The following is a 67,241-nucleotide window of genomic DNA, read 5'->3' on the forward strand; positions in this document are numbered from 1 at the left end:
AAAGAGATATTTATGGGGCAGCTAGATGGCGCAGTGGATAGAGCACCGGCCCTGGATTCAGGAGGACCTGAGTTCAAATCTGGCCTCAGACACATAACACTCACTAGCTGTGTGACTCTGGGCAAGTCACTTAACCCCAGTTGCCTCACAAAAAAAAAAAAATGACTTTTTGTACCCAAGTGTAAGAATTTGCCTTTATTCCTATTGAATTTTTTATTAGGATCAATCCAAAGTTCTAGTCTAGCTTGTCACACAATGTATTAGCATCCCTTCTAGCTTAGCAACATCTGCAAATTTGATGGACATACTATCCGTGCTTTTTAAAAAAATCTAAATCATTGATAAAAACGTCAAAGAGCACACAGCCTTGGCGTACCTCTCTAGAAACCTTTTGCCGTGTTGACACTGAACTAGTAACAACTACCAAGTCCTGTCTTTCCCTAAATATTGTATTTTCACCAACCCCTAAACACAAACCTACAAAAACAATAAAAATGTTGCTTTTGCTTTTATATCACATTTGGGTCTGAATATATTCTTTCCCACTCTCTTACCCAGTGACTTTTATGACAGAATCTGTCTTACAATAGAGCTAGAAAGGGGGGAAAAAAGTATTTCATTGAAATTGCCTCACTGATTGGTCAGAGAATATGTTCAAACGTCCATAGTTCTCTGCCTTTGCAGTAAAGAGTGAGATGCATTTTTTTTTTGTTTTTGGCTAGGCAATGGGGTTAAGTGATTTGCCCAGGGTCACACAGCTAGTAAGTGTTGAGTGTCTCAGATCGGATTTGAACTCAGGTCCTCCTGACTCCAGAGCCGGTGCTCTATCCACTGCGCCACCTAGCTGCCCTGAGATGCATCTTCTTGATTCTTCCTCAGGACCAAAACCCATCATTTAAATTTCATTTTCATTGTGTTGTGTCTGTTATTTTTCTGGTTCTGCTCACTTTGCTCTGTATCTATTCATATCTTCCTGTTTCTCTGCATGTTTTGTATTCATTATTTTATATGACATAGAGAGTATTCCATTACATTCATGTGCCAGTTGGCTTAGCTAGTCTCCCATTGATGGACTTCCATTTTGGTTCCAGTTCTTTGCTTCTCCCTCTACCTCCAAACTTGCTGCTGTGAATATTTTAGTATATATGGGACTTTTCTTTCCTTTGACTCCTTGGGGGCATATGGCTAATAATGAGATTTCTGGGTCAGAGTATGGAAATTTTATTCACTTCTTAAAAACATATGATTCCAGGGGGCAGCTAGGTGGTGCTGTGGATAGAATTCCGGCCTTGGAGTCAGGAGGACCTGAGTTCAAATCCAGCCTCAGACACTTGACACTCACTGTGTGACCCTGGGCAAGTCACTTAACCCTGATTGCCTCGCCAAAAAGCAATACACACACACACACACACACACACACACACACACACACGAGATTCTAAATTGCTTACTAGAATGATTGAACATATATATATATATGGATTCTTGGTCATATATTTATTCTTTATCCAAAGTATTTCATGCAAAGATGTTTTATCCAATCAAGTTTGTCTATCCTAGCAATATTTTGTTTACGCCCAAGTTTTTCAAATTCGTATAACTGAAATTATCTTGTTTTCCTTTATTCCTTTTGCTAAGAATTCTCCCTCTAGCCCTAGCAGTGAATGGTACCTCTATCCATTTTTCAAAGTGGCCTTTTATATACAAAGAAAACAAGCCAGAACACGTTGGGTAGAGAGTAAACTAGTAATACTTGTTTGTAATGTACCAAGATTCAAAGTAGATACCACATCCAAGGAGGCAAGGGGGGAAAACATGATTAGGAGCCATGGCTGGTGGGCAACTTAAGTGACACCCACTCAGGTGTAGGTGGAGAACCCTGCTGAAGGACTGGCTCAATGTCTGGCAATCAGCCTAGGACACCTCCGGACTAGGACTTGAGGTATCTCTTTTTAGGAGTTAAGGGGCAGCTTGGGGCAGAGCCAACACCACTTGAGGTCAAATCCTGGCTCTGACACATAATGGTTTTCTGACCCTGGGCAAGTATCCTATCCTCTCAGAAATACTTTGGCAACTCTAAGACTCAGAATGCTGAGGGGCTGACCTGCAGTGGTAGAGGGAGATTTTTCACCAGGGACCTCCAGGTTCAGTTCCCATCCCTATTAGGACTTTAACACCTTCTGCCTTATATTAGAATTCTCTTTTTTATGTCCCCTGCTGGACCTAGGAAAGACCATGACCTAATTTTCTATCCCCTACATCTACAATCTATGTAGATAGAAGGTACTCAAAGAAAGTTTGTGGAATGGAGGCAGTTGAAAAATCTGAGACATACCCTCCATTACAGGGGCCTTCTCCTTCTATTACCCAGTGAGCTATTCCTTGTAACAAGGAATAAAAGTTTAATAAAACCAATAGATCAACTAGATCTGACAAAATATGTAACACACCACCCCCCGAGCCCCTCCCCCCCATCTCCTCTGTGAGCCTAAGATTGGTCATTACACTTAGTGTTATTTCTTCATTTGGCACAGATCCCCTTACATCTTTGAATTCGTGTCCACTGTTTCATTTAGTGTGGTAATAGTCCAGTGAAGCACACTTTGCTTAGCCATGCTGCAAGTGACAGGCATCTACTATTTCCAGTTCTTTGCTATTACAAAAAGTGCTATGCATCTTGGTGTAGGTGGGACCTTTTTTTTTTTAAACCTTCTTGGGGCATATGTACAATAGTATACTAGACTTCCAAGTTGAAAAGCATGATCATTTCGTTCACTGTTTTTAAAAAAATAATTCCAAACTGTTTTTCAGAATGGTTAGTCTAAATGACTCCTGGTTAAGATAGAGAAATGTTCAAGGCCCTATGGGGGTCCTGTTCTCCCAGTTATACTGGTATAGATTATAACTTTCACTTAACCATTTGCTTCAGTTTCCTCATCTGTAAAATGAGCTGGAGAAGGAAATGGCAAACAACTCCAGTTATATTTGCCAAGAAAACCCCAAATGGGGTCACAAAGGGTCAGACACAACTGAAAAACAACAAAGATTATAAAAGGTACCAGACTGATAATGATCAACATATCTAAAAAAGAAACAGAAACAACAGTTCTAATGGGGGAGGCAAGGTACAAGCAATGTGTACATACAAGATACGCACATTGTAAATCGGTAGTAATTTCAGAAGAAAGGCACAGAGAAGGGGAGAGGGGAATGACGGACAACCTGTAAAAAGGCATGGAATTGGAAGATGTTTGAAGAACTGTAGACACCGACACTGGATCACAGAATGTATGGAAAGGAGTAAAGTGTACAAAGACTGGAAAGGTAGAAGGCAGTGAAGGGCTTTCTAAGTTGGAGGATTTTATATCTGATCCAGGAGGTAATAAGATACTAGAGAGCTCGAGTAGGGGTGAGGTGATGAGGGCCAGCACCAGGGGCTGGCTGTGTCAGAGGGGAGAAGGGAATGTGTAAGAGGCATTGTAACAGTATAATTGACAGGACTTGGCAACAGACTGGATGCGTTGGGTTGGAAGGAGAATAGCTCAGGACAGAGGCTGGACAGCTCCACTAAATGTTGTTTGGCTGCTCATATCCTTGACCCCTGCCGTTGGGAAGTGGCGCTTGGTCTTAAAGATCTGTCATCATTTAATGCATGAACAAGTCTTATATCAAGCACTTACTTTTTTATTTATCTATTTTTAGTTTTCAACATTCACCTTTATAAGATTTTGAGTTCCAGATTTTCCCCCCTCCCTCCCCTTCCCCTCCAAAAGATGGCAAATAATCTGATACAGGCTATACGTGTACAATCATATCAAACATATGTCCACGTTAGTCATGTTGTAATAAGCACTTACTTTGTGCGATGCGTGATGATGTTATGTAATGGGGATGCAAACAGAAAATACTCCCACTCTCAAGGGGTTCACATTCTAGTAGGTGTATAGGTGGTTTTGGCTTCGAGTCCAATGGAAAGGCTCAATGGACCTTAGGGTGCAGTGGCAATGCATGTGGTAATGCATCTTCTTTCATGTCATTTCCATCGATAAAATGGTTACTAATGTTGGGAGGGACTAAGCGTTTATATAGTACCTACTGTGTGCCAGGCACCATGTTAAGTGCTTTACAAATACTAACTCATTTGAGCCTCACAACAACCCTGAGAAGAAGTAGGTGTCATCGTTATCTTCGTTTTATTACGGTTGAGGAAACTGAGGCAAACAGAGGCTAAGTGATTTGTTCAGGGTCACACAGTGTCTGACGTTGGATTTGAACTCAGATCTTCCTGACATTAGGGCTGGTGCTCAATCCACTGAGCCACCAGCTGCCTCCAGGCATTGAACCATTTAACACGCCTCAGCATCTCTGATGATTAGAAACTTCTTTTCCAGTTCTTCAATAGCTGTGCTTCTTGAGAGGCAGGGGCTTAGGTACCCGCAGATGCAATTGTAAGGTCGCACCTCTACAAGTGACTCCAATCCTGCAGGGACCAAACGAGAAGCAGAACATGTTCTCCACAGAGCAGGATTCAGCCTGGAGCTCTCAGCCCTAGATTGTCTCCACCAAAGTGAGCCCACCTGGCACCTGGCACCTGCAGTCACCCATCAGAAGTGGGTGGTAGCAAGGGGCACTTCTCCACAAGGACTGTTCCCTTCTGTCAGTATAACAGATATGTAATCATAATGTATTAAATGTTTGCTTAAAAAACCCCATCAGTTATTTTCCATTTACCCACATAAACCATGTGACGTTCTGCTCTTGGAACAAGCCTGGTTATTGCTTGTCAGCTGAATTCTGACCTCTTCCTGGTTCTGCCCCACTCCTTACATCACTGCAGGTCTAAGCTGTAGGATTTTGCACTTGGCTCTGCTTTCTGGCAGCACCTGGCGCATAGTAGGCAAGCGCTTGGTGTTCCTTTCCTCCCTTGGCATCTCTCGCTGTGTTTGAGCAATGTCTTGCTTATCTTGCAGCGCCATATTCCACAAGCACCTAGTGTTTCCAGGCTCTTGATGCTACTGATTGTTAGCCGGGTGCTTTCTCTCTTGTTCTCTCCTCCTCCGGATTCTCTTCTATTCCGCTCTTCTAGTCACACATTGTCCTGGACCCCTTTTTGCTTCCTTAGCTTTTTGGTCTGTTTTCCTGCAGAATTTTTCCTTTGTAGGTCACTCTCTTTTTTTGGTTGTTGTTGTCCTTTTGCTGAATCCATCAGTTTGAAAGGGTGCCATAGCAAATGCTCTGCTCCAGAAACCTACCCTGCCCCTCAGTGGGGAAGGGTGTTCCCTCGACTTGACCTCTCGAGCTGTAGTACCAGATCAGTACAGGCCCTCCCCTCATCAGACAAGCCGAAGGCAGGGACCATCTCTTATTTAGAGTTGGTATTTTTCCCAGAGTTTGGCAGAAGAGCCACTTTGTATTTGTTGACTGTTTAAAAGAACAACAAGAGGAAGTAAGCAAAGTGAAACACGACACTGAAGCCTGGGAAAATGAGAACAGTGGTGCTCTTGCCAAAGATGGGAAGCCAGGATGAGGGAAGGGGGGGCAGGAGAACAGATGATAACAGTGAGAAGACGCCACTGCTCCAAATGGATACTTGATGAACACTGCACCAGGGTGATGAGATGGGCAGCACCAGCTTACAAACAGGGCCCCTCAATTCTCCCAAGCAACCGAGAACATAGCAGATCGAAACCAATCTCCATCTGGTCACTCTGAACACCTGTCAATGGCCTCCACAAATGTCCTTCATCCACCCGAGAAGGCCTGAGGTCTTCTTCCAGCTCCTTTAATATTTAATGAACACAGACAACACTTGGGAGGCCTACATGTCACGTCAAACAGCACCATACACCTGGAAAACATTTGCTTCCAGTGCCAACACACAATAATACATGAATCCACATGTGCACACGGTCTAGAAGCAGCCAGTTGAGGATCACGTGTACCCACGCTGCCAGGAGCATTCAAAATGGGAAACCTGCTGGAAAAAATGCCTAACACAAAGCAACACAAAGCCAGAGAAGCAACGTGCATTCTTGTTTCTCACCCCCAGGGTGGCTAACCTAGAGGCCCCTGATGTTGCCCTTCCAACACCTGGAAAAGGAGAAAATCATTCCAGAGTTGGGAGCTAGCAATGTCCAGATTAGGCTACTGCAAAGAAGTAGGTGTGTTCACAGTGGCCTTCATAGCTGCTGAGGGGGTCAGGGCTCGTCCCTGACTTCTGCATCTTTGACTCCAAGAAACGGCCCAGGTACCCAAGTCGCCGTCTGGGTTAGGCCGAGGCTTGGCCAACAGACGATCCCCCAGCTCACTCCAGACTGTGTCACTCTCAGAGAGACAGGATTGTGACTATTAAAACTTATTTATTGAAGATAGGTACAAAGAATTCCCAACACATTTGGTCAGAAGAGAGGAGGAAGAAGAGAGACACAAGGCCGCTGCTGCTGTGGTTGTTAGGAAGATGCTGCAGCTGCTGCAGTTTCCCATCTTTTGCAGCCACAGTCCTGTTTTTGTGGCACGTGGTACCACTCCCCTAGGTCCCCAAAGCTTTCTGACAAAAACTTGCAGTCCCCCAAAATGAAGAAAACAGTGGAACTGATGGCAAGCTGGAGGGCTTCCCACTGGTCAAGTGCCACCACCATCCTTCTATACTTGCTTCCATTGCAAGGTTTAGCTGCTCAGCCCCACTGTGGGCACATGGGTAACACCCAAGGGAAAGAGAGAGCAAAGAGAAGTCTTTGGGATCCCCGGAGTCCAGATGCTGAGCCACAGCAGGATACAGGGCTTAGCTAGGAGTGGTGGCAGCATGGCTTTAGAGATCCCACTGCTACAATAGCCCCTGCTGGAGGCTGACCAGCTGGCCTGGTGGGTGAAGAGGTTATGGCCACAGCAGTCTTCCTTAACTTTTTGCCCTGAGGGTTTTGGTAGAAGGGGGATGAGAAGAAGGCATGTGTATCTCCATGATCTCTACTATCCCACCAGTCAAAAGGTCAGTCAATCCCTTTATAAAAACTTTGGACCCAAATAAACAAGCCTGAAGAAATCCTTTGGAGATGGCGAAGTTGTACATGCTAAGTCCCCATCACGACTGGCTTGAGCTTCTTGAAGAACTTCAGCTGCTTCATTTTTGGGTCCGTAAGTTACTACAAATCTGAGCAAGTCGATTCTAAAAGGAAAGGGAAACATGAATTGGCTAGAGAAGACAGGCATCTTTTTTATGGACATGGGCATTTTGTGGCCACAAATCCTCATGCCCTTGAGGGGCAAATCACAACCTCTCTAGGCCTTCTCACAGATATTATTCCCTAATACGAGTGGGAAAGGTGCTAAGTACTTGCAGAATGCCTGCCAAGCCTTTGCACCCCATCACATCCACGGTCTATCCTCCTCCAGCTGAGGTTTCCAGCTGTCAGGCCACTTCTAGAGCCAGTGGATCTTCCCCCCGCCCCAAGAGCAGTCTCCTTCACCAGGTAAAGGCTTCTCCAGGCCTGGGTCTACTGGGACAATCCTCCCCCACAATTCAGAGCTTGGGGGCTTCAGTTAGACACTTTGACAGATGCTTCTAAGCATAACCAGAAACCTAAGATCAAGGGAAAACATTTGGTGAGAGTAACTTTCCTCAATGTCCAAAATGGCCACACATCAATGAAACGGAGTTCAGTGGACTTACAGATAACTTCTTAATGTTTCCCAAGGCCTCTGGATCCAGATGAGCCAGATCCACTTTTTGCAAATCACTGGCCAATAAGCGCATGCTCTGTACAAAAGAAAAGGGATTGTTAAATTTGAGGAGTTCACCTCCAGAAGACCAGATACCCCAAGAACATGCTCGAGCACCACCTTCTACATGAAGCTTTTCTTTATTCCCCCAACTCCTAGTGTCCTCTCCTTCCCAAATCTGGTATTCAACTATTCTGATTTTGTTCTCTTTGTATTTCTTCTGTATATGTAGACATGCACTTGTTTGTCTTCCCCATTAGAATATAATGAGTACAAAGTTTTCTTGAAGGTCGGATGGAGTTAAGACAGTAGGTTGAGAGGAAGCAGTACAGCCTAGCTCCTCACTAAACATCTTTCACAAAGAGCTAGAAAATGCACCAGACTGAATTCTGATTGAGAAAGTTAAAAAAAAAAAAAGTTGAGTTCTTTTTCTAGCCCAGGATGGCAAGATAGAAGCCTGCAGACACCTGGGATGGGGTCTGGCCTGGAGAGTGCATGGAGAATTCCAGTGGCCTGAGACAGAAAAAGGCGATGAGACACCACCAGGGAGAAAGGGATCCTAGGGATCCCTGAACTAGCACAGGAATCAGGAATGGACACCATCTGGCAGCTCCGTTGCCCGCTATCCCGTTCCAATCACAGATCCAGGGTAGGAGGAAGTCTTGTGTATGGGCCCCAGCTGTGTACTAAGCATGGAACAAATTCTGAGGCAAATAGCAGCTGTGTGGTTCTGACCCCAGGAGCTGAGTGGGATTCAGTTCCAGCCTCCAGGTTAGTGTGGAAGCCTACAGTAGAATAACCAGGGCAGGAGGCCCAGACCAAATGGGAACTGGCAGTTCAGTTGCTCTGAATCTGCAGAACCTTCTATCAGACTAATAGTAACTGAGCTGAGCAAAAGTCTAGAGAAACTCCCAACCAGGAATAAGTCAAAAGACCTCAAACCTGGGTCAGAACTTGCAGAGGTCAGACCAGAAGGGTAATGAACAGATTTTTCCCTGGGTCACATCACTTTAGAAGCAATGAATGCAGCAAAAGGACAGAAGAGGACAGAAGCTCAGGCCAGACATTGCCCCTGGAATTACACAGAGCCTCAGCATTAACGACAAGTCCAAAGTCTAGATGCTAGATGGAAGAATGAGCAAACCAAAAAAGAATCCCACCATAAAGAGCTATCATGGGGACAGGAAGTTCAAGCCACAAACACAGAAAAGAATGTCTTAAAAACATCTACAAGCAAAGCCTCAAAGAAAAATAGAACTTAGGCACAAGTCCAACAAGAACTATTAGTTAAAGCAAGAATTTTTAAAAAGGGTTAAATAATTTAAAAAACCAAATGAGAACGATAGGGAAGAAACATAGGAAAAGAGAATTAACAGCTTGGAAAAAGTGGCACAAAACCTCACTGAAGAAAATAACTCCTTGAAAATTAGAATTGACCAAGTAGAAGCTAATGACTCCATGAGACTTCAAGAAATAATAAAACAAAGTCAGAAGACTGGAGAGTTAATTTGAAGATCACTGGGCTACTTGAAAGCCATGAATAAAAAGAGCCTAGTCATCATGTTTCAAGAAATCAATGAACAATATCATCCAGATATCTTAGAACAAGAGGGCAAAGTAGAAACGGAAAGAATCCACTTGTCACCCCTGGAAAGAATACAATGAGGAATGTTTGTGTCATTCTTTGTTACCTGTATTCCCAGCACTGAGCACAGTGCTAAGCACACAGTAGGTATTTGTTGTTTATCTAAGAAAAGGGGATGTTCTGACAACCCTGAGCCTAGAAGCTGGCCAAGCTGCAGCAGCTCCTGGAAAGTGGGCAGGGCATTTGCTGGGAAAAGAGAGACCAACACAGAGGTGAGGAACCTGCAGTCTCGAGGCCACACGTGGCCTTCTAGGTCCTTGGGTACAGCCTTTTGACTGAGTCCAAGTTTTACAGAACAAATCCTTTTATTAAGGGGAATTGTTCTTTGAAGTTTGGATTCAATCAAAGGGCTGCACTTGAGGACCTAGAGGGCAGCAGGTTCCCCACCCCTGGCCCAGCCTATGCTGCTGTCTCTACAGTGAACTGTCTGCTTCAAGGTGAACTTGGATTTGTTGACTTTTCAATGAGAAAAGACCTTTTGGGACACACCCTTTTCTATTTCAGAATATCAGTACATCTATAGTTCATCACTGCAGTTAAAGAGAGCTGAACTTAATTCTTGTTTCAGGGTTTTAGGTATAATAGGCATGATGTAAAGCTCACTTTTTCAACCTGGTAATACCTAAGGCTGTGATTTGCACATCTTAAGCTGCACATCAAGCATGTAAATAAATACCGAGGTGGGCAGTTTTCAAGTTATAGAAGTACTTTCTGCAGTAATGGCACCCTTGGAGGTCAGCATTTCATGCTGACCTACACTAGGGAAACAGACTGGGCAGGAGATGCAGCTGAAAGCAGAGATCAAGACATACACAGGAAAGATGTCTCTGGGGATAGGTATAATGGTCCCAGAAGACCCAGAATGGCCCCAATTCTCTCTCTCATAAACGCTGCTCTCTTTTACCTCTCCTCCGCCCACTGGCACAGTGAGAAAGACCTCATTGCTATCAGCCAGGGGGCTGCCATTCACAGAGATGTTGTAAATCCGCTCTCTGGCTGCAGGAGTACGTAGGCCTGGGGTCTTGAAGATCCTATAAAAGTCAGAAAGTTTTTGTGAAATCTGCCCTCTACACTGAATTAAAGCAAGAATTATGAGCACTTCTACCCCAATCCTAGCTCAAGCTGCAGTTCTGAAATTACTTACTTTTTTTCCTTCCAAACCACTCACTTCTAAGAGAAGGATAAAGTTTAAATTTAGAAAAATTCTGAGCAGAATATGACTAAACACAACTTGCCTGGGAGAAAAAGGCTGTAATTACTAAACATGCAACCAGAAAAATAAATTCTCATCTGTATAATTTTCAGCTCCATGAAACCTGGTTGCTAAAAAGAAGGAAAAAAAAAAACCCAAAATCACCAGAAATAGAACATGGTCATTTCATTTAGAAGAGCAGCTAAATGCTTCCATAAGTTGTTCAAATGTCACAGGAGAGATGATTTGGGGACTACATTATCACAGGATCTGAAGAATCTAACATTTTCAAGATGATGGAGATTATTACACCAGAAAGAAAAAGTGAAACATTATTAAAATGTTGCCACTCATTTCTTTCAAACCTCTGCATTAGAATCAGCAAAGGCCAAAAGGGTTAATACATGGGTTTCCCTGCTAATGTCAGAGGCATTACCCACTCTAACTTACGCCTAGAGAGAGTAAAATAGCTCACGCATGTAATGCTATTAATGATAATGCCAACTGTTCTTAGGAGAGTAACAATAATAATAATGAATAGCTAACATTTATATAGCACCTGCTACATGGCAGGCACTGTGCTAAGCGCTTTACATTTATTACATTTACATATTATCTCATTTGTTCCTCACAACCCTGGAAGTAGGCGTTTTTATTATCATCTAAATTTTGCAGATGAGGAAACTGAGGCAGTCACTGGTTAAGAGACTTGCCCAGGGTAACACAACTAGAACAAGTCACAGGGCAGATTTGAACTTGGATTTTCTCCAAGCCCAGTGCTATCTCCACTGCTGTTAAGTGATTGCTGAGCAAAGAAGGCAGCAAAGTCCATATCTTCTTTATCCTCTAAAGAAACTTTGGAGACTAGAGGATTAGGTACATTGTGCAAATGTTTGCTCTCCGTGAGTACTGTTAAATATTTGGGTCACCACTGAATTTCAAGTAATTTTAAAACCCTTACCTGGAATCAAACCTGGGAGTCGGGCCTGGAGTTGGTCCTAACATTGAGAAATCAGATCTGCCCATGGCTGGAGTAACAAGACTACTTTGGTTTGACCTGTATTTATCAAGGTAAGAAATTTTGCCATGAGAGAGAATCTTAATCTGCTTGAATAAAATACCAGTTTCAAAGATTCTAATCATGTTGTCAGGCCAGCTTCCCAAACACGTTCACTGCATCACTGGTAAATTTCCGGTTAACCTTCAGCAATCACCACTCCATGGTAGAATATTGGTAGAGGAATGCTCTCTTGGAAACACCATCCTCTAGGTCATAACTATTTCCAGAAATTTATTTTCTACCTTTCTCATTTGGAATCTGTGGACTAGCACACAGTGCGGTGTGGGGATTAAAGCATTCCAACATTCTTTACTACAGTGTGAGGGAATTTCTGGGCATGAATTATACTATATATATAGTCTCGCGCTATAAAGTTTGATGGACACAGATTTAAAGCCTTTCATACTAACTGCCAAAATTTTTTTTCTTTACTCCATCCTAAAGACTACAGTATGAACAAGGTATCAGTATTCCTGGCAAGATTTGAAAAATAAGTTACAATGGAAATTAAAAGCCTCCATTGGACAGCAATGCACATGACTGATCACAGAATAAATAACCACATACAAAGAAACTTAGTAAAAAATTATGCAGTTATAAAAATGATTATTTGTTGTATACTCTTCACCTGCTGCCTACTGAGTCCTAGGTAGGCCTCTCTAGTCTAAGCCTAGTCCTGAATCTGCCTCTCTGTCTCTTTTTCTGGTCTATGTATATATTCTTACTTTCTCGTTGTTATAGACCCCTTCTCAAAATAATGTTCTTAAATGCATAAAATAAAACATATAGCATTATAAAGGAAACCAATTAAAGAAAGGTGTAATTTTTTCCCCATTCAAGTTCCTGGGCCTCTTGAAATCTCTCCATGGACCCAGTGGGTTAAGAGCCCTTAGCTTCTAAGACCCTTAGAAATTAAGCTTAGTCTTCCCAGTCCTGCCTATCCTACGCTCCAGTCCAAAGCCAGACCAGTAGTTAGACTGACTTTTCTCAGCCCCTTTCAGATACGGCCTTTCTAGACCACAACTACCTAGCCTAAGTCACAGGAGGAAGAGTCTAATTTCCCGGTTGCCTGGGGGACAATTTGTCACAGATCGCTACTGTAGAACACAGTCTCTGCCTGAGTCAGAGGGGCTCAGATCTTCTGCATGTCTACATTCCAAATGAAAAGATGCAAAGACTTTAAGGTTTCCAACCCTACTCCCTTTCCTCCACATCCCTCCACTCCTGCCCCGCAACAAGTCCCCCTCCACATTGCCTTTTGTTTCTGCTGTTTGCTCGCACCGACTGAGCCCTCTTCTTGGTCGTTGGGCACTTCTTTGCCTGAGAGAGAAACAAATGAGATTCAAGTTAACACATGGAAAAGAAAAAAAGACCTGAAAAGACAACTGGGGGAAAAAAATCAAGCTCAAATACAAAGAGTCATTCTTGAAATGCAGCGACCAACTCCTAGGATCACAGGACCACATCAACTCATATGTCACACAATTTGAGAGTTGGGACGCCAGTGGCCAAAAAGGAAGCCTCGCTTATATTACAAGTGGCTGTCCAGCCTCTGCTTGCAGACCCCCATGGAGGAGAAGCCCACTGTCTCCAGATGGCTCATTCCACTTCTGCATTGTTCTAACTGCAAAAAACTTGGCATGACATCATGTCAAACTTGCCTCTTTGTAGTTGTCACCTATGGCTGCTGGTTCGCCTCTCTGAGCCCAAAAGGAAACTAATCCTTCTTCCGCACAGAAACACAGAATGTCAGAGCCAGAAGAGACCTTCAGCAACATCTAGTCTAGCTCACTCATTATGTTATAGATAGGGAAAACTTAGGCCAAGACATGGGATTTGAGTTGCCTAAGGTTACCTTGCCAGGCAGGCTCAGAACCCAAGTAAGACAGTACAAAGATGGGACATCAGAACCACGGGGAGGATCGGTTCCTTATGTCTTTTTCTAAGGTTGAAAAAAATGGAAGCTGTTGTTGGAGATAGTCTGGCTTCTTCTTTCCCAATCTCTCAGTTGACTTATGTGAACATGAATAAGGTTCCCGAAAGTTAAGATGTGAGGAAATATAACTTTGCAATCTTCTCTCCATGGTCCAGCTCTGCTCGCCTCACCTAAGCAATCTCAAATCAAAGTCATGACTTCCTTAGAGATTTCATCTGCCCGAAAATTTGACTGGAGTCCTGTACTTTGAGTACTATATCTGCCTCATTGATTAGCTTTGGGTAGAAAGCCAAAGATGATTCTCAATACAATCAGGAGCTGGCACTGGACCCCCCAAGGATCCAATCCTTACCTTTGTAGTCTGAGGATTAATATTTTCAGCTTCTTCTTCTTTAATCATCTCAGCCACTTTTGCTGCTTTCTTTGCTGTAAGGAACATTTAAAATAGACTGATGACTCCAGAAGGAATTAACTTATTTAACCCAATTATTGGTTGCTCAAAATGATGAAACACAATCTGCCTTTTTGGGCCATATTAAATAATGACAGCAGCTTACACAAGTGTGGCCCTTCCCGTTACAAGGCCTTGGCCACATTAGGTACTCCACAGGTGACCTTCCTGACTGTCTATAGTACCTCCATTCTGCAGAGTTCTGCGACTTGCCTGAGGTTACACAGTTAATAAATGGCAGAGCTATACCCAACTTTTCTGTTTCTAATTTTCTGTATTAAAGTAACCTAACAGCAGGCAACTCACTGATTGGCAAATATTTGGTAACAAGTAGTAAGTATATCATCTCTTTCAAGAACCAGTGCTTGTTCTGTTGCACCAAGCTGCCTCTTGGTCAGACCTGGGCCAAGATTATTTAAAAAGATTATTCTGGCAGCTATGTAGAGGGTGGGTTGAAGAGGACAGACACTGGAAGCAGGGAGCTCAATTAAGAGCTAACTACTACCACTGTCCAGGCAAGAGGTGATGACAGCCTGAACCCTAAGTTCCATTTTGCACACACTGAATTTAAGGTGCCAGTGGGACATCCAGGAAGAATCACAGCCTCAGAAGTGGAAGGGACTCTGGCAGTTCTGTGATTCAGCCAAGACCTCTACCTGACAAGTGATCATCCAGACTTTATTTACAATCAGTCCAGTTTTGTGGAAGCCACTATCTCCTGATATTTTATGTTTGGACAATTCTAATTGTTTGGGGAGCTTTTCCTACAACGAGCCCAGCATAGAGGTGAAAAGGAGTTAATGGAGCTGTGTTCAAGATACAGACAAGGAATGAATACACACACACACACACACACACACACCTGCAAAAGAAATGACATTTGAATTCTTGGGCACTGATAAAGATGTCCAAGAGGGCACACGTAAAGAGAAGGTGGCTTATGACTGAATACTGGTGAATAGCCACAGCAAAGGACCGGGAAATGTGTGATTGATTCCACAAAGGTGACTGAAGAGCAGTCATATGGGTAGGAGAACTAGGAGAGAGCAGTGTAATAAAAAACGAAAAGGGAGAAAATGCCAAGGGCAGGGTAATTAGTTGCAGAAAGGTCAAAGAGGATAGGGACTAAAAAAAGACCCATGCATTTTATCAGTTAAGAAAAGATTCCTAGGGGCAGCTAGGTGGCTCAGTAGATAGAGCTCTGGCCTTGGAGTCAGGAGGATCTGAGTTCAAATCTGGCCTCAGACACACTACACTCACTAGCTGTGTGACCCTGGGCAAGTTGCTTAACCCCAACTGCCTCATCAAAAAGAAAAAAAAAAAAGGATTCCTAGAGAGAGCTGTTTTAGGAAAATCATGAGGACAAAAGCCAAATTACAAGGGATTGAGAAGAGCTACCAACCTTTGACGGCTTTCAAGGGTGTCTGAATAGCTTCAGCTGTCAGCTTATTTATCTCTGTGATATCCAAGTCAGCCTGAAAGAAAGTAGCCAGAAAACACCAGAGGCATCAATGTACACGATTAATGAGAAACAGCAGATGATGAATGTGTTCTCCTCTTAGAGCCCCTTTTCACCTCTCTGCCACCTTGCCCTTTGAATGAAATGTCATCACCCAGAGACAGAATGTGGAGTTTGCTACTGCCCGTTAGAGGACAACGTCACTCAGTGATCACTCAGTACCTGTGAATATGGCTAATAACAGTCCTTTCAACAGTGAGCACAAAAACTAGGCAGGCAGGGTAGTGTAAGAACTGTGTCTTTAATTAAAACTGGTTTGCAGCCATGGGGCTTAACATATTACCTGGGGCTAATGCCACTTTGGTGGCTAGGTAAGATATCTAATGGCTAAATTATGCATACATAGACACATACATATACCCACAGCCCCCACACACAAATGGGCACCCCAGGAAGGCAACTCTATAGCAGGCACTGAGCTATGTGCTAGTGATGTAAAGACAAAAATGAAAGTCCCTGCCCTCAAAGAGCTTAAATTCTACTAAATTCAATAAGCATATGTAAGATACTGTATTGCATATTGAGGATATTAATGGAAAAATAACAGGCAATCTTTGCCTTCATGAAGGTTACATTCTTCCAACCTTTATTACTGGATTAGAAGTTATTGTTTCTTCCTTATTTTTATAAACTCTAAAAATTTACAAAGGAGCTTCCTGACAGTGTTTTTATTTGAAAATGAAAAAGGTTAGATGAACTCTGAGGTGCATAATTGAGCACTTTATCTGGCCAAGGCAAAATGTCCTGCTTTGCTAAGCACCCTAAGCTTTCCCACAATAATATGCTAAGTATATCTATCTGAACAAACGAGTTATAAAAGTACTGAAGGCAGGAGAGATTTTATAAGCTATCAACTAAACATGCTGGATGTGATTTTCCCTCTTGTTCCAACCACCTCTAAAAGTTAAGATTATCTCCCTTTCCTTTAGCCTATCCTTTTTCTTTAAATGATTTTCCACTGTCATGTGAAAGAATTGTGGTTTCTCTGTCTTTTCTGTCCTCAATCTTCTTAGAGTAGAAGGAAGTAGTCCATATCACAGGGACTTTAAATGGTATTGATCCCTTCTCTCTTCACCTAGAGGGCTATCTCTGATAAAGAGAATTTTAAATAAAAGTAGTTCAGCAAAACCAACCACTACAGCAAGCCCAACAATAGAGGCCGCATTTCGTACCCACAGTCCTTCTGCAGAGGGGAGAAAGGCACATCCTCATTTTTCTTCCGTGACAAGTTTGGTCATTATTATACAGCATTTAGTTTCCAATTTTGTTGTTGCTCTTTTCACGTACGTGCCTATAGTTGGTGTACTTTCCCTACTTTCAGCAAAAGCATTCACTAGCCTTTCAATCACCCAGGATCTTAAACTTTGGTGAACTGAATTCTATTCTCCGAACTCTGCCTTATTCTATGTATCCACTGACTTGTCAAAACTTGCTATTTCTCCCTCCAAAACCTCTCTCAGATGTGACATCTCTTTCTTCACAGGCGGATACCACCTTAGCTAGGGGCCTCATCACCTCCGGCCTAGACTCTCTGCCCCAAGTCTCAGATCTGACAATGTGACTCTACTACTTTATCAACTCCAGTGGCTCCCTACTTCCTCTAGGATTAAACGCCTCCATTTAGCTTTGAAAGCTCTTCACAACCTGGCCCAATCTCATTCTATAATCCAGACAAACTGGCCTTTTTCTCAGTTCCTCCTGCACCACACTCCATCTCTATCACTGTGCCTTCTCATTGGTTATCCCCACCCCAGTGCCTGGAATGCACTTCTTCCCTCCCTCCCTTCCTTTCTTCCAGAGGCAGCTCAAAAACCTTTCCTGACACCCTCCCTGAAGTGCTAGTTCCTTCCCTTTCATTTTAACTACTTTGTATCTTTCCTTTATCTTTCTTTTGTACGTAACTCTATAATTGCCATCTTCCCCATTGGAATAGAAGTTCTTTTTGATTAGATGTTTTTCATTCTCTGTATTTGCATCCCCAGAGCCTAGTACAAAGTTTAGTACAATGTGGACATTTAATAAATGCTGCTTAATCGAGCAAAGGTTTCCATGCTTCTGCTTACTTCACTTTATATCAATTCATATACATTTTGTGATTTCTTCATACTGTTCTTATGGTGCAATAATTTTCCTTCATGTACAACCATGAGCATTTACTTTGATTCCAGTTTACTTGTTACTGATACATATTTTAGTATAAATGGGACCTCTCTATATTTATCTACCCATCCACACACCCATCCACCCATCTCTATCAACTCATTCTTGTGGCTTCCTATTGCCTGCAAGATAAAATGTTTTAAAATTTGCTGGCTTTTAAGCCCTTCATAATCTTGCCCCTTCCTACTTTTCCAAGTCTTCTTACACCTTACGCTCTTCCCCATACTCTGTGAACAATGATTCTGGCATCCTTGCTGTTCCATCTCTGACTCCATGAATTTTCACTGACTCTCCTCCAAACCTAGAATTCTCTCTCTCCTCACCTCTGTCTCCCAACTTCCTTCAAGTCTCAGCAAAAATACCACCTCTCTGAGAAGTCTTTTCTGATCCTCCTTAATCTTAGCGCCTTTCCTCTGAGATTATCTCCAATTTATTCTGTCTATATAGTGTTACTTGCAAATAGTTGTTTCCCTGCTGTCTCCCCCTAATAAAATTGTGAGATCCTTGAGTTCAAGGACTGCCTTTTGCCTTTCTTTTTATCTACAATGCCTCAGCACAGTGACTGGCACATAATAGGTGTTTTTAAAAAAATTACTTGTTTTAATCAGCCAAGATCTGCCTTCTCACTCACTGTCTAGAAGAAAACACACAAAAAAATAACCTATTACAAACCTGTATAGTCAATTGAAACAAATGTCCACAATGCCCTTATCTACCCTCTCCCCTAAAAAAAACAAACCCAAATTTGTCTCATTTTGAATTCTGAGTCTTTCACATCTACCAGGAGGTGGGTAGCATGGTTCATCATTAGTCCTCTAGAATCCTGGGTGGCTATTACACTGATAAAAGTTCAACACAATAGTATTCTATCACAATGATATGCCAAAACTTGTTCATCCATCTCTAATTTACGGACACTGCCTCAGATTCCCATTCTCTACCACCTCAAAAAGAGCTATAGCTTTGTACATCCTTAGAGTTTGTTTTGCTTAGGACTGATCCCTCCCTTAATCGATCCTCCATCTACTTTCCCTTTTTCCTATTTTCTTTTTGAGTAAAATGGCCGTGTGTGCGTGCGTGTGTGTGTGTGTAGAGGAGAATGAGATTCACATGCTGCCCACTCACCTACTTGTTGTTTGTACGGATATCTTTGTATAGATATCTACTTGTGCACTTTGATTATATGAGGTAATTTCCCCTAACCTTCCTTTTGCTTCTCCCTGCAGTACATTCTTCTTTCCCTCTCTATTCTTTTCTTGAGAATATCAAGACTACTTGAACTACTCCAGAGACTTGTCTAATTGGACTCCCTCTATAAACTCTGAAGATGATAGGGCTCAGAGGGGTCACATGCATCATCTCCCCATATATGAATGAAAAGTTTATCCTCATTTAGTCCTTTATCATTGTCTGTTCATGTTTACGTTTTTATGCTTCCCTTCACACCTTTGAGTTTCCCTGCAGCTCTGGTCTTTTCATCAGGAATGATTAGAAGTCCTCTATTTCATTAAAAGGTCCATTTCCGCCCCTGTAGTATTATGTTTAGTTTTGCTAGATAAATTGTGCTTGACTGTAAGACCATTTCCTTTGCCTTCTGGAATATTATATTCCAAGTTCTCTGCTCCTTTATACTGGGGGCTGCTAAACTGTGTGTGATCCTGACTCTGAATCCTTAGGTACTTGAATTCTTTCTTTTTGGCTACTTTGTAGCATTTTTTCTTTGACCTGAAAGCTCTGGATTTTGGCTATGATGTTCCTGGGAGTTTTCATGTCGGGGTTTCTTTCAGGAGGTGATTAGTAGATTCTTTCTTTTTCTACTTTGCCCTCTGGTTCTAAGAGATTTGTGCAGTTTTCAAGATATCTTAAAATCGGATATCTAGATGCTGGTTTTGGTCATAGCTTTCAGGTGGCCCAACGATTCTTAAATTTTTTTTTCCTTGATGTTTTCCAGGTCAGTTGTTTTTGCTATGAGAGTCTTTACATTTTCTTTCTTTTTTTAGCCTTTTGACTTCGATTTAATTTTCATGTTGCCTCATTAAATCATTGGTTTCTATTTGGTCCATTTGAATTTTAAGGGAGCTTGTCACTTGGGCAAGGATTTTTACCTCTTGTGCCACATTGTTAATTCTCTTTCCAATTCTTCTCTGGCTGTCATTTCTTTTCCAGTTTTTTCCTCAACTGCTCTCATTCTGTTTATGAAAACCTTTTTTAACACTTGCTTCATCTCTTCCAGGAGTTCTAGTTGAGTTTCTGCCCAGCCTCTGTTTTCCTAAGGCAGTGCTTATGGATGTTTTGGAGTCATGTGCTGCTTCTATGTCTGTATCCTAAACATACCTGCCACCATAAGAGCTCACTATGTTTTCGTTCTTTTGTTGTTCGTCCATTCTTCCAGCCTACTTCCTGACGTTGGATATGATGTTAGAGCTGGCTCTCTGTAGCACTACTGGAGGGAAGTTCTGGGCTGGTCCTATTGCTACTTTCTTGGGGGTATTGAGTGTGATGTTATTCTAGCATCTCAGGCTAGGATGGTGACTTGTAAGCTTCCAGTGCTCCCCAAGTGGTCTGATTCTGGGCAAAATCTGATTTCTGCCCCCCTACCCTCACCCCACCCCCCTACTCTGAGCTCTGCAACTTCCTGACCGAGGTTTAGAACTGTGCAAGAGCAGAATGCTGCTGGACTCCACCCTGGTAGGCTGGTCAGAAAGTGCTGTTGGTTTAAAATGACAGAATCGTAGGACCCCTCTCCCCTCCCATTTTGGTCTGGGTTTCTTGCTTTGGTTATTCCTCTGCAGGCTAGTCCAGATGCAAGAAGTGAGACCCTGATTTGTCACTGAGATCTGAGATCCCTTCTTTCTCAGGGCCTCTCCACATTGTACAAAGGTCCCCTTCTCACTCCATCTTGGATAGTGGTCAACAAAGCTGTCAGTTGGCACCTGTCTCCATTGTAGTGCCCTAGTATGGGTCTCAGGGTCTCCCATTATGGGTCTGGGACTTCTTTTTATGCTGGAGTGCAGCCTTTCCCTGGGTACAGGAGTGCTATTTGCTTTGTGCTCCTGCCCTGACTCGTCTCCAGTGTCTGCTCCTTATTTATGCTGACCTGGGCCAGATAAAAAACTCACTGTGACTTTTTCTGGATTTCTCCACCAGGATTCAGTCTGGTGCATTTTACAAATCTGTTTGGAGGAGTTGTGGACAAGAATTCAACTGCATTGCATCCTTCTACTCTGCCATTTTGGCTCTACCCCCAGAACAGGTGCTTAATACAACAGGTGCTGTTGACTTGACTGTCTTTGACCTCTTTGGCACATATGCCTAGCAGTAGGATCTATGGGTCAAAGTGTATGGACATTAATCACTTAAAAAAAAAAAAGATAATTCACATGAACTTATAAAGCTAAAATGAATTGGAATTTAGTCATAACCAAGAAAATTTATGTGCTGTTCTTCAAAGCAACAGGCCAAGGTATATACTACAATTCGTTTACCTTATTAAGAATTAGTTGCAACTTGCTCATTGTTTTCTGATAAATATGGATCCTTCTACTTCCCAGCTCTCTCATTACAGTAACAGAAAACACAAAAACTAGAGGCCTGTGGACCCCTTGCTACTCCTTAGACTCATCTTTTGTACAATGACCTCACCCCTCTCCCATCACATCTCCCTCTAAACCTCACATCTAAATCACTTCAGTTTGCTGCTGGAAGAAGGTGGATCTCTATTTGTTTGCCAAACCACTTTTATGTTGTTATGTTGAGGAAAGTTCTGTTTTATATGCCAAGATCCTTTGTGCTGTTCAAGATCTGGCTCTGTCCTCTTACCATGTGATTTCAAGCCTCCAGGTTCCTGAACTATAAAATGGGGATAGTAACCCTTGCATCTCCTAGGAGGGCTATGATGATCACATGTGGTAATGCATGCAAAGTACTTTGTACGCAAGTGGTGAAGCACAAACACCCCACAGTATGAGCATTTGTTAGCGATCCTGCTTCCTTCCAGTCCTCCTCCTGGTTCTTAGTCCTTTTCAATTCAATGGAGACTTTAAGCAAAGGCTGGATAAACATTTGTTAAGAATGTCACACAGACAGACAGGGCATCATAGCTTTTGGAATAGATTGGACTAGATGACCCGAAGTCCCTTTCAATTTGAAAACTCCAAGTGTATGACAACCCATAGCAGAGAATCATGGTTTCAATCATTCTGTGGTTAGCAAAGTCCAATGGTTAAGAATTGAAACAAATTATGTGTTTTATCCCAAGGCCTATGCAATAAAGATGAGTGCAATAGGTAAATCAATTTAAAAATAAATCTGGGTTTGAGATTACCTAATCCCACTGAAGAACTCAAGAGCCAGCACTACAAAGAGAACAGAAAGCAGGACAAGCCATCACACTTAGGAGTTTATCAGAAGAGACAACAACCCTGAAGCAAATGAACACAGTAGCTCAATGTTCAATAAACCCATGAACTAATAGAGGAAGAATTCCTTATTCAACAAAACTTCTGGGAAGACTGAAAACTAATTTGGCAGAAAATAGGTTTAAGATTAGCATTTTATATCGCAATAAGAGCCAGATAGACATACAATCTAAAAATAAGAAGCCATATTATTAATAAAAAAAAAGGCTGGAGAAAGCAAGGAGATATCTTTTACAATTATGGCTGGGGGGAACTTTGTAGGCAAACAAACAAGAAGAAAAAACAGACAATCCTGATTACATAATTTTCACAGAACAAAGAATAAAGCATAAGAGAAGCCTGATGGCAGGGGGAAAAAACCTTTGTAACAAGCGTTTCTGATAAAATTGCCATATACCCAAGATACAAATTGCTAATAAGATGCAAATGAAAATAACCCCAAGGTTTTACCTCATGCCCATCAAGCTGGTAATGATACAAAACAAAAATAATCAATGCTAGAGGGTTATGGGAAGTCAAGCACACTAATTTACTATTGGTGGGAAACAGCGTTTTTCAACACTTATAGAAAACAACTTGAAATAAGAGGAAAATTACTTAACTATTCATACTTTCTGACCCCAGCAATCCCTGTACTAGATATATAATGAAAAAAAGATCAAAGACAGAAAAAGTCTAATATGTATCACAATATTCATAGAAACACTTTTTGTGGCAGCAAGAATTAGATACAGTGGGTGCCTACTGACTGGGGAATGAATAACCAGACAAACTGCGGCTTTTTGGGGGAAGATGAGCAGGGTGGAAGTGCAGCAGCACTGGCCCAATACCACTGCAGACTGGCATGGAAGTTTTGACCTGTTCTGTTTCTAACCTATCAGTTCAGCCCTCAGGCAGTCTGGTGGGCCTCTGCTCCAAGGGACTCAACATATTGTTGCTGAATTCAGTGCAGATACCTGACTGGCCTTCGCCCTCCTGCAGCTCAATAATCCCAGACATAAGCAATACATCAGCCTGAGCTTTGGTAGCAGGGACCACACTCAGGGCATCACCACAACTGGCCCAAATTGTGGCACGTAAATGTAACAGAATAGTATCACACCATTAAGAAATGATGTATCTCAGGATTCCAAAAAAATGGGAAGACTTTTTGCCAACTGATGCAGTGTAAAGTAAGCAGGATTAAATAAATAATATATATGACTACAATAACATATTAAAAGATATTAAATTTCAAATTAAGTGCAATAACTGACCTTGGATCCAAGGTACCAGGGATGAAACACACTCCCCCTCCTCTCAGCAGAGGTAAAAGCACAGAATGTTATACATGCTGTCAAAACAGTCTGTTTTCCTTTGTTACAAAGGAGGGTTTATGAAGGGTAGTTGTTATGAAGTAAAAGAAAAAAACCACCAATAAAACAAACAAGGCCTACCAGAACAGGAGAATCCCTGCGGAGCCCAGAGATCCTTCTGTCTTTACTGGTTGTACCTACATAATGTCCTCTTCATAAGAACACTGCCTTGGGCAGAATAGTTCAACAAATGTTCCTGGATTTGATAAAGACAGAAACTTCCACAAAAATCAAATGAGACAAATCACTTACCGTAGCTGCTTCTTCCAGGGCCTGTTTGCTTCCTCCTAGAGCTACAAAAAGAACATTCCTCTTTAGCAACTAACATATGTGGATAATCATTTATTCAACAACAGAAGCATCTTTGGAAGACTCAACCTAATGTTGTAGCTTAATATTGTAGCTTCACAAAGAAGCCACTTAAGTATCTAGGAAAAATTGGGAGATTAAGGTAACTAGTTAATAAATAAGGCCCACTGGGTTTTAAAATGGAGGACTGCTGGTAGTCTGTATACTTCTTTGCAAGCTGTGGTTTCTCATTAACTAGCAATCATTTCAAAATGCTGCTGACAGTGCTTTAGGAAGACCTTTCTAAATTGGCTACAACGCCTATTACTTTACATTCTGTATTGTGTCAGAGGTTTCAAAGACTCTGACAACCTTGTAAAACTAGCACAAACAGCACCAGCAGCAGCAGGGAGCCTGAGCCACTACGTGAGCCTCAAAATGCTTCTATACTTCAGTTAACGGCTAGGAGAGGAGCAACATCTTACCAAAATATTCAAGCCAATTCATTTCTCTAAGGGCCTTGGGAAGCCGGAGGATTTCAATGTTGTAAAGATTGTCTACTTCTTTGATGAGGTTCTGGGCATCTGACTGTATTTGCTTCGATCTAATTTGTACTGTAAGAAAGGATTAAAAAAAAAAAAAACAACAAAATATGAACAGGTCATTTTACATAAAACAGGACAGCAATCAAAAGCCTTAATAATTTTGCATACTTTAGAAATGAACCTTTCTACCATCTTCAAACTACCTGGTAACCACCCTATCCCCAACCCCAGCAAAACTGACAGCTCCTGGTTTCTGAGACATAATCAAAGATGACCCTTTGAGCTCTGGATTCCAGGTTTTGCTGTAGTCCATGGTTTTGTCTTACAGAGATATATATCTTTCACTAAAGTGGCTCTACAGCATCCCAGTCAGCCGCCTCACCTCAGGCAGAGCAGTCCCTAGGGCTAAAGGGAAGAGGGGCAATAGGAGACACCATCTGAGGAGGTTGTCTGAAACTGTTCAGTCACTCAGATAGAAGTGTTCGTGTAAACAGTAAGAGTTTATATACATGCAGCACTTTCCTCACAACAAGGAGGAAAGGGAAGTAGCCAAGACAAGTATTGCTGTCCTATTTTAGAAAGGAGAAAGTAGAGGTTTAGAGAGGTAATATGACCAAGATCCCATGGCAAGTTAGTGGTAAAAGCCTGAACTAAAACAGATGCTAAACTCCGGTCTCGTGTTCCTCCTGTGACACTGCCTTTTCATTGTACAAAAGAAGGCCAATGTCAGCAGTCATCTCTGATCCTTTTCCTAGCAAAAACGATTCCCAGAATTTCAGAGATGATGGGGATCATTTAGGGTTAGGAAACCAGTAGCCCTGAGACCACATTGGGCCTTTCAGTATACTCATTTAAAAAAACAGGGGTATAGCTGATAACAATGAAGGTGATTCTGATTTTTTTTAAGGATTTTGTGCAATAACTTTCCGTAAACCATCACAACGGCAATGTAATAGAATTACAGTAAATCTAACAAAACTGCCTCACTGTTTAAAGTGGGCCTCATGCATTCCAAGAGCCATGTAGCTGATCAAATATTTCACATTACTCTATTAACATCCCTAAAGTAACAGATGACAAACATTCAGCTGGATGACCAAATGCAATTGAACACAAAAGTACTACAGCTAAACATCAAGTTCTTTAGTTAATAACAAGCATAAGGAAAGTGTGTCATTAAATCTTGTTTAATGGTTTGGTATATCAGAAGATCTCAGGGTTGAATAAAACCTACATGTACTTTCCAAAGAGAAGCCTCTGAACAATCTCAGAATCTATAGGGAACTCCTTCTTCTGTTTGGCCTTTGCACAAAATATCTTCCATGGTACTGGCAAATAACTTTTGGGGACCATTTCTATTGCCCTTATTGTTTGCAAAGTGCTTTACATTTGATCCTTCACAAAGGTATTACTATCCTCATTTTACAGATGAAGAAACTAAGGTTCAGAGCTGTTAAAAGATTTGTGTGTGGTCACATAGCTATCAATTGCTGGTGTGGGCACTCAAAACACAGATCGTCCTGACTCCTGAGTCTAACATCAATCACGGATTTGGGTGTCGTATTGTTTTATGACTTTGAAAATATTGATAGAAGTTCACTGAGCAAAGTTATCTTTGTGGTTTCATCTCCCCAGCAATCTTGGACTATGGCATAGGTGTGGGTTCTATCTTGTTGGAAACTTCCTAATAAGAACCATGACTACTTGAAAGAGATTAGTCTAATTATCCAGATAGGAAAAAAACAAACAAACCATTAAGTGTATAAAGAATGCACATTGTTTCAATTATAATATGAAGGTGGATGGATAGCACATATATCTTGAGTATAAAATTACCAAGGATACTGGGTCCTATTGCATTTGGGAAACTATGTAGCATTTTCAACAACCCTAAACTGTTTACCTATTGTCAAAGCACATCTTTTTAATATTAATATTCTCCCTGTGACACTACCCAGTTAACAAATAATCAAACACCATGAATTCTGAAAAATCAAAACTGCAGATGAGCCAATGGAAAGATGCACAGTGTAAGTATAAGTAGAGTACAAGCAGTTGTGAAGATCAAATGAGATAATGTATGTAATATGCTTTGCAAACTTTATTATGATTATGTTCCAATGACAACTCACCCCTGAAAGTGTGGTAAAATATAGAACAAGAACATATTTGAAAAGAAAAGGCAGTAGATTAGCTATGTAACTAGAGGGATACTGGATGGATAGCCTAAGTATTACATTGGTATTCAAGAAACATTAAAGGAACTAGAAAAAAGACCCCAACATAAGGAGGAGATCCTCTATCAAGGGCTTGTGGAAGGATATGGGCAAGAATTAGAGAAGATGCAATAGTGTGTCACGAGCTATACTCCTCAAGGGAGTTTCTATACTAATGGGTAACAGCACGTTAAATGTTGAAGTAAATGTGAATGAATACAACATTTTTGTTTCTGTAACTCTATACTTTGGGGAAATCATTTTTTACATCATTTCTGTAATTACCACTCTCATAGCTAATAGATAGATGGATGTTCCTTGGAATGATTTTTAGCTTTCTAGTTTTCCAGAGCAGAAACAAAGTCCTGAGGATAAGAGATTTGCCTAAGTCATGTAACAAATTAGAGGCAACGCCAAGAAAACAACAAAGAGCTTTTGGGCCCCAGTCCAGGTCCCTCCCCTTTCTCAAACTTTAAAGAACATTCTATACTGCTTTTTATACACTTCCATCAATTAACAAGTATTTACCAAGCATTTACCGTTATGCCAGGAACTCCACTAAGACTGGGGATACAAAGAATGACAAAAACAAACCAAAAAAAAACATCTTCGAGGAGCTTAGTTGTATATGCAAGGTATAACACTGCATCTTTGTCTTACATCTACTACTATACATGGAGCTCTATGAGGGCTAGGATCACATCTTGCTGAGTTTTCTCAGTGTCCTGCAGAGAACAGGCACCTCAAAAAAGTTCCTCGAATGGATTACATCTCCACACAGCTGCCAAAGGGATTCCCCTTAAAGATTCTTTAAGGTCTGACCACATCACTCCCCTATTCAAACTCCAACACCTCTCCGATCAAATACAGGCTGTCCCAAAAGTCTTAATACACATTTTAAGCTTTAAAGCTTAATAAACCAATAAAGCTTTAAAAGTGGCCTAAGACTTTTGGGACACACCATATAAGCTCTTCTGTTCGGCAGTTAAAGTCCTTCACAGATCTTTCCGACCTTTTTCATTACATATCACTCCCCTTCCCATACTCTACTACAGTGCAGCCAAATTAGCCTTCTCCCATCTCCCATTTTCACGACTTGGCATTAGCAATTCCCCATATCTGGGATGCAGCAGTATTCCTAGTGTTCTTCGAAATTCAGTTAAACGGCTGTTTTTTCTGATTCTTCGACCCCTCCTTCCTTTCAATGTCCTTCCCCACCAAATTACCTTATATTTATTTTGCCCGTACTTACTTGTAGCAGGAAGTGGGGAGTTTTGGGTCCTGGGGAAGGGCTCGGATCAAGTTCCCAAGGATACCAGTAAGATATTAGCATACAGTCATCGCCCCCTCCCCTGAAAGAAAGTAAGCTCCAGGAGGGCAGGGGCAGTTCCGCTTTTGTCAGTGTACCCCCAGAGCGCTAGGAAGTAGTGGTGTGGGATGATGCTTTCAAACACCTGCCCCGCCCTCTGAAAAGGAGCCGGTAAATATCCGGTGGCAGCGGATTCTACGCTCGCTCCCTCCCCCGCCAACGCGTTCCGCGGTTACCCCGGGCAACGCGAGTGCAGGCGGCCCCGCCCCGACACCTTCTGCCCCGGCCTCGCTCCCCTCTTCTCCGCGGGCGCACCTAGTTGGCTCCATTTGTCTCCCTCCTCCAGGCCCAGGCCGAGCCTCGGGGCCCGTAGAGTTACCTTCACGGTCGAAGTCCTTGAGGAAGGAGGCGAGCTTTCTGCCCCGCACCACGCTCTTCTTGGTCGTCCGGCTCGAGGCCTTCTTCGACGGAGCCATGGTGCCGAGGCGGAGAAGATGCCGCGCGATCCGGCAGACCGGGGCGGCGGCGGCGCGTGAGGCGGGCGGGAGCCCGGAAAGGTCAGCTCCGCAGATTGTGCTCCCGCGCCCGAGGAAAGGCCCACTGTTCCGGTCCGGCCCCTTACTGCAGAGAAAGACGAGGTCCCAAAGAAGTGGGCAATGACCAAACCGGATCCACCCACCGGTCTCCGGGATGTTAAATGGAGTCGCTGCCTCGTCCGGCGGATTCAAACTCAACCGCCCCTGGACAGCCAATAAGAAGTCCCACTCCAGAGCGGGCGCGAGGGGTTCTCGGAAGAGCCAATCATCAGGCGCTTCCACAATTGGACCAGCCAATCCGCGGGCAAGACTACAACACCCAGGAGGTTTGGCGGCAAGGGTCACGTGTTTCTGCGGCTGTGTAAACTGAGCTAGTTCCTTTTGCTCGTTTCTATCCGTTGGTAGCCTCTTTCGGGCATGCGCATTGGGGAGCAGGAAGCTCGGAGGAGATGGTGAGTAGCACGTTGGGGGCGTCTCTCAGGCTCCTGGGGTGTTGGAAATGGCAGTGAGGATCTAGGGGGTGGGTTGGGGGTTGCTGAGGTAGGGAGAGAGACTGTCCACCCTCCTGGCCGGCCAGGATCAGAGGTCGTCCCCCTCCGACCTCGGCGTTTGACGGATGGGGAAACTGAGGCCCAGAGACCAGGAAGTACCGCGACTCATTGGCAGAGCCAGGCCTTCTGACCCCAAGTCCCGTCTGGTTTGGGCTATGCTGTGGGCAGAGTGGAAAACGGGCAAGATAGGGGGTCAGGGGACCTGACTGGAGTCTAACTTTGGTCCCTTCACCCCTCTAAGCCTCAGTTTCCCCAACTGTAAAATGAAATTAACAATAGTTGTCTTTATCTGCAGGTTTGTGAGGTTGAAGTGATGAATGTACCGTGCTATTTGTATATATCTGTGTCATTGACCTGGGGATCTCCCAGTGCGGAAACTCCTTCCACCACTACAGGCCTGCAACAGTTCTGTATTTTGTTTTTATGTTTTAGTTGCTTAGGTCACTGAGAGTTTAAGTGACTTGACAGTGGCCATACAGCCAGTCAAGTGTCAGAAGCAGAACCTGAACCCTAGTCTACCTGACTCCCAAGCAAGACATCTGTGGGGTCGTGATGTTTCTCAAAACACTATATAAATGTCAATTAGTAGTATGTTAACATTAACTCATGCTCTTAGTGTCTTGATTGCTTGACTTCCATCCTGGCTGCCTGACTGCTTATGTCCATCTCAAGAGCAGTTGAGTTTTAATTGTAACCCTCTTGTTAGGGATTCTATCAGTATAGGAAAGACACAGAAACACTTTGGGGGCTATTTTCTATTCCCCTAGCTCGTTGTCCCCTACCTAGAAAATTTGGGGAAAGGTACTCCCAGCATGCTGAGAATAAGTTTCTCCCATGCAGACACACACAGTTCAAAATGTTATGGACAAAAGTTTTATTAAAAAAGGCAAACAAAATAGTAACACTGCAATGAGTACCCATTAGTCCTAGAGATACATGTAAAGCATTAGGCACAACCCCAATATGAGAATTCTTATGTAGAGGCTTCCTGCCACATCCTTTCAAGACAGGGGTCTTGAACTTTCTGTTCTTTGTGGATCAAATGAAGTATTTGTAAAGTGTTTAACACAGTGCTTATTAAATGCTGATTCCCTTCCCTTCATAGCAGAATTTCCTGGTCTCTCAGGCCTTGCCAGGGCCAGTCCCTAGAGTTCTCCATTCTTTCATTGTTATCTCCCAGACGTGAACAGGAGAAGAGGATCATAGAGCTGGAAGGAGCTTTAAAGGCTAAGGCGACAAAGCCCCTCATTTCACAGATGACAAAAGTCGTGACCTGCTCACCTGCTAACTACAGATCCTCGGTGTCTGAGGCTGAATTCTTTTCTCCAAGCCAAGCATTTTGTCCCCTATGCCAAGTAGTCACCCCCAAGAGAATTTTTTGTTTCTCTGATGTGTGCTGAAGGTCTTTTCAGAGAACGTAGGAGCAGTGGATAGCAGCTTAAGGTCTAGGCCCATGAACACCTGAGGGCTATTAGGGCTGCCTGTTGCCCTTAGCTTTAGTGACTAGACCTCTGTCTTGTAAAAGACAATGTGGCATAATAGTTAGAGTTCTGGATTTGGAGTCCAGAAGATCTGGGTTCAAGTCTAGATTCTAACACTTATTAGCTGTGTGATCCATAAGCAAATAACTTCACCTTTCACAGCCTCAGTTTACTTCTCTGTAAAATGAGGATAATAGCACCTGTTACAAGTAGCTACCTCACAGAATTGTTGAATGAGGGTCAAATGAGGTAATGTATGTTAAGGGTTTGGCAGACTTCAAGGTGTTAAAAATATCAGGTATTTCAAAGATGTAGCAGAAGTGTAAGTTTAGGCCTTCCACAGGGGCATTGTTTTTCCGTAGTCCAAGTAGCTGTAGCAGTCCCCTTTGGTGATGGGCATTTGGAAATGAGATCTCAAAGATCATCTTGTCCAACATCTAGCCTTTGTACAATATCTCCCCAAAGTAGTAATCCAGCCTTTGTTTGAAAGACCTTTTAGTAAGGAGGAGCCATGGCCATCCATTCCACTTTGGGATAGCTCTTGTTGTTAGGAAGTTTTTCTTTACGTCTAGCTGAAATGATTCCCTGCAATTCTGTCTCTTTCTCCCCCCCCCTTACTTTCCCCCACCCTCATCCCCCATGCCTCAAACTCTGCCATCCTTTGGCCAAGCAGAAGCAGAAAGGTTCTAATCTTTCTTCCAAACGATAGAACCCTTCATATTTTTGAAGACTCCTGTTGTGCTTTCCCCCAAGTCTTCTTTTTCAGGCTAAACCTCCCAGTTCCTTTAACTCATCCTCATGTAGCATTAACTTAAAACTCTCCACTCTGGTTGCCCTTCTCTGATGCTTTCCAGAGTTTGTTGGTGCCCTTCTTTCTGAGTGTGACACTCAGAACCAAACATAATATTCCAGGTATGGTCTGACTAGGACAGAATACAGTGGGCCTCTCAAATTCTTTTTTCTTAAGGTTTTGGGTATCTTAATGCAGCCTAAGTTTAGCTTTTTTAGTGACCACATAAGCATTGTTCTCTCTTGATGCCAAGCAAACCTGCAACCGAGTAAAATTCCCAGATCTTTTTTCACAAAGCTATTATAAAGTTGATTTTTTTTAAAACCAAAGAATAAGACTTTTTATGTGTCACTTAAATTTCATCATATGGAGCTCAGCCAGTTCTTGCCTGTCCTTTGTTGATCCAGATTCCAGTTCTATCATGTAGTGATTTAGCAGTCCCTTCCAGCTTTCTTTTTTATCTCCAAGGTTTATAGGTATTTCTATATATGCCTAAATGCAGATCATTGGTAAACATGTTAAAGCCACCTGGGGCCAAGGATAGAAAGCTGTGGCCCTATAAGATGACATCAGGCCTTGAATGATGCTCTTTAGGTCTGGCCATGAATTCACCCCGCTTCAAATCTATCTGGCTGTACCATCATTTGATTCACTACTATATCTCCAGCATTTCCCTAAAATGTGGTTCTGAGTCTGAACCAGCAGACTAGCCTGTCACAACTCTCACATCCCTTCTTGAATGTTGTTTATGTCTTGTACCTCAAGCAGCACAGTACTCAGCTGTAGACCACGTGGGGTTCCCCAAGGGAGACAGATCGTGAGCTTGTCACTGTCATACCTGGAGGTAAAGTAGCAGAGACATGCATTGCATAGGAAAAGAAGAGGAGATAGCCAGAGCCGCTGCAGCCTGAACCTTTCCAGGCTCTTTGGATCTTTATCTGTAATCTTCATCCTCATTTTTATGCCCTGAACTGAACTCAGAAGAGTTTGGCCAGGCATCTAAGCATAGCATACTGGCACTGGAGGTTCTACAAAGCTGGCTTTAATACCTCTGTATTGAGACAGTGTTCTTGGCGCTTATGCTCTCAGTGCCCACATCCCGCTGAGCTTCTCAGCTCAAAACTTATTACTGGCATGTGTCAGCTGCCATTTGGGCTCCATAAAATCTGTTCCATATCAGTTCTAGAGATTGTTGTAGATCCAGGAAAGTTCTCTTACTACTTGATTAAATAGACTTTGAATAGCACTAATTGCCTTTGTACACCTTGCATGGAGTATCATATTGGGCAATAAAACTTACTGTTAATAAGTTCCAATTTCTGCCACTTGATTAATAGTTGTTTGACTTGTGGTTAGCTAGATGCAATTCTCGGGCAAGCATATCGTGGGGATATTAGTAACATCTACTTCACAGGGTTCTTGTTAGGATCAAATGAGATAACATTTGCCAAGCACTTTGCACGCTTTAAAGCACTAAATATTAGCTATTATTATTATTATAGTCCTGAGTGTGACTATATTCCTGGTGCTAGGCTCTACTCTAAACCACCTTATGTAATGTTTCTTCTGTGACCTTCCTAATAGTCTTTCTGTTTATATCCCTCATTTGCTTAAAAACCTTTGTTTGACTCTTGTCTACTGAAGAGAGTATAGGCTCTAGATCGTGGCATTAGAAGTTCCCCAAGGCGGGCTCCAGCTTCTAAAACTCCTACCCTGCATGCTCTTTATCCTGTCCCTCCCCCGCCTTCCAAGACTGGCCTATTCTGCATTCTCTAGGATCATCTTGACCTTTGCCATCTCCTTGCTCATGCTGACCCAGTCGCTCAAATGGACCCTCTTTCTTTCAATCTGTTGCCTAATTTTGGGTATCACATCTTCCGTAATTCCTTCCTTGATGCCTCTTCCCTCCCTGATAGTGATCTCTGCCTCCTTACATTTCTAATAGCACTTTGCCTGGATTTAATTTGTACTTCTCTCTCTCTCTTTTTTCATGATAATCTGGATCCGTGTGTTTCCCCAAATAGATTGTAAACTCCTTGAGAGCAGGACCTGGGTTGTATCTATCTTTCTATCCTCACTTAGCCTGGTGCATTGCATGTAATAGATCAGGCCTACACAACATGTGGTATGTTGTGCTGGCCTGCCAAGGGTAATAGGCCTCTTAATCATTTCTTCTTAAAGGGCCAGTGAGCCCTATTAGCTCTGTCTGAGAACAGCTTAGGGACCTGAGGATGACCTGAGCCATAGTTACATCCTCTACATTTTTCTTGGACTGCAAGTGGCCAATGGCCAAATGTTGTGAAGGCCTGTAATAGATGCTTAGTAAATGTGTGTTGGATTGAATGGTTCTGTAGTTGAGGCTTGCTAATAGTTGATTGGTTTTAGATGCAGAAAAGATGTCTCCCAGGGAGCCTTTGCCCGCTGTGCAGGAAGTTCTGAAGAAGGTTTTCTGTGTGGTGCAGCACCAGCATGGACTCTGGAGGAGTACTGTGAGTGACTGCTCACCCCTCCTGACCTCCCTTAGCAACCTGGCGGAGCAACTGCAGGCCAGTCAGAATGTGCAGCTGGAAGAGACCCCACTCCGGGCTTTCCCTGACCTGAAAGACTGCTTGAGACGAAAACTGCTGGCTGCTGGGGACGCCATCTTGGACCAGTTGGGAGAGAAGCTGTAAGAGATGCCATGACATGTTTCTTGTGCAGGAAAAGAATTTAATGTTTCGTATTTGTAAGCAGCCAGTTTGATCTCCAACCAAGGGGTCTTTTTCCTTTTCATAGCTTAACATGGACGAGTTTTGAGACATGTATTCTGTGCCCTTCCTTTCCTCGTGTTCTCCAGGTCCCTTTGTCCTAGAATTTAGTGACCCAAAGCATGAGGCTTAATGTATGGAGCAGGGTGGTACGGTGGAAAGAACACTGGATTTAGAGTCAGGACCTGAGTTGAAATGCCACTTACTAGCACTGTGATGATGGAGAAATCTCTTCATCTCTCTGAACCTCAGTTTCCTCATCTGTAAAATGAAAGGATTGGACTAGATGATCTCTAAGCTCTGTTTCAGCTCTAAAGCTGTGATAGCTATTAAGACAAAAACATTTGTTAGAAAGCCTCAAGAGCAGAAGAACTTTTTAGGAAGGGTATTGATAAGAAATCTCATAAAGTTCTTTTTTTTGTGGAGGAGGCAATTAGGGTTAGGTGACTTGCCCAGGATCACACATCTAGTAAGTGTCTGAGGCCAAATTTGAACTCAGGTTCTCTTGACGCCAGGGCTCGCGCTGTATCTACTACACCACCTAGCCCATGAAATTCTTAATATGTATCATAGACACTTTGAATTGGAAGGAACCTTAGAGGTCATTTAGTTTAGCCTTTATCTGCAGAGTGATCTCTCTGTGATATTCCTGAGAAATGATCATTCAGCCTCTACTTGGAGACATCTCATGCTGGGGATACACCAGAGCCCACCCATTCTACTGACCAGTCCTCACACTAGAGACTTTTACCTTTGAACTTTGAATTAAAGTTTGTCCCTATCACCTCTAGTTCTGCCTTATAGGGCCAAACAGAGCAGGTGTGATCCCTCAGAGCACTAAAGGCAATGATCACTGCCTCCTTACACCACCAGATCTCCTCCATGGTAAATCCCTCAGCTGGTCTTGACGTTACGTGATTTCCGGTCACCTCACGCTCCAGCTTGCTCTCTCAAAATGTGGCCAGGAAAAAAAAATAAATAAAAAAATGTGGCCAGAAATAATGGGACACACTTCTCACTAATTCATAGCTTTTGTTTACCTCAAGTGGCTATGTGGGTTGCTGGGAGTATGCGGTACATCTTTCCAAAGCTGTTTCAGCATCATTTTCTTTTCCTGCAGAACCAGCCTCCTCCAGGTGCGAGATACAATCAGCAGCCATGTGGAACAAGTGTTTGAGCTCTATGAACAGAAAGCAGATGAACTAGACCTTGATGTAGTCTTGCAGCCTTCAGCTGTTAGCCCTTCATTGGCTGATATGCTGGCATGGTTACAGGACATTGACAGACATTTTCGAAATTCGTATCCTTCACACAGATATCACTGGGGAGGATGGTAGGCTCTTTGAGGAAACCCACATGCCTTCAGCTTACAAATAGTTGTTTTGGGCCATATAGTCACAGGATTTCAGAGTGGAAATGGACCTTCTTGGCAGAGATCTAGTCTAATCCACGCTGGAAAAAGAATCTCTAGAAACCTGCTAAATGGTCATCCTATTTTTGCTTGAAGATGTCCAGTGCGAGAGAAGCCACTTCCTCCCTGAGGCTTCCCATTTCACTTTGGGGCAGCTTTGCTTGTTAGAAGCCTCTCCTGACGTCAGGCCTTCTGCAGCTAAGCACACATGTCACCCATCTTCCATGCCTCCCACCTCTTTCCCCCAGTGCTTTCTTCTTCAGGCTAAACTTTCCGCGTTCCTTCAGTCAGTCCTCAAGTGGCATGGACTTGAGGCCCCTTACCATGCTGGTTGCTGTCCTATGGAAACTCCATCTTAGGTCCTCCCTAGAACTGAATACAGTAGTCTAGATTTGTTCTGACTTATCACCTCTTTGTTCCTAGAGGAGGTAATGCCTTGCTTGATGCAGCCCAAGATTGCATTAGCTCTGTTGACTGCCATGTCACACTGAAAACTCATGTTTGCAGTCCACTAGAAGGCCTGGATGTTTCTCAGACAAACTGCTGTCTGTGCCTTCCCCATCCTGTATTTGGGAAATGGCTTTTTTTTTTTAACCTAAATTTAAGACTTTGTATTTATCTCCATTAAATTTCACCTCATTAGATTTAACCCAATGTCCTCAGGACCTTCTTGGCCCTTGATTATGTCAGTCAGAGTGTTAGCTATCTCTCCCACCTATGTGTCATCTACAAGTGTGATAAGGCTGCCGTCTTTTTCCCTATATAAGTCATTGATAAAAATGTTAGACAGTACAGATCCCTAGGGCACTTCTCTGGAGACCTTCCAAGTTGCCTGTGAATGAGTAATGACTACTGTCTGGTCTATCTAGTCAACCACATCTGAATATTTAACTATACCATTGTTGTTTTGCTTTTTGGTTTTTTTTGGCTAGGCAATGGGGTTAAGTGACTTGCCCAGGGTCATGCAGCTAGTAAGTGTTATGTGTCTGAGGCCGGATTTGAACTCAGGTCCTCCTGAATCAAGGGTCGGTGCTCTATCCACTATACCACCTAGCTGCCCCTTAACTGTACCATTGTTTAAGCCACATCTCTTTTCCACAGAATATGGTTGAGATTTATCAAATTTGTTGCTAAAATCTAGGCTAACTTGTCTATGTGACGCCATTGATCTGTCAGTTTCTAGTCAATCAGGAAAGAGATAAAGTTAATGCTAAAGTCTGCAGAAGCTGTTAGCACTTGCCCCACGACCCTGATTGAGTCAGTTTTAGACCAAAAACGAAGATACGGTCAGTCTGGCCTGATCTGTGCTTGAAGGAGTTCTTCAGGGTCTTTGTGAGTGCTCCCTTGGCTGGATGTTCACCACCCATTTATTTAATAAGGTATTTCAGGATTTTTCCAGGAATCAGAATCAAGCTTGACAGCCTCTAGCTTGCAGCCTCCATTCTTTTCCCTTTTTTGAAAATCAAGACCCTTAGCCTTCCCTAGGCTTGGGACATACCTACTGTTCTCTCTCACCTTTCTGAAATCACTGATGTCCACCACAGATGTAGTTTATCTGTCTCAGCAGCTAGATCCTCTCCTAGTATCTCCATATCTTTGTTATCAGCTCCCTCTTAGCCACTTTTGTTCTGTCCGTGCTAGTCCACAGGTCATTCTTCTTGGCAGAGAAAACAAGCAAAATAAGCATCAGACACCTTTTGTCATCAGTTGGCCTCTTATCCACCTGGAGCAATGGTCCTGTCCATCCGTGGTGCTCTTTTTTTTCCCCTAATAGACCTTGATAGGATAAAAGAGTATATTGGTGGTCCTTAACGTTCATCTCTTGGTATTTGGGTGAAATGTAATGATGTTTGTCCGCTTTGTTAATTTACATTTGAAGTTAGGGGTTAGGTATCAGCAATGTTCAAGGTACCCACTAGGGTGTTTATATACAGTGCCATCATATATTTAGTCTTTTGCCTCCCTCATCCAGGAGTATTATTAGCAGTTTCTCATCTCTCTCCTCCCATTCATAGCTAAACTTCTTGAAAATCAGTATACACACCCAGTAGTTCCGACTTGTCACTACTCATTCTCCCCCCAACTCCTTGCAGTATAATTTCTTCCCCATCACTTTACCATATTACTCTTAGAGCTTACCAGGAGCCACTTAATCACCATTTTTCTTCTCTCACCCTTTCTGACTTCTGCAGCATTTGCCAATGTTGACCACTCTTTTCTTCTGGATCCCTCCTGTGTTCCCGTAGCTTCAGAGACACCACGCTCGCCTGCTTTTCTTGTATCTGTAACCACTCCCTCTCTTTCACATCTTTCTAATCCCTAAGGTGAGCACTTTGTCCCAAATTCTGGCTTTGAACCTCTTTTCTCTTTCTTTTCCCTGAATGATTTCCTATACCTCCTCCACTTGCTCTGTCATTCTGCTCAGGCCTGGGTCTCCTTTTCAGCCCCGACCTCTCACTTGAGTGACAGACCCACCACCTATAAGATAATCTGCTTCTGCTTATCTCACCAGCATCTCAACAGATCCAAAATGGAAATTCTAATCCTGCCCTCAGAATTATCCCCTCTTCCCCACTTCCCTGTTTTTCTTTATGACACAAAGTCTGCTCCTAGTCCCCCAGGCTCAAATTCTTGGGGTCATCTCTGACTCTTCTTTCACCTCCCCACATTCAAGAATTGGCATACCTGAAATGCCCCTTCCCTTCTCACTTCTGCCTCTGAGAATCCTTAGCTGCCTTTGTGGCTTAACTCAGGTAGCCCACTCATCCCTCCCCCTTCTCCCTACCATACACCCTCCAACCATTGGAAACCCTTTTATGATCCCCTAACTGGTCATGCTCTCTTTCTACCTCTTGTGTCAAATTTTATTTTATTTATCTGTTTAAATGTTGTATTCAAGTTCCTTGAAGTCAAATTGTTTGTCATTTTGTTGCTATATATCCATGCACTGTGCCTTGCACATAGTAGGTGCTTAATAAATGCGTGTTGAATGGATAATTCATTCCTATTAGTTCTGCCTCTGAAATATCATCTTGAATTCCAGTGCTATGCTCCTATTGTTATTTTCAAGGAGACCATTAGCTGCCTAGACTATTGTAATAGCCCCCTAATGGCTCTTCCCCTTTCCACTCCCTTATCCTTCAATTCCTCGTCCCAGGCCAGGCTAATTTTCCTTATATAGTGATCTAATCCTATCATGCCTCTGCTCCAAACCCTTCAGTGGCTCCCTATTGACTGCTGAGTGAAATCTATTTGTATCTTGGTGTTCAAGGCTTTACCTAATATGGAGCATAATATTTTTTCCTTGTCTTATCTCTTACTACTCCCATCTATGTGTGTTGTTGCAGTCAAGCTAACTCGCTGTCCATCATACCTACTGTATGTATGGCTGCTTTGGTGCCTTTGTTCCTATGACTGTAATGCCCCCCTTGTTCCTTCCCTCCTCCCAAACTTGGCCTCTTGAAATCCTACCTATCCTTTAAGCATATTTCAGAACCTCTTCAGAAGCTTTTCCCCTCTGTGACAAATAACATTTCCCTCCTTGATGTACCAGCAATACTCTATGTACCTGTCTTATTACACTAATGCAGGGGTGGGGAACCTGCGGCCTCAAGGCCACAAGTGGCTTTCTGGGTCCTTGGGTGCGCCTTTTGACTGAGTACAAGTTTTACAGAACAAATCATTTGATTAAGGGGATTTGTTCTGTGAAGTTTGGATTCAGTCAAAGGGCCACACTTGAGGACCTGGAGGGCCACATGTGACCTGGAGGCTGCAGGTTCCCTACCTCTGCACTAATGTATTGGGTTTTTTTGGTAGTTATTTATTTATGTGTTAATCCCCCTATTTGATTGGGAGCTACATGAAGGCAGGAATTGTGTTTCGCATGATCTTGATACCTCTCTTAGCATCTTGCATAGCGTTCTGCATGTGGAAGGCACTTAAATATTTGTTAAAGTTCAGCATGTTTATCTCACTCTTGGGAGTCCTTAACCTCTATAAAGTTACCTGGAAAGGAAGTACCTCCTCTCCCAGATCCAGTGGGGAAATTTGCCAAACATCCAAACCCTGCCCCAAGCCTGGGATCGGATTTCAGAGAATGACCAAGACTTCGTACAAGGTATTTATGCCCCATTTCAGACCTTCTGGTGCTTCTGTCCCTCTTTTTTCCAACACATACATTCATACATACACATGCATGCACGCACGCAAGTGTGCACCTTGGGGTCATTAAAAAGAAGGGTTAACACGTGCATTGCATCTGCAGGAAATCTAATATGCGTGGTCACACAGTGGACATCACACACGTTTCTGTTTCTTTTTTTTTTTTTTGAGGCAGTCAGCATTAAGTGACTTGCCCAGGGTCACACAGCTAGTAAGTATCTGAAGCTAGATTTGAACTCAGGTCCTCCTGACTCCAGGACTGGTGCTCTATCCACTGTACCACCGAGCTGCCTCCACACACGTTTCTGACTTCACATCTAGAACAGAGGCATGCTTGGTCAGAACCTTCTCCTTTTTCTAATTCTCTTGATGTTGCCAAATTTTTCCTAGTTACTACTAGGTTTGACACAGTCATTTTTCACTTGACTTTTCCCTCATTCCCCCCACATCCAGGTTCAGTTAATACTAGCTTTGAAGCATCTCCCCTAACAATTCAATTCCCCATAGTCTTTGATTTGAAGTACTGCGGTAACCTCAACAGTAGTAGTTCTTGCCTCTAGCCTTTCCCCCTCTAATCCTTCCTTAGTACTGCTGCCAGAGTAGACGTGCTAATGTACAGCTCCAATCATGTCACTCTCCTCCTCTAAAGTCTTCAGTGGCTCCCCATTGCCTCCAGGAACAGGCTGAATTCTTTAGTCACACAGCCAGTATTAGAGTAACAATGGTCAAGTCACTTCATCTGTATCATGGGGCTAGTAATGCCTCTACCTGTGTGCCTCCCCCATTGTTTTGAGATTCATATGAAATTGGTGTATGTAAAGTGCTTTTGCACACTGTCTAAATGTCAGCTGTTATAGTTGGGTTTTGCTGAAACCGATAATTGCTAGTCTGGAGCCTAGGGTTGTAGAATACCCCCAACAATTTTAAACAAAACAGGAAATCAGGCCTATTTTAATGTTGAGGAAATGTGGGTCCCGTGCACAAAAGTGCATTTATTTTTAGTTAAAATGTAAATAAAATGTTACTAGAATCAAATTTATTTCAGAACAGCCATTTATCGCGTTGGATTGCATGAAACATCGGGGTTTTCTGAACACAATTTGGGAAGTGCTTATCTTAGCCTGACATTCACACTCCTAAGTAATTTAGCTACAAACTACTTTTGAGTCTTCTGTTACTCCCCTGTACAAATTCAACACTGTAGTCACTTTGTTCTGTGTCGTCCTACTGTCCCCTATGTGTAGAATCGTTCCCTTCCTATTAAAATCCTTCCTAGGTTAGCTGCTACCTCTTCCTTGAAGCCTACTCTGATTCCTTTACCTCTTTTCCCCTCTTCTGCTCCTCTCTGCCAGTTTTCAGTGATCTCTCTCTCTTTTAAACTGTTATATAATATTTTGTACATCTTAGGTACTTAGCACATTTTAAATTATATTATGTTACATATTTTTGTTCATTTTTTTAGTTTAATTTATTTTTTTGTTACATTTTAAGTTCTGAACTATATCCTTCTCTCTCCACCCCAACTACATTTGACACAGATTTATAAAATATATGTAATACCATACTATGTATACTTCTATTTATCAGTTATTTTTCTGGAGGTGGATAGCATCTTCCTTCACAGGTCCTATGTAGTTGATTTGAGTACCTATACTCAGAATAATTTGGTCATTGACAATTATTCTTCAAACAATATTGCTGTTACTGTATACAACGTTCTCTTGGTTCTGCTCATTTCACTTGTCATTGTTTCATTCAAGTCTTTCCATGTTTTTCTAAAGTCATTGAGCTCATCATTTCTTGTAGCAGTAGTATTTCATCACGATCATATCCCACAACTTGTTTAGCCATTCTCCAATTGACCAGGCATCCCTTCAGTTTCCAGTTCTTTGCTACCATAAAGAGAGCTGCTATAAATATTTTGGAACGTAAAAGTTCTTTTCCTTTTTCTCTGATCACCTTGGAAAACGGACCTAATAGTGGTGTTGCTGGGTCAAAGGGTACACACAGTTTCATAATTCTTTGGGCATAATTCCAAATTGCTTCCAAAGTGGTTTGGGATCAATTCACAGTTCCACCAACAATGTATTAATGTCCCAGTTTTTCCATATCCCCTCCAATATTTGTCATTTTCCTCTTCTGTCATTTTAGCCAATCTGATAAGTGAGATGATATCTCAAAATTGTTTTAATTTACATTTCTCTAATAATGATTTAGAGCATTTTTATATGATTATATATAGTTTTGATTTCATCGAAAAACAGCCTGTTCAGATCCTTTGACCACTTAACAATTGGTGAATGACTCATATTCTTATAGATTTGACAAACTTCTCTATGTATTTGAGATATGAGATCTTTACCCGAGAAATTGTATATAATTTGTTCTTTTCACCTACTAGATCATAAGCTCCTTTGGGGTAAGGACTATGTTTTATTTGTCCTCTGAGGCCAAGCACAGAGCTTAATTTTATAAATCAAGAATTTTCTCTCTTCCTTCCCCAGATATCCTGCTGAGTGTATCTTTTTTCCTGGAGACTTAAGGTAGCTATGTTTCTATCTACAAAACAAAGAAACTAAAGTCCAGCTTTATTTCTCCTGCCACTTTAGAATAAATGTGGGTACGCTCTGGTGTTTGGAATACAAGTTTCTAGAACACAGTTATTTCATAGAGTATTGGGGCTACATGTTTCTGAGACCAAGGAATTTTTATTCCATATTGTGCCTACATGCAGACCAGTCCCTGGCCCTTACCTGAGGCCCAGGAAGGACAATCAGGTTGGTAGTGACAGAAGAAGTAGTCAGGGCCTGCCTAAGGATGTTGGAGGAGCTGGAGTAACCGCTGAAGAGGGGGCCTGTAAAGAAAACAGGTGAAGAGTGTCGCAGAGCCAGTGCTGTGCCGTGCTTCTGTCACCCAAAGCATTTGCCACATTTGCTGTGCCTTTACCTTTGGGAGGATACATTTACTTTTATCAGACCTTGAAGGAAATGTGATGAACAAGTTTGTTTAACTAAAGAAAAAAATTCATATTTAAAACTCTATTCTTCTGAGGGTTTGGGGACAAAAATAAAAATGACAAAACTCAGCACTGGTGGAGTTGTGGAGAAATAAAGATGCTCGTGCTTTGCTAGTGGAATTGTAAACTGGTGAGTCCTTGTGGAACAGACTGATGGCAGGCTCTCAGTTCTAACTGTGCCATGTGTTGTGTTCGTCGTCTTTGATCCAATAATTCCCTTTCTGGGGAACTTACCCTGAGAAGCATATCAAAAAGAAGATGTCCCAACAGTTAGAAAACTGTTCTGTTACTGTAATCCAGTTCTGTAATTCAATGAAGTGAATATGAAAGTCATAGGAAAAGACTGATATAAAATAATGAAAAATGGAAAAACCAGAATCCGGATTAAGTAATAAGAATAAAGTCAGCCCTTGGATAAGCCCTCGTCCCCTTTGAACTCTCTCCACGTCTAGAATTTGATCACAAGAGTATTTCCATGGAGAAGTTCAGTATGCACACTGTGACTATATAGAGGATAATATATATGCAGATCTACTGGCGGAGATAAAGAGAGGCTTGAACTTTTAAGTTGTTATAGAAATTTGTATAGTGAAGTTCATTTTAAAGTTCATGTTTAATTGGTTCTGTTACTCTCCCAATTTATTTAACATTTTCCCCAAGTTGCTTCCAAATTGTGCCACAAGGGGGTGGCAATGTGGCATAAATTACTTCTGAATTTCTTTTTGAGGATTATTATAGGTTCATGAACCCATTAAAACAAGAAGAAAACCTAGGGATCACCTAGTCCAAACTCATCATTTTACAGAGGAAGAAGGAAACAGAGAGGAGGGGGAGAGACTTGACTAAGGTCAAGTACTTTTTCAGCAGCAGTGTGGAGAACCCCAAACCCTGGGCACTTGGCCCCCAGACCAGAGCTTTTCTTCTGTTTCTCTGTATCCCTGTGTCTGCTTGGGTAATGAGTACTTACAGATAGAGATCCTACAGCAGGACATGTAGTCTTATTGATTGGTGAGAGGAGGGAAGAGAAGAGATTATCCCCTAAGGTGGTCATTGATGTGATGAATAATCTCATGCTTTTTGGCCTCATCCGTTCCTTCTTGGCATTTTCCTTTCCTCTTGGCCTGGTCTCCTAAATCAGGGAGACAATAGGTCATGGGTGTAAAGCCTTCCAGTGAAGAATGTGTTCTGGCTCTTGATTTTGTTTGGGATAAATAGTTTTAATGGCTAATGTTTTTGTGGTGATTTATAATTACAAAGCGCTTGCACATCCATCATCTCATTGCATCTATAGCATACTCCATGAGGTTGGGATAGTATTCCCAGCTTACAGATGAGAAAATTGAACCTCAGAGGGGTTTGAAAAGAACTTGCTCAGAGACGCTTGATTGAGTCACATAATGGAGGCAATATAACTTTGTGAAAAAAGACTGTCGAATCTTGGTTCTGCCACTATGAACTATGTGACATTGGACAGAGTTTGCACAAGACAGTCTCTAAGGCATCTTCCAGCTCTCACATTTCTGTGATTCAAAATATTCTACCCTTTCCAGTGCAACATGTAGATTGGAATGAAGTAAGCTCTTGATTAGCCTTCTTTTTCTTTGAACCTTCTCCATTTCTAGAAATTGATTACAAGGTTTCCATTGAGAAGATGAGGAAGCACTTGTCCCAAGTGAATGAACCTGTTTAGGTCTTAGCTTGTTCTTGGGAGAAGAGGAGCCGGGGTTAATGTGTTCACGAGAGAAGGACCCATTCTTTCTACCTGCTCAAGGCCATTTACATCCTTCCCTTTAGCCCTGTCCCAAGGAAGGAGACCAGAACTTCCTTGGGTCCTAAACCTGTTTCCTTATCTGGCCCTTGAGGTGATCAGGGTCTTACTCAGGCAATAGCAGCAGTCTTGTCTGTTATCCTCCTATCTCACTCCTTTGCCAAGACGGTTGGAATGAAGCAGGGCTGCCTGCCAGAGCCTTACCCTTCTACTTTCTGTGCCAGGTGCGAGGAGCAAACAAGTGCTTCTAGAGGAATTTCAGGGAGGCGACCCAATTCCAGCTCCCTCTCCCTCTCATTCCTGAAAGGCTCTGACTCACTGGCTCCTTGTTGATGGGCAGCGGATCTGTTGCCCTCTGAATTGACAGCACAGATGACCCAAGGAGACCTAACGTGTAGGAAAGACTTTTAGGAGACTAACATTGAAAGAAATTAGCTAGTTCCCTCATTGTACAGAGGAAGAAACTGAGGCACAGAGGTTGCCCAAGGTAGCTGGCTAATAATTGGGTGATTTTCAGCTTGAAGAATTCAGAGTACCAGAGGAGAGAAGTTACTGAGTCTAATCCCATGCCCAATGTTTAACCTCTTCTGCCACAATCCTAGCAAGTTAGTAATCAAGGCTCTAAAACGTTCTTAAATATTTGCCGTGGGTTATGGACCCTTTGGGCAGTCTGCAATGATGGGAAGCTCACTGTTTTTCAACATAGCCGTTGTTAAATAGCTTTGATGGGAAATTCATCTCTTCCCCCACTCCCCTAGATTCTCCTAATTCTGTCTTCTGGGGCCAAGCAGAACAAATCTAACCTTTCTTCCAGGGGTCAGCCCTCCAGGCAGTGGAGGACAATAACCTCAGCTTCCATATGTTCGTGTGGTAAGGGCTTTGTACAGACCAACTCTCACTGTAAAATTCCACAGTGGTCCATTTTACAAATAACCTCAGAGCCCTACCTTGGAACAATAAGCAGTTTCATCTTTTTGGCCAGCTGGTACTTTGTCATGTGGAGAAGATAAAAAAAAAAAAAGTGGCCTTGGGAAGGATAGTTGGCTAGAGCAAAGGCAGCTTTTCAGAAAGAAAGTAGCCTTGGTCCCCTTCCTTTTCTCTATCTGTGTCTGCTTAGCTCCTCATCCCACACTCAGGCCACTGCTCTTACCTGCTCACCTTAAATTGTGGGAAACACCTGCCAATTGCAAAGAAACAGCAAGGTATAGCAAAAAGAGTGCTACACTTAGATTCAGTGGACGTGGGCTCAGACCACGTCTCTGACACTAGCTGTATGGCGAGCGGCGAATCACTTCTGAGCTTTAGTTTCCTCATTTGTAAAATGGGAATGATGATGACAACTCGTACTGTCTATCTCATAGGATAGTGGTAAGAAAAGACCTTTGCTTACTTTAAAGTTCTATGAAACAGTGAATTATAACTCACTCAAATTCAACTACTATTTATTTGTCACTGCAAACATTTCTGGACTCAGAAGCAAAAGTGCACGAACTGTGATAGCAGAAAGGTAGGGACAGCTACCAGAAAGCCTAAGGAGGGCACCAGTCTCTTTTCTACTGTGGAGCTAGCGATAGGCAGCCTATTGAAGTAGGGTGAGCCAGAACCTTGGGGCTGATGCTAAGTTGTCCCACTGTACAGGGGTGGTTGAGTTTATGTGTTGTGAAGGGTGAGCGGCAGAGTCAGCCAAGACCTCAGTGTCAGGGGTGTGCTGCTTTGTTGTTCAGTCTCATCTGACTCTTTGTGACCCCATTTTTGGGGTTTCCGTGGCAAAGATATTAGAGTTGTTTGCCATTTCCTTCTCCAGCTCGTTTTATAGGTGAGGAACTGAGGCAAACAGGGTTAAGTGACTTGCCCAGGTTCACACAGCTACTAAGTATCTGAAACTAGATTTGAACTCAGAAAGATGAGTCTTCCTGACTTCAGGCTCCACCACCTAGCTGCCCCTAAGAGTGTGCTGGTAAGTGTTTAACAACCAGCTGTAGGCTGGAGGATGTATGCACAACGTGCTTTTAAGTTTAATCTGCATTATTAATGTTTTCTCTATCACTTTCTTAAGTCTAGATGGTCCACAGAATGTGAAATTGAGCTCTATTTTGTAGCATTTGCCAGTATCACACTGAAAATTTAACAATTGACTCTCAACAGTTTCAAGCTGCTCCAGCATACCCCATCTCTAGCCCAACCTGTACCCAAACAAGAATTCATTGTAGAACAATCCTCAAGAATTATTTGTCCAGCCTTTGCTTGAAGACATCTGAGTAGACATCTACCTGCTGAGATAGACCATTCCACTTTTGGAGAGTACTTCATAGCAAGTTCCTCATGTTCAAGCAAAATCTGGCCCCCTGCAACTTCTACCCATTGCTCTGTCCTCAGAGGATAAGTGGAACAATTCTAATCATCTTTCTACATGACACCCCTTTAAATACTTACAGGTTCATAGTCTTGAGAGGTGGAAAAGACCAAGAGGTCATCTAACTTAGAGGCTCTTAACCTTTTTTTTCCCATGGGCCCCTTGGGCAGTCTGGTGAAACCTTTGGACTCCTTTTCAGAATCATGTTTTTAAGTTCATAAAATACATAAGATTACAAAGGGGACTGACTATGTTAAAATGCAGTCATCAAATTTGTTTTAAAAAATAAGTTTATGGACCCCAAGTTAAGAAGCCTTGATTTAGCCTGTTTTGCAAATGAGAAAACAGGGCCAGAGGAGAAGTAACTTCTTGAACTTCATATACTTAGTAGGTAGCCAAGCAAAGGTCTGAACTCCCAGGTTCTACTTGAAGACAGCTATCAGCCCTCACCCTAATCCTTGCCTCCTACCCCCCAGTCTTCTTTTCTTCAGGCTAAACATCCCCAGTTCCTTCAACTAATATCTGTATGGCCTGATATTCAAGCATGTCACCATCCAGGTAAACTTAACTCTGATGTTTATCAATGTCCTTCAATGTGGTACTGAGAACTCAGCAGAGTACTCCAGATGTGGTCTGACCAAGGTAGAGTACAACAGGATTATCACCTCCTTTTTTCTGGGCCCTATCTTCTGAGCCTTTCTCTATTCTTTTGGGTCAGTGTATTTCCGAAGTCCTGGGACCCTGATACTAAGAGTAGAACACCGTACTGGGCAATGGGGGAAATACAAGCATTAAGTAACTTTCTACCCTTGAGAAGCTTCCAGTCTAGTGGGGGAACTAAGACACCATGCACATACCACTAATAATTTGCGTTTCTCTGACACTTGTAAGTTACGTAACCCAGGAACACTGAAAGATAAATGATGTGAGTGTTATCATCCCCTTTTTACAGCTTCCAAAACTGAGGATCTGCCCAGGTGTGCATAGCTCACAAGTGTTGAAACCTGAACCTGGGACTTGTGAGTCCAAGTTTAGCAATCCTTTGGTTATACCACACTGTCTTTGTCTCAAATATGGGTTAGCTTTACGTTCTTGGCTTTGTGTTCTCAAACTCCATGTGCCCAGCCTCATAAACCCCGCTACTCCATCTAACATTTATAGGCAACAGCTGATTTTTATCAGCCAGTTTGTTCTTTCATATAAGCAGAGTTTTATGAGGGTCTTCTGAGCTGGCTTATAATGTGATGAAATGTCTGCAAAACTCTACCATAAATCCAGGGAAGCTGCCAAGGGCAGGATGTGATTTTGCAGGCACATTTTCCCCAGCTGGAAGGCCCTGTCCCTTTGCCGAGTTTTCAGTTTTGCACTTGTCTCTTTTGACTTGGACAGGCTCTTCGACAACTCGCGGCTTCTTTAAAGGCAGCTGAGAAGTGAGGGGTAGGAAAAATGGACCAAAAAGCTAATCTGTGCTAAAAATGATCCTGGACAGATGTGCCTCTCTGAAAGCTCCTTTTGATGCAGGCTGCTGTAACATAGACATCAGCCCGAATGGCCACATGGACTCTGAAGGGAGGACAGTGCCAACTCAGCAAATTATTAATCTTTTCATTATTTGGGTTGAGTCGTCACCCTTCACACTTGCCAAAGGCCTTCATCGTCTTTCATTAGTTTGGTAAATTAAGAAGCAACTCTTGAGGACCTCTCCCCAGATATCTTCCAAACTTGACATCTTTTTCCAACATCTGGATCCTCCTCAGCAAGGAGATGGAGTTTGAACAGCCTCCAAATGAGGTGAGGCCCAGGTGCTTTCTATTCAGGCCAAAGTGAATGAATGGTTTTCAAAACATCTAAGAAGCTGAGTGCTAACCATATACGCCAGAGAATTTTCCCCCAAACATGGCAGCACCTTCTCTATTTTTGCCAATAAGTCATTAGGCTCAGCTTGGCTGGGCTTCCACGTGTCAAAGAATCAAAGGATTTTAAGGCCAGAAGTAGCCTTAGGAGATCTCTTGTTTTACAGATGAAGAAAGTGAGCCCCTGTCTTCTAACTCCCAATCTGGTGTTCAGCCTCCCCATCTTTCATTCCCTTTTCCTTAACCACACACAGCACAATATTCCCCTTGGTCCTGGAGACTTATGCAGTCCGTGCCCGTCCCCTCCCCAGACTTTTATTCTGTTTCCTTTGGGACTCTTTCCTCTTGCCTTCCTGTTCTCCAACTCCCCAGGATCTGGAGATGAACCTATGAATGGAATGCATTTTGCCTGTCAGCTATGAGGCCTGCCCAGCTCCCCAAAGGCTTCCTCTTTCCCAATCCTCTGGTTACAGCACATCCCTTCCGCTCGCCCTGCATGGTGATGATGGCGCTTGGAAAGGAGAAAATGCCAGCATCTGCCTTGTGCAATCGTGTCCAATTTGACAGCCCTGTCAAGTTATGCCCCTGGGGCTCACTCCCATCACCTCCTGGAAGAGACAAAAAGGGTTTATTAACACACTCAGCTCTTAAGCTTTGAAGAGCTTGAGGGAATACTGTGATCAGGGATTTCTCCATGAGGGGGGTCCAGCTCCCCTGATCCTCTTCCTACTAATGGAATAGAGATGAGTGTGACTGAAATAGAGCCGATGCCTGGGGCAAACGCTGGAACAACTGTGGTCAGAAGAGCCCTCCAAATGCCAGACTGGATGCACAGTCAGTACATATCAACAATGCAGTAAGCATTCTTCAGTGTTTCCTATGGGCCCAATTGTGGGGGAATTACAGAATTTCAGGGTTGGAAGGGATTTGAGAAGCTGGAGAAGCTACTGTGATTTGTGCCTAAACAAAAATCCCTTCTACCACTGTTGATAGCAACTGATCATCTAGGCTTTAGTTGAAGACCTCTAGAGAGGGAAGATGTATTCACTAGATCATCTACTCTACTTTTGGTTAGAAAGTAGGAATCAATAAAAATTTCCCCATCCCACCAAACCAAGGGGCAATGCTCAGCTTTCTCTGTTCATCTCCCACCATTTCAGTATCCCAACTGTCATGGGAATGTGCCTGGTGTTATCTGGCTCTTTCCTGCCACTACCCACATCCAGGGACCACAAGAGCCTCTGGGGGGAATAAGAGGAAGAGGAAGCCCTGAGGTTTGCAGAGGAGGGTGGCATGATCCCTGTGGGAATCTGGATCTGAATCTGTGTTCCTCAAAGCTGAGCATGCCAGAGCATTCAGAACATCAGGGCACAGGGTTTGCAACTAGAGTTCGTTAGAAGGGAGGGAGACAGAAAATTCGAAGTCTTTGACTCAGGCAAAGGAGCTCTGATAAAATTCCTTTTCCTACTTCTGAGGAATAGCTTTCTCTAAGGAGTAGAGAAGGTGATAATGGGCAGAACTAGACTCAGTGGACAATCAGCGGAGAATAATGGGAGAATCTGAAATAGTCCACCAACAGCAGCCTGGACAAGTATTGAAAGGATACTTATCATCTGATGTGAGGTGAGGGGCTACCTAATGTTGTATAGACACACCACAAGCAGAGGAGAGACCACAGTGGCCTTCATTGGAATCATGGATTGTAGGAACCCTATTCACTATAGGCCATAAGAGACTAGGACTATATTGGATGCTGGTCACTGGTTAGGAGCTCTGGTACAAGTTTATTTACTGTCTCTGACTTTATAATAAACCTGCTCATTCTTTAAAGCCTTGTGAGCCAGTGAGCTTGTAAGGGGAATTGGTGATCACATCTTGAGAAGTTTGAAAGTCTCATTACTGGTGTAAGAATGAGCAAATCACAGAAGTGTACTTGGGCCCTTTATGTCGGGAGAGAGTCATTGACACAATGTTTCCATTTACATGAAGTTGAAATGTCACTCATAACTTTCAGTCGTTGCTGCTGGTTCTACCATGCAGAACAAATTAACCTCTCTTCCACATGAAAGATCTTCAAATACTTGAAGACCTCCCTACCCCTCGGTCTTCCAGTTCCTTCCACCAAGTCTTATGTCATGATCTTAGATCTCTTCACCATACTGGTTGTCCTTCTATAGACACTCTCCAGTTCACTGATGTCCTTCCTCATATGTGGTGCCCCATCACTAAACACAGCTATATTCTGACCAAGCCAGAGATCAGCAGAATGATCACCTCTCATTTTCTAGATAGGAGACATGTTGTTTTTTTGTTTTCGTTTTTGTTTTTGGAGGCAATTGGGGTTAAGTGACTTGCCCAAGGTCACACAGCTCATAAGTGTCAAGTGTCTGGGCTGAAGCTAGATTTGAACTCAGGTCCTCCTGACTCCAGGGCTAGTACTCTATCCACTGCACCACCTAGCTGCCCCTGGGGCATTTGGTTGTGGCTGCTATTTTGCACCCTTGACCCTTGTTGCATTGCATTTTTCTAAAATTCCCAAATATTTTTCACATCCATTCTCGTCTAGCCATGACTCCTCTTATCTCATACTTGTGAAATTTATTTTTTGAAGCCAATTATAGCACTTGACATATCTCTACTAATTGTTATCATATTAGATTCAGTCCATTGTCCTCACCTGTCAAAATAGTTTTGAAACCTGTGTCATCCAGCATGTTAACTATCCACCATAGGTTTATGTCACCTGCAAATTTGATAAGCCCACCATCAGTGCCTTCATTAATAAAAATGTTGAACATAGCAGCACTAGGGACAGATCTTCCAGTATAAAGACCTAATCCCTGCTTTCAAGAAGCTCATGGTATGGTAGGGGAGCTAAGACAAAGGTATTTTAATGCAAAATGGAATATAAATGACATTTGAGTGGTACAGCATCCTTTTTTAGTTCAGAAGGAAAGACTGATCCCTTGCAGCTGTAGGGTTCAGGGAAGACTTCACTATCTTTTGGTTTTTTTTGTTTGTTTGTTTTTGTTTTTGGCTAGGCAATGAGGTTAAGTGACTTGCCCAGGGTCACACAGCTACTAAGTGTTAGGTGTCTGAGGCTGGATTTGAACTCAAATCCTCCTGAATCCAGGGCCAGTGCTCTATCCACTGTGTCACCTAGCTGCCCCCAGGGAAGACTTCACAAAAGAGGAAACATCTATTCTTGGATGATTGGAAAGATTTCAACAGGTAGAAATGGATTGAGGGCAAGGAGGATGGGTGTAGAGAACATTCTCGGCATTGCAGCAAGTGCAAACGAAGGCAGGGAGGCGAGATGAGTTTGAGGAATAGCTAGCAGTCGAGTTTTACTGGAGGGTAGAGTGTGGGAGGCAGGGAGAAAGGAGGGCAATGAGAGAGAAGACTGGAGAGCTAGGCTACCTCCAAGTTGTGGAGGGTTTTGAATAACAAGATGAGGAGTTTAGCAATGGGGAGCCGAGGAAGGTTTCAGAGTAGAGGCTAACTAGATGAGAAGTGCACATTTCCTGTTTTCTGATGAAAGCTCCTCCTGAACCCGAACCCAGAACTGAGGATTTCTGCTCAGCTTTCTTACAGGGAGATGGAACTTAGAAGCCCCTGCCTGGGGCCTTGGACAGAGCTTCAGATTTAAACCACCTGGGGACAGGATGGCAATGCCAAAAGCATCTATCTCCTGCTCAGGTTTCTGCTGAATTCTAGCGTTCGAGCCCTCATCCTCTAACAAGAGGAAGTACTCATAGGATGTAGATTTAAAACTCGAAAGGGTCAGGGAGGTCGTTTATCTACCATCCTCCGGATGAGGAGACTGAGGCCCGGAGAAGGGCCTGTGATCTGCCTGTGTTCACACAGGTAACAAATGACCGAACTAGTGTTTGAACCCATCTGACTTCAGGTTCAGCATTCGTAAGTCATAGATTTAGAGCTGGCAGGGACCTTAGAAGTCCTCCAGTTCCATCTCCTCATTTTTCGGCTAAAAACAGACAAACAAACGTGCTCAAAGTTAAGTAACTTTTCTAGTCACGTGAGAGGTCAGAGACAGAACTGGGCTTTGAATCTGGACCTGCCGATTCCAAATTCAGTATTCGTTCCACTGCTGACAATTCCGTGAACTTTAGAGTGGGAAGGGTTCCCAGAAGGCATCTTTTCCTCTCTCCTCTGCCCTCCTCCAGAGCAGTGCTCTCCTTTACCAGCATCCTCGGTGAGTGATTGTATGGAGGGCATTTGGAGCCCTCCCGTGACTCCAGGGAGCTCACTGTCTTTGCAAGCAGCCCGGTTCACTTGTAGAGAACTGGAAGCGTGACGACCTGTTTTTCCTGATATCGAGCTGATTTGAGTCTGCTGCCACTGTTGTCTCTAGCCTGCCACCTGCTTCCCGGAAGCTTCTCTCCAACATTGCTGGCCACCCTGGAGGAAGCAGACTGAAAGGGTCCTGATTAAGCAGGAAGGGAAGGACCCCAGCCCTCTCTCCTTCCCTTGGGTCACACCCTTCTTGGGGTCCTTGGGGACTGAGCTGCATGCTCTGCCCACACTAGTGGAAGCCTGGGCCAAAGCAAGGAGGACGGTGACGACAGCCTTAGGCCCAGCCCAGTCACCACATTAAAGGTTGGGCTCCACCCTTGTTTTCAGCACCCCCTGCCCTACCTCCCGACTCCTGGCCTGTCCTCACTCTGTTAGGACTCATCCTCATAGGCAGATTTGGAGGTAGAACTAAGGTCTTGTCCTAGTTCTTCATTGACTTGACTCTTGGTCTGACTTTGGTCAAGTTATTTGCCTCTTCTGAATCTCTGCCTGTCCTCTCTAAAATGAAGAGGTCGGACTAGCCGATCTTTAATGTCTCTTCCAACACCTAATTCCTATCTCTGCATCTCCATCACTACCACCATCTCACCCCCAGCCCCACCCCCACCCCCCCTTGCCAGCACCTGGTTAGGCCTGCCTGGGCCATGGCTGAAGCATCCGTGGCCTATCGCAGACCCCAGTGACTTTCCTTTTTTGCAGACAGAGGGTCTGTCTGGTCCAGCTTCATATGACACATCTCTGTGGTCACCTTGATGCCATTGTCAGAGCAATATCTGCTACCCATACTCAGTGGAGAACATTTGCCTGGGGGACCCGGAGGTGTGTCATTTCCTGGGAAACGCTTTGGCTGCACTTCAGAGGCCTGGCCGAACGGATATGAGCTGCTCTCCTTAGCCCACCCCACCTTCCACCTCAGCAGTCCTACCACAATCCCCGACTCTGGGCTGCCTGGGAATCAGAGCTCCAGGCCAGAGAGCTTCAGATTCTCCCCCTATCCCATCCCACCCTGATGAGCTGCAGTATCAAACCAGGCCCCACTTTATCCCCAAACATTCACCAACACCATGCCCCCCTGAACATCCCAGGATCCAGAGCTCTCAGGGCAATGAGGCAAGGATGGGGGTGGGCAGGGGCCTGGCGAAGAGAACACCAGGTGCAAAAGCCCTCATTGATATGTTTGGGAGAATAACCACCCACAGCTGTGCATCCAAGGGCTCCTTTCTTTGATCCAGGCTGGCAATGACTGAAGGATGTTCTCTCAGCAGCACTGAGATGTTCATTATGAAGGGCAGGTCTTAATGCCTCCAACCTGGGGGCCTCCAGCATCCCTGCAGCTCCTCCCACATGGGGGTGGGCTGAGTGGAGCTAGAAACAGCTGGCCCACTCCAGGGAGGCACTCCCTGTGGCTTATGTTCTCCAGTCAGTGCCTGGTGTGACCTGACATGTCTGCCTTCTTCTGAATGTCTCCAGTACTTGGTCTGCATCTCTCTTATGCACTTAATCATGTTCTGTATTGTATTGTAGTTATCTGAACAATAGATAGTGGGATTTACAGTGGCAAGGAGCCTTAAAGAATATCTACTCTGGTCTGACCCCCTTATTTTACAGAGGGGGAAAAAACCCAAAATCTAGAGAAGGCTTAGGAGGAGGGAAGAGGTGTGCTCAAGGTCACACAAATATTAAGTGGCAGAGCATGGATTCAAACCCACATCTGCTGACTCCAAATCCAGATTATTTCCCACTAAACCTTATTTCTATAGAAATGCCTTATCCTCCTTCCCTGGGTGGAAACCACATAGAACTCAAAACCTCTAAGGCACCAACCATGAAGCTCTGCACATTATAAATAATTCATTCATTCATTCAACACGCATTTATTAAATTACTGCTGTGTGCCAGGCACTGTGCAACAGTAGGTTCTAAAGAGACAGAGACAAAAAAGGAACAGTCCCTGCCTTCAGGGATCTTACACTCTATTGGGAGGAAACAATATGAATACAGAAAAGGAAATACTATGTGTATATGTATATATATATATGCATATATATGTATATATATATATATTAGATTTGTGTATACATGTGGTATTAATACAAAGAGAAGCACCATGATAGAACTGACTTTAGAAAGACATGGGTTCAAGTCTTACCTCTGATGCATATTGACTGTGTGATCCTGGAAAAGTCATTTAACCTCTTGGTGCCTCCTCCCCCCCTTCCCCTTGACAACTCTCTGAGATGCAGAGAAAATGCTGACCTGCATTTGTAGTAGGACTTCTTTTTGGAAGTTTGCTACATCTAGAAATCACAAATGCCACCCTATCCCATGCCAGATATAGAGTGACTTTCAATTAATAAATGTTTATTGAGATAAATTAGCTTTAGAATGTTAAAAATTGTTTTTACATGCAACTGGGAAATAAGATAAACAGGCAAAGGGGTACAGAAATATATCCTGCCCTACTAGAAAATAGAAGGGGAAGGTGATAAGGTGGGGTGATAGAAGGGAGGGCAGATTGGGGGAAAGGGTATTCAGAATGAGTTTCATCTTGTGGTAGGTGGAGGGGAGAGATGGGGAGAAAATTTGGAACTCAATATCTTGTGGAGGTGAATGTTGAAAACTAAAAATAGATAAATTAATTTATAAAAAGAGAGATAAATTAGCTTTAGCCTGACTAAATTCTATTTCAGCCAAATGGGGGCCAAAAGGGCTTTGTGGGCTAGCCTGGGAATCTAACCACAATTTCTAATCTTGGTTCTATGGAAAAGCATGCTCTGTGGTATGCAGCCAACACTGCCATTGAGAAGAGAGTGGGATGACATTGAGAACATATGTTCCCCTCCCCACTTGGGGTTTATTGAGGAAGGAACGTGGTATCTCAGGGAAGACTTTTATTTCTTTTTGGTTAAGTGTATTGATATATTCTGTTTTGACATAACAGATACTTGCCAGCAAACAACCAGTCCCTAAAAAACAGTTAGTTTAGTGATAATTAGCAGAAAGAACAGATGTAATCTTTAACTTTGACAATATGTTAGCTGATGTTAACTGTTTCTTGTACAAGGAATTCTTTTCTGGTCCCAGAGAACTTGTCCTGACCTAGCATAGCTTTTCCTGAGTTCCCAAGGTAGGTATTCATATGTCTTCCTCTCATATACCTCAACCCAGGGGTGGGGAACCTGCAGCTCCTTTTATTGAATCCAAACTTCACAGAACAAATCCTAGTGCTGTACTTCAGGACCTAGAAGGCCACATGTGGCCTCGAGGCTGCAGGTTCCCCACCTCTGCCCCAACCTCTTCCTTGGACTGTAGTCCTCTTCTCAGATGCTTTCTGTACAGCTCTACCTAGCTGAACCACTAAAACCTCAAACTCACCTTCCAAACTGAGCTCATCATCTTCCTCCTGCACAGAGCCACACTTAGCAATTTGGGTCCTGGGGCAACTGCTGCTAAGGACCCAAAATACATCCTTAAATCACCTTTATAAGGCATTATTTGAAAATAATGCAAGAAGTAATTAAGACAAATTCATTTAAATGGGAAGGAGAACGTGTTATTACAGTAGCTTAGGAGATAAAATCTCAGAGTTGGTAAGGACTTTCAGCTCTTTCTAGTCCAACCCATGGGACTCAGGGTCCTATACTCTTTCTTTTCTACCACAGAGGCCTGAGTAAGGCTGCTTCCTATGTCAATCAATCAACAAACATTTATTAAGTGTCGACTATGTGCCAGGCACTGTAGGAGGCACTGGGGCTAAAAAAGTTAAAAGTGAAATAGTTCCTCCCTTCAAAGAGCATATACTCTGGGATTATTACTTTCCTCCATGGAGCAAAAGGTTGGTTGCTTGGGGAAAGAAGGGTGGGAGAGAGGCTTGTGTGCCTAGAAGGGAAGGAAGGAAGAAGAAGGAGAAGGAGGAAAGAAGAAACCTTGGTTAGGAACAGAGACAAAGTGTGCTGGGTGTTTCTTTGTGAGTGTGTGTGTGTGTGTGTGTATGTAATTTCATTAAATATTTCCCAAATACATGTAAATTTTTTAACATTAATTTTGGAAAATGCTGAGTTCCAGAATCCCTCCCTCCTACCCCTCCTCTGTCCATTGAGAAGGCAAGCAATATGATATTGATTATACATGTGAAGTTATGCAAAACATATTTCCATGTTGTTATTTGTCCTTCATTCTCAAAGAGGACCAATGACATCAGGAAGGTGATGACATGAATTGCAAGTGAATTGGACTTAAGTGAGGCAGGGCTGTGCAAAGTCACCAACCTCACTCTCTCCTCCAGAGACATGTGGGCCCAGTGGCCAAATAGGGATCAGGATGCCTGGAGATGACCCTGGACGCAATGGCACACTGTGGCCTTTTTAAGCTAAGGTCTTTCCCAGGTCTCAGTTTATCTGAGGCACTTTCCATATTAGCCATGTTGCAAAAGAAGACACACACACACACACACACACACACACATCAAGAAAAAATAAAGCAAAAAAAATATGCACTCAGAGTTCATCAGTTCTCTCTGGAAATGAATAGCATTTTTTGTCATGAGGCCTTTGGAACTGTCTTAGATTATTGTCTTGATAAAAGTAGCTAAGTCTTTCACAACTGATCATCCTTACCATAATTGCTGTGTCTGTGTACAATGTTCACTTGGTTCTGCTTACTCCACTTTGCATCAGTTCTTATAATTCTTCCCAGGTTTTTCTGAAACCATCCTGCTTGTCTTTCTTTATCTGTGCTGGGCCAAGGGAAGTAAATGGGCTGGAGTGTGTTGTCCAGGCAGCAGCCAGGAGCCCAAGCCTCTTCTTCCCTGACTCAGAGTTCATTCTCCCCTCATTTTCTGCTCTATTGAGTGCTTGTGTGAAATTTTTGTACCCTGAAATCTACCACCCTGAAGCAAAGCCCCATCACTTTATGCTCGCTGGGGTTCTGTTCACAGTCCTGCTCCCCCCTTCCTAATCTCTACCATCATAGTCACTTAAGCCACAAGACCTTGGAGTCATCCTTAATCCTTCTCCTGTCCTTAACCTCTTTCAGTCATTAAGTCCAATCTGTGTCATCATCACCCCCTTCTTGGCAGTGGGATATCACAGAGCAAGTTTTCCCATCAGTCACTTGTAAAGTCCCATCAATCCTCCGTCAGTTCTTGCTCCAGTCTCTCTCCTTGCTGCTCCCATTGCTATTCAGGCAGTTATCTATTCCAACCCACACAGGAAAGGAAACCCCACTCGGCAGCCCAATCCACCATTCCACTTCTGGGAAGTTTTTTTAGGAAAGAAGGAAAGGAAGCAAGCATTTATTAAGCTCCTCCTCCTAAAGCTGAGTGCTTTACAAATATTATCTCATTTAATTCTCACAATGACTCTGGGAGGTAAGTGCTATTGTTATAGCCATTTTACAGTTGAAGAAACTGAGGCAGGCAGAGGTTAAGGGACTTGCCCAGGGTAACATAGCTATTAAGTGTCTGAGGCTGGATTTGAACTCAGGTTTTCTTGTGTCCAGGCCCAGTGTTCTGTCCTCTGAGGACAAATACAACAAGTCTAGTCTCTCCTCCATGTGATAACCCTTCAAATTATTAAAAACAATTAGCTTGTCTGTCCCTTCTCCTCCCCCTCCCTGCTTGAATCTTTTCTTCTCCAGGTAAAACATCTTCAATTCCTTCATCCTCACATGGCCTGGACTCAAGTCCTTCATCATACTGGCTGCCTTCTGGATGCTCCAGTTCATCAGTGTCCTTCTTAAATTGTGGCACCTGGAACAGATATGTCTCATAAGAGCAGAGTATGAAGAGACTATCACCTCCCTATTCCTATAAGCTCTGCCACTCTCCATGCATTCCAGGATCTCATTCATCTTTTTGGCTGTTGTATGCCCCTGCTCACTCATATTAAGCTTGTGGTCCACTAAAACCCCCAGATCTTTTTTGAGAAAACTGCTAACAATGCCTCCCTCGTCTTGTGTTATGGCATTCTGGCACATTTGCAGACTCCATCAGCTCACTTGACTGATGAAAACTCTCCCACGGGGAACTCTGGAAGAGATGACTTCCTGAAACATTGCAATAACATGTAAAGGACGTGCTTTGGAGAGACTGCAGAGCACGTGCGGACATTCTGTAACTGGTTCCATTCTGCTAACCCTGTTTTGGGGAAGACCCTTTTTGGTTTCACTGATGAGCCAGAACCTTCAATGTCTTCAAAAAGACCGCAGTCAGCTTCATCCTCTTCCCTATCTTTGATCCATTTGAATTTGAGAAAGTTTAGTGATTCTTCCTCTTGGTAGTTGGTGAGCCACTGTGCTGGAAGGGGAGTGGCCTCAGACCCTTCATCCCCTCAGGCCACATGGCCCTAAGAAATGGGCCTCATACCTTGGCTTTATCTTTTATTCTTTTCTACTCTACTGGCAGAGTCTTCGGCCAGGGGAAAATGAGCTACAGGAAGCTGGGTGTGGAAATTAAGGACAGGTGTTGCAGCCGCCCAGCATCAATGTCCCAGGAAGCAAGGAACACTTCTCATTGGTGACCTCCAAGGCTCCCATCCCCATGCAAAAATGAATCCAGCCATTATGCTGAATCTGGACATGAGATTGGTGAGCCCAAGGTTATGCAGAGACTTGAGTCAAGTTGTGAGCCCCCTTCCCTAGAGACTGAGGCCATATAGGGAAGAGCATGTGCCAGAGGTACTGGGGCCATTTATTAATTTGTTTGTGCTACACCTTTGAAGTAAATTTCCCTTTGCAAAAGCTAATTGATGGTAGGAAGTTAGATGGAATGGAGCTGCTTATCTGTGCTTTGCTAGGAGAACACAGCCAATAGGGGCTTGGGCCAATGGCAAAGAAAAGAGATACCCCCAAACCTTCAGGTACCCTAGAACCCCAAATGGAGATGATGGAGATGTAGCCTACCTGGCCCTGAGGGAGTGAGGCCAGAGCATACATGTTGATGAAACCATGCCAGTCTTTGGTAATCGCCACCTCTTTTCCAGATCTTTGCTAATGATCTTTTTTTCATGATCTGTTCTAGAATTTTCCTAGGATTGGAGGTGAAGTTCACTGACCTGTAGTTTATACACACTGTCCTCATTCCTTTCAGATGGAAACAAGATGGGATTACAGAGAATGAATATAAAAGAATGGCATCATAATGAACTGTGGCTGTTGAAGAAGGCTAAGGACAACAATAAATAAATAACTAAATGTCTATATCCATTGCACTTGTTACGTCATATCTGTTACACTTGTTTTTCTTTCTTTCTTTTCTTTCTTTCTTTCTTTTTTTTTTTTTTGGCTAAGCAATGGGGTTAAGTGACATGCCCAGGGTCACACAGCTAGTAAGTGTTATGTGTCTGAGGCCAGATTTGAACTTAGGTCCTCCTAAATCCGGGGCTGGTGTTCTAGCTACTGTGCCACCTAACTGCCCCTACACTTGTTTTTCTGAAGTTAGTTTTTTATACCCAAGTATAAGACTTCACATTTATTCTTACTAAATTTCATCTTAGTAAATTTACCCCCAAACTCACCTGGCCTGCCAAGAGCTTTTTGGATGTTCACTGTCATCCAGTGCGTCAGCTGTTTGTCCCTCCCAGCTTTGTAATAATCTGCAAATTTGATAAGGTTGCCATCTATGCCTTTGTCCAAGTCATGGATAAGAACATTAATGACACAGATCCCTGGGCTACTCCACCATGAAGTACAGTTTGAATCCAGCCCTCCAACCAGTTCTTAATCTATCTCATTTAGTCCAGGGGTGAGGAACCTGTGGCCACATGTTGCCCTCTAGATCCTCAATTGTGTCCCTTTGACTGATTCCAAACTTCACAGAACAAATCCCCTTAATAAAAGGATTCTGGATATGACTAGGTTGTGTCTCTCTCCCTTTTCCACAAGAATAGCATGAGATACTTTATCAAAAGCCTTTCTGTAGGTTGGCCCCACAACTGGAATGGACTCCCCATTCTTCTTGTCTATTGGAATGCTTCCCCTTCCTTCAAGTCTCAGCTCAGGTAGCATCTCTTCCATGAGGACTTCCCTGGTCCCCATAACTAAAAGTGACCACCTGAATCTTTTTTGGACTTGATTTCCCCCTCTCCCAAACTCCTAACAAATTCAGATTTGTATCATGTTTATTTTTGTCCGTATCTTACCATACATACCACCAGTGTAAACTTCTCAAGGGTCAGGACTGTGCCTAATCTAAACTTTGTGCCCCTTTCAAAGCCCAGACTAGGACTCAGCATACAGCCAGGGCTTGGTAAATGTGTCCTGAGTGGAGTTGAAACGCACCAACCTTGAGACATTAAGAAGGTAAGACTAGTAGTACCTTTATCTTATGGACCAGGAAAGTTAAAGGAAGAAGATCATATGTACGCCACAGTAGAAGGCATGTTGTTTCCAGAGACAGGACACCTGGAGTCCTTTTCAGACTTTGCAACCAGTTTCCTCTGTGACCTTAGACAAGTCCCTTCTGTCAGTCAACAAGCATTTATTAAGCACTTACCACATACCAGGTACTTTCCTAAGCACAGAGGTTACACAGAAGGGCAAAAATAGTTCTTTCCCTCAAAGAGTTTTCATTCTAATGAAAATAACTATGCAAGCAGGGATGTGCTGGAGCCAGCTCAAACCAGCTCTAGAGAGCAGACTGTTAAATTCTCAATATGAGTATTTACATCCCTGAAAAGAGCAAATATTACAAATCAGGGCCTGATTTATTGTTTTATTAATTGTCTAGACTTAAAAAAGTATTGGAGAAAATCTTAATAGTTCATATTTAGCATAAAAATGTGTTCTGCATACATCCTGTCTCCCCCCCCACCAGAGCCAGTTGTTAAACATTTGCCAGCCTAGAACTGCATACAAGTATAGATAGAATAGTTGGTAGGTAATCTCAGAAGGGAAGGCACTAGGAGCTGGTGGCTGGAGAAGAAGATGGAAAGGCAGACCAGAAAATGCCTCCTGCAGAATGTGGGATTCGAGAAGAATTTTGATGAAAGCCAAGGAAACTAAGAGGCAGAAATGAGGAGGGAGGGCATTCCGGGCCTGAGAAATAGCCAGCGCAGATGCAGAGAGATGCAAGTTGGAGCGCCATGTTGGAGGAACAGCAAATAGGCCAGTCTGGCTAGCTAGAGGGGAAAAAGGTATAAAAAGAATAGATAGGTAGGAAGGGATAAGGTCATGAATGACTTTAAATGCCAAACAGAGGATTTTATATTTGCTCCTTTAGGTAATAGGGGGCCACTGGAGTTTGGGGGTGTGTGTGTGGAATTTCCTTCTTTATAAAATGAGGTGTTAGACCAGATGGTCTCCAAGGTACCTTCTATAAGGCCTAGTTGTTGTTGTTGTTTAGTCATGTCCAACTCTGACTCTATATGACTCTATTTGGGGTTTTCTTGGCAAAGATAAGTGGTTTGCCATTTCCTTCTCCAGCTCATTTTCTAGATGAGGAAACTGAGGCAAACAAGGTTAAGTGACTTTCTCAGGGTCACATAGCTGTTGTTGTTGTTGTTCATTTTTGAAGAGAACCAATGACATCACAGGTTAGTGTCTTGACGTGTGTGAACTGGATTTAAATGAGGCAGAGTTGAGCAAAGATGTCAGCCTCACTCTCTCTTCCAGAGTCATTGAAGTCCAAATGCAAGTGTCTAAGACCAGATTTGAACTCAGGAAGCTGACCCTAGGCCCAGCACTCTATCCACTGTACTAATCTAGCTGTCAATCAGGCCTAATATCAGAGTTCAAACCCAGCCTCAGTCACTTACTAGCTGTGTGACCCTGGGCAAGTCATTTAACTTCTGCCTGTCTTAGTTTCCTCAACTATAAAATGAGGATCATAATAGTACCTATCTCCTAGGGTTGTTGTGAGGATCAAATGAGATAATATTTGTAAAGTGCTGAGCACAGTGTCTACACATGGTTGGCACTTGATAAATATGTGTTCCCTTTTCTCCTAAGCTGTGACTCTTTCTTCTTTTTAAAACTATGTTATCCAGCTTGAAAAAAAAAAAGAGTAGAAAAAAAAAAGAAGTGTCTCAAATCTGTTGAGAGGCCAAACTCTGCAGAACATATGGAGAAAGGAATCTTCTTTTCAGCAATGTGCATAGAGGACTGCCTTCAACTTCCTTTCTAGCCCTCTGCGGCCAGGCATCCCCTAAAGAGTCCTTCTAGGAATGCTGTTCTCCCCAGTAGCTCAGACCCAAGGAGCATTACTGCACAGAGGAAGAGAGCAGGTAGCTTTTCTCCTTCACTGGAGAAAAGTTCCATCCTTCTGGACTGGAGAGAGCTCTGACTTGCTTATAGTATGGGGGAATGATAATAATAATATTAATATTAATAATACATAGTCTTGCACAGTGCTTGGCATATGTTAGGTACTTAATAAATGCTAGTTGACTGACTGACCGGTGAGCTCAGTGGTTCTAGTCATATCTCCAATATTACTGACTTTGCAGTCCTGGGCAAGCCAGGGGCCTCAGTTCTCTCACCTGTAAAATGGGACTAATACATCCTTGAACTACTTCTTAGAATTGTGATGAAAATACTTTGTAAATCTCAAAGCACTGAAAGAATGTGAATTATTGGTTGTGTACTATAAAAAGATTATTCTGCGTTCTGTGTCTGACTTGTTCTACTAGACTAGTCAATCAATCAACAAGGGTTTATTAAGCACTTACCGCATGCCAGGCCAGTGCTCAACAATGCTGGGGTTACAAAGAAAGGCCAAAATGTAGTAACTGCCCTCAGGGAGCTCACATTCTAATTGGAGAGACAACAGGTAAACAAGGATGGACACACTAGACAGATGCAGCCTAAGGGGCAGCTAACCTCAGGGCAAAGGCTCTAGTCTGTGGGATGGGATGAGGAAAGGACTTTTGCAGAAGGTGGGTACATCATGAGAACATAGAGCCCCAATTTCTTTGTCTTCTGGCCTTCCAAATGGCTTCCCTCCAAGCAACCCTGTGAGACAAACAGCGGAGGTGCGCCGACTTTTTACTAAGAAGGTTCAGAGATGGGAAGACGAGAAAGCCTGAGGTAGTGTGGAGCTCTGATTTGGAGGCAAGACTCCACCTCCTACTCAGAACTTTTCTCATTTATAAAACAAAGGAGTCAATTACATGATTGCTAAGGTCTCCCCCTGCACTAAATCCTGAAATTCAGTCACTTCCCTCTCCGAGCCTCAGTTTCCTCATCTGTAACTTGGGAAAGGTAACACTCAGTGGAAAGTGCTTTGTAAGCTGCCTTCACAGAAAGGTGAGATTTTGATGATTGCTTCTTGAGGCAGCGTGGCATAGAGGAGAGAAAGCTGATCTTGGAGCCAAGAAGACACGGGGTTCAAGAGTTGCCTCTGACACTTACTGGTTGTATAATCCAAGGCGAATCACTTAACCTTTCAGTGCTATGGGCGACCAAACAGGTACAGACCTGCCTTGTTAGAGGGAGTTTCCTCATCCAGGAATTCCTTAGAGCAGTGAATCCGTTCTGATTTACCTGTGTCGAAGCCGGGGCTCGAACCCAAAGCTCTTGACTGCAAGTTCTGAGCCCTTTCAACAACGCCCCACTGCGTGAGCTCTGCTGTGGAAGCTCCGGCTTTGGGAATCTGGGTTGCTGCCCAAATAGTTAAAATGGCAAAGCTCAGTCACATCTGAAGGCAATTTCTTCTCCATTCATCTGGAATGGAACAGTGCTCTTTCAATTAATTGGAAAAACACCCGCTGTCTGTGTGCCATCTCGCAGACCGGGCCGCCAAGAGCATCCCCAGGATACAGCACGTTGCTCGAGTTTTGCGCTTGGAACTCTCCATCTGGGGCTGTAATTTCATTAGGAGCAGCCATGAGGTCAGCCTGCACGCTGGTCCTGGGGCTGCCTGGCAGGGAGCCGGCCTCTTGCGTGCCCAGGAAGCTCCCTGGCCCCGCTCAGCCTGACATTTGCAAGGGTTTAAGAGGAACAAATTCCATTTCTAAGCTCTCCCCTTGGCCTTTAATAAATCTACCAGACTGTCCATTCAGGAGGGAACATAAAACCTGTTGTGTCTCCCCTAAATTCTGTTCATCAGCCACCTCTCTGTTCCTCGTGAGTTTCCGAGAAGCAGGAGCCACCATCTAAAGATGTCGATCACCGCAGTCAGGAGTTGAAAGAGATGCTTTTTCTTTCTTTCCCCCACACCTCAGCCTCTTAGAATCCTTCAGAGTTTGGCTTGGTCGCCACATCTGCCATGAGGGGCTTTTTCTGATTCCCCACACGCATACTCCCAGTCACTACTAGTGCCTGCTTCCAAAATTACTTTGTTTGTACTTAGATGTGTGCAGGTCCCCCTATCCACCCCCTCCCCAGAATCTAATCTTCTTGAGGGCACAGAATTAGCTTCACAGACAAAAGAAAAATGGTCTCAGCCCTCAAGGATTCTACCTTTTGTAATTGGCGGGGGAGGTGACCTCTATATAATTAGGTACATAGAAAACACATACCAAGGAGATACAAGCTAACCTTGGTGGAAAAGATATTTTCAGCCAGGGAGACTAGAAAAGTTCTCATGAAGATGGGAGGGGGCGTGGGGCTTGAGCCGAGTATTGAAGGAAAACAGAGGTTCCAAGGAGCAGAGAGGAGAAGAGAGGGCATTGCAGGCCTAGGGGAATAGCCAGTGAAAAGACACAAAGATGGGAGATTGAAGTGCTGCGTGTATCGAAGAAGGCTGGTTTGGCTAGTGAGTGTTATGTGTCTGAGGTCACATTTGAACTCAGGTCCTCCTGACTCCAGGGCCCGTGCTTTACCCACTGTGCCACCTAGCTGCCCCCAATAAACATTTCTTAAGTCCCTACTATGTACTAGGTACTGTGCGAAGTCTGTATGGGAATAATGTGTAATAAGTCTAGAAAGGAAGGATGGAATCAGGTTGTGTAGAACTTCTCATCAGACAGAGAAGTTGATATTTAATCCTAGAGGTGATAGGGAACCTCTGGAGTTTACTGATTATGGAGGTGACATAGCTAGACCTTTGACTTCCTTCATCATACAGATGAGGAAACTGAGGCAAACAAGGTGAAATGACTTGCCCAGGTTCATACAATCAGTAAGTTTCTAAGGCCAGATTTAAATTTGGGAAGATGAGCCTTCCTGACTCCAGGTCCCTTACTTTATCCAGTGGTCCACCTAGTTGCTCCATAGTTAGACCTGCACTTCAGGTAAATCACTGTGTGGAAGATGGATGGAATTGAATTGATGGATGGATGAATTAATGATAAAAGCATTTATTAAGTACTTATTGTGTGCTGAGCAGGGAACCATGTACTAGAAAGATAAATACAAAAACAAGACAGACCCTGCTCTTGAGGAGCCTACATTCTTTTTTTCTTTATTAATTTATTTTGATTTATCAATAATCACTTCCATATGCTTTTGAGTTTAAAATTTTTCTCCCCCTTACTCCCCACCACCCTCCCCAAATATGATATAGGCTATACATTTGCATTCATATTAAACATATTTTCACATTAGTGATGTTGTAAGTAGAAATTAAAACCAATAGGAGGAACCATCAGAAAGAGGAAACAAAACGAAGAGAAAAAAAATAACAATTCAGCTTCCATAGTTCTTTCTTTGGGTGCGGATAGCATTTTCTATCACAAGGCCTCTAGAGAAGTCTTAGATCCTTGTATTGCCAGGAAGGGTTAAGTTTATCAATATTAGTCATCACACAACGTGGCTGTTATTCTGTACAATGTTCTCTTGGTTCTGCTCACTTCACTCAGCATCAGACTGTACAAGTCTTTCCAGGATTTTCTGAAGTCAGCCTGTTCATCATTTCTTATAGCACAATAGTATTCCATCACATTCATATACCACAACTTGCTCACCCATTCCCCAATTGATGGGCATCCTCTCAATTTCCAGTTCTTTGCTACCACAAAAAGAGCTGCTATGAATATTTTTGTACATGTAGGTCCTTTCCCCATTTGTGTGATCTCTTTGGGATATAGCCCTAGAAGTGCTATTGCTGGGTCAAAGGGTATGCACATTTTTATAGCCCTTTGAACATAGCTCCAAATTGAGGAGCCTACATTCTAACAGAGGAAGACATACAGATAGGAGGGTGGCAGCCCTGCAGATGAGAATACTTGGAGGTCCTTAGGGTATGGCATCAGCGTAGATGCTAAAAAACTGATGGTCCAGAGGCTGAAACAGCAAGCAACTGGCAAGGTTCAGATATGTGGTTTGGACATGGGAAGTGAGAACAAGGAGTTGACTCCAAGGTTGTGAACCTGGAGGACTGGAAGAATGCTGGGGCCCTCAATGGAAATTCTAAGCCAGTGGAGGAATACACACTCATGGGAAGCATGTTAGGGGCAGAAACAATTGGGGTGGAGAGGGGCCATGGAACATAAAATGGCATAACTAGAAAGGGCCTTAGGACACAGAAGGTCACAACTGGAAGGGGCCTTAGGGCATAGAAGGTCACAACT

General features: G+C 43.2%; 2 protein-coding genes across 5 annotated transcripts; one reads left to right on the forward strand and one right to left on the reverse strand.

The window, feature by feature from the left end:
* Positions 1–6,339: 6,339 nt before the first annotated feature.
* Positions 6,340–28,306, reverse strand: CDCA8 (cell division cycle associated 8). Its single transcript, XM_027864593.1, has 10 exons — positions 28,190–28,306; positions 24,226–24,354; positions 23,705–23,745; positions 15,403–15,475; positions 13,902–13,975; positions 12,869–12,933; positions 11,515–11,610; positions 10,266–10,392; positions 7,667–7,753; positions 6,340–7,162 (listed from the first exon to the last, which is right to left on the reverse strand). Exons 1-10 carry the CDS (start codon positions 28,284–28,286, stop codon positions 7,118–7,120), a joined length of 834 nt encoding a protein of 277 aa, XP_027720394.1. The 5' UTR covers positions 28,287–28,306; the 3' UTR covers positions 6,340–7,117.
* A 402-nt stretch (positions 28,307–28,708) lies between these two features.
* Positions 28,709–59,993, forward strand: CUNH1orf109 (chromosome unknown C1orf109 homolog). 4 transcript variants are annotated; one of them, XM_027864777.1, is made up of 6 exons: positions 28,709–28,798; positions 33,554–33,836; positions 35,036–35,215; positions 39,328–39,443; positions 41,992–42,030; positions 59,882–59,993. In XM_027864777.1, exons 2-5 carry the CDS (start codon positions 33,565–33,567, stop codon positions 42,027–42,029), a joined length of 606 nt encoding a protein of 201 aa, XP_027720578.1. In that variant the 5' UTR covers positions 28,709–28,798; positions 33,554–33,564; the 3' UTR covers position 42,030; positions 59,882–59,993. The 4 variants fall into 4 exon arrangements, with proteins under 4 accessions (XP_027720578.1, XP_027720577.1, XP_027720576.1 ...); XM_027864776.1 differs by lacking the exon at positions 59,882–59,993 and adding an exon at positions 48,014–50,263; XM_027864775.1 differs by lacking the exon at positions 59,882–59,993 and adding an exon at positions 42,222–42,617.
* Positions 59,994–67,241: the final 7,248 nt, after the last annotated feature.

This window comes from Vombatus ursinus, unplaced genomic scaffold (genome assembly GCF_900497805.2).
Source record: "Vombatus ursinus unplaced genomic scaffold, bare-nosed wombat genome assembly UNPS02014775.1, whole genome shotgun sequence".
NCBI classification, from domain to species: Eukaryota; Metazoa; Chordata; class Mammalia; order Diprotodontia; family Vombatidae; genus Vombatus; species Vombatus ursinus.

Coding starts and splice junctions, on each gene's coding strand:
- CDCA8 (XM_027864593.1), bottom strand. CDS start 28,286: ATGGCTCCGTCGAAGAAGGCCTCGAGCCGGACGACCAAGAAGAGCGTG. Junction 13,976..15,402: donor ACCCTTGAAAGCCGTCAAAG/GTTGGTAGCTCT, acceptor TGTTCCTTACAG/CAAAGAAAGCAGCAAAAGTG. Junction 7,163..7,666: donor GAAACATTAAGAAGTTATCT/GTAAGTCCACTG, acceptor CTTTCCTTTTAG/AATCGACTTGCTCAGATTTG.
- CUNH1orf109 (XM_027864777.1), top strand. CDS start 33,565: ATGTCTCCCAGGGAGCCTTTGCCCGCTGTGCAGGAAGTTCTGAAGAAG. Junction 33,837..35,035: donor GACCAGTTGGGAGAGAAGCT/GTAAGAGATGCC, acceptor CTTTTCCTGCAG/AACCAGCCTCCTCCAGGTGC. Junction 35,216..39,327: donor GACAGACATTTTCGAAATTC/GTATCCTTCACA, acceptor ACCTCTATAAAG/TTACCTGGAAAGGAAGTACC.